This window comes from Erithacus rubecula, assembly GCF_903797595.1.
Source record: "Erithacus rubecula genome assembly, chromosome: 8".
Classification (NCBI taxonomy): domain Eukaryota; kingdom Metazoa; phylum Chordata; class Aves; order Passeriformes; family Muscicapidae; genus Erithacus; species Erithacus rubecula.
Genome location: NC_136659.1, coordinates 1,236,769 through 1,295,739, shown reverse-complemented (window position 1 = coordinate 1,295,739; position 58,971 = coordinate 1,236,769). Strand labels below are relative to the sequence as shown.

Sequence of the window (58,971 nt, the reverse complement as noted above, 5' to 3'; positions counted from 1 at the left end):
CCAGGAAAACAGCCCGCCCTGCGCCGGCCCCATGGAATACGCGCTCGCGGGGTCGGACAAAGACCTCGGTAAGTGTCTGGCAGGGCGCACTGCGGAGCCACCTCGCGTAACCGCGGGGGGGGGCAAAAAAAGACTCCAAAACCATGCCCTCTCTGAGGCTCGAACTCAGGACCTTCAGATTATGAGACTGACGCGCTGCCTACTGCGCTAAGAGGGCGCTAAGGTGAATGCTTCGCGTCGGGCCTCCAGTGGCCGAGCAAGCGACGGGCCCGAGACCGAGACCAGGACGGGCTCTGGGGCGGGGTGGGAAGGGACTGCGGCAGTCGCATCAGGCCGGCAGGGGGCGGAAATGCGTAATGGTGGGACGAGGTGGCCGAGTGGTTAAGGCGATGGACTGCTAATCCATTGTGCTCTGCACGCGTGGGTTCGAATCCCACCTTCGTCGACTTTTTGCTGCTGCCACGCAGGGGGTGACTGGGGACCCTCGGGGTGGAGTCGGATTCTTGCGGCACACGGGGACGCGACGGGGGCGGTAGGGGAAATGGTACCCCGGAGTGCCTGCTCTACCCTGACATCTGCATCCTCCCCAGGAGCAAAAATTACCCGTGCCCTGGAGATTTTGGGAAGGGGATAGCAGGAGAAATTGACGTAGCGTTTTAAAGTGCCAGCCACGGTCTTTATGTAGAAGGGCCCCCACTAGCACCACAATGCTAGGTGTGGCTCTGGGTGACCTGCAGAGGGATCTAAACAGTTCCCTTCTCCCCATAGGGAGATTCTCCAGCGGGGCTTAGCCCTCTCCTGTGGCTCATTTTGGCCATTGGACAGGTCTGGGCACCCTAAGAAGGTACAGAGATTCTGCCAGGTCCCTCCTGCCAGCCCTGCCAGGTGTAGGAGCATGGAGGGTGGGCTGTGGGCTGGGCAGCCAAGCCGAAGGAACAGATCCTGCTGCTGCTTGTGGATCTTGCAGGAATCCACGAGACAGGGACAGGAGCAGGTCCTGGGTGGCAGGGATGCCTTGGTCATTACTTTGTCCAGCGGGGGACCCTGGGGACCCTGAACTAAGCTTTCAGTAAAAGTGTGCACCCAAACTGCTATGAGTCAGAGTCATTTTAAGGAGCAAATCGGGGCAGTGGGGAAGGTCCAGCAGTGCCCCCAGCTTAGGCCAGGGAGGAAAAGCAGCCTCCCAGGCAGCACCATTGGAAGACGAATCCAGGATTCCTGTTTACTAGATAGGTGCTTTGACCAGCTGAACCAGGGGTGACCCATGGCCAGAAACACAGCCCTTCCCAGCCCATCCTCATCTCGCTGCCAACTCAAAATATGGTCACGCTGCAGGACCAATGTCTTGGGACCCCAGAGGCAAGGCACAGCCCCGTGTGACGCTCTGTGTGCCACGCTAAACTCAAAGCCCCGGCACTGCGGGTGTCCCTGAGAGGTAAAAGCCGATGGCCGGGTCCCGTCGGGCTCTGCGCCAGCCAGGCGGCAGCAGGGTGAGTAATGCTCAGCTCAAAAGAAGGGCTCGCCCGGGACTTGAACCCGGAATCTCTCATCCTAGGCGGGAATCATAACCCTAGATCAAAGAGCCAGGGCATCCAGCTTGTCCCCCGCCTTGCCCTCCGCCGCCCCCCCAAAACACAGCGCGGACGCCGCTGCTCGGGACCACGGCCCGGGACCGCTCCCTGCGCACGGTCTGCTCCCGCAGCCCCGCCGGGACACTGTGGCATCAGCGTACATGCCACCCCCGGACATCCCGGAAATCCGCACCCCGCAGTCCCGCACACTGCTCCGCACCCCGCTGCCCGCACCGCGGGGCTCGAGGCTGTGATAGCCGAGATGTGAAGGCTTTGGGCTCCAATAGGGCTTACTTGCGCAGGTTCGAATCTTGCTCACAACGGTCGGTTTTACCGAACGCGATAGATGGGAGATTACCCCCATGATGTTTATTCACGGCATTTGCCATTCCTGTACTGCTATCAGGGAATAATAGGGCATCGTAGGGCAGGGAGCTATGGACAGTGGTCTGGGGCCTGGGGAAATCTTCCCTTTTTAGAAGGCCTGGAGCACCAGGAGAGGATGGGGACACCCCTGGGTCTTGGAGTTGGGGTTATCTCCTTTTACCCATGGGCCAGCTGGAACAAATGCAAGCCCAGGGTAGTGGGGCCAAGGTGCCCAACAGTTCAGGTTTGGGGTGTGTTTCCATCTTCAGATATGAGGAAACATGGGTCTCACTCACAGAGGAATCATTCCTTTGGTCAGAGCCTGTCTTGTTTTTCTCTGTAGGTACAGAGCTCTCTGGGGCCTTCCCTTTGTTCCCTTCCAGTCATTGCAGCTTGGGGCTGGGCAAGATGAGTGGGGCAACTCAGTGGGCTGGCATAGGATGTGGGCACCCACTGTGCACAACTGCTGTCCATCCATCCATCCGTCATCCATTGTCCGTCCATCCCCCCACCACCCCGGGGCTGCCATGTCCTCAGGCAGCACCAGCACTTTTGGGGGGGATCTGGGGGACCCCTCCAACAGGGAGGGGTCTGGAGAGGCAAGTTGGTCCCAAGGCCTCTTGCATGCAAAGCAAGCGCTCTCCACTGAACTACATCCATGTGCAAGGTCAGGATTGTGCCCAAGAGTCCTTGCTGTCTTCATAATTCACGTGCCACTGTGGTCACTGGGTCTAGGGAATTTATGCACCATGGACACCTACAAATGTCGGCCCCAACTCCTGGGCACCATGAGATGGATTTCCTTGTTCCTGACTCTGCCAAGGGGAAAAAGGCTGCATCAGCCACTCTCCTCAGTTCTCAAAATTTTGGGGCACAGATCTAGGGCATGACTCTCAAGGTGTGAGAGGTCCTGGATTCAGCTCCTGGATCAGCCCACCTTTTGGGCATTTACCTTCTTTGGCTAGTACATGGGACTGTGGCATAACCAGGGCCCTGGCACAAAAGGCTGGGTGCCCCTTTCTGGCTGGGTGGACAGGATGGACTCCCGAGGCTGGCAGTGTGTGCCCCAGGGATGAGGGGACTCAGCCTTGCTCCCTGCCTTGCACAAAGGGATGTAGCTCAGTGGGATAGTATTTGTTTTCCATGCAAGAGGCCGTGGGATCCACGCTCAGCATCTCCGTGTCTTTTTCCCTAGGAGAGCTGCTATATCCCTGTGCATCCTTGAAGGATGCTTCCCCGTGCTGCCTGCCTCATGGCCACGGCACCTGATTTTTTTCCAGACATCAGTAAATATCCCAGCATGTTCCCTTTTCCCAACCCTCCAGGTGTGGGTACTGAGGCTGAGCAGAACACCACACCAGACTGGGGGATGGCACAACCTGAAGCAAAGCAGGGTGTCCCAGACTGTCTTCACATCGGTAGGAAGCGCTAGTGGCTGTGATGGCCGAGGGGTGAAGGCGTTGGACTTGAAATCCAATAGGGATTCCCTGCGCAGGTTCGAATCCTGCTCACAGCGAGAAGTTTTACCCACAACCATAAGGGGGGGGGGGGAGGGGAGGCGGTGTCAGGGGTGTAACCCCTTCCCTCCAGATTTTGATCCCTGAAGAAGCAGTAGACAGGGAGAGTGCAGTGTGCAGTGCTCTTGCACTGAGGAGTGGTGGACTTGTGGACTTTAGGCTCAGCTCCTGGATGACTCCTTTTGATCATCTGTGGCATGGCCTCTGTAGTGTCGGGGCAAGGATGGTGAGGCACTGCCTGGCACAGAGGGCACAGACAGCCTCTCTACCTGTGCAGCCCCTGGGCTGGGATGGTCCTATCATTGCCAGGAGCACGGTGTTGCCAGTTGCCTGTGGGCACAGGTACAGCTCAGCCATGGCAGGTCCACTCTTGGGTTGGGAAGGAGCTGCCAGGGCAGTGGGGGACGGCTGAGTGGAGGCCATGCTGCCACTGCAGTCTCAGAGGGAAGCTCTGCCATGGTGCGTCCTCCACCTTTGGGAAGCCCTTCCAGAGGCAGATGTCAGTTTATCATCACTGGCCCGTGGAGGACGTGGGTTTGAAAAGAGAAAAAAATCTGGAGATGCTGGGGATTGAACATAGGGCCTCTTACATGCGAAGCAAGTGCTCTCCCACTGAGCTACATCCCCTATCTAGGCCGTCCCACCTAGGGGTTCTCCTGACCCGCTGCTGCTCCTCGTGGCCCTATTTTAAAACCAGGAAGGTGCAGCCCATATCCATGCTGTGCTGGGCGGAGTGGAAGCTTCAGACGAAGTCAAGAAACTTTCACTGAATCATGACGTGCAGAGAGGAAGCCCTGGCTTTCTAAACTTTTCCCAGAGGAGCCTGGGTGTGGCTGGATCCAGCCGTAGCCACAGACTTTGTCAGTGGTTCTCTCTAAAATATTGTATAGGTGTAATAGAAGCTTTATACAGCTTTATCCTGCAGAATTAAAAATAAAGCAGATATACAAATATGTATGATTAGTTATGATGATTAGATAAAAAAGGTCTTAATCAGAATTATTTGCTACACAATATAGGCACTATAACAGCTGATACAATATAGTGTATTGTGAAAGAATATTGAAGTAATTATATAAAAGAAAGTACATTGAAGTTACCAAAACCAATTATTAAGTACAGGTTGATGTTTCTAACCCAGAACAATGACTAGGAGCAAATTTGTTCAGCTCAGCCTTAAGGAGTGACCTTGAGGAGTGTCCTCACTCCACGGAGGAATATCCACACATACACTTCAAGAAAGGATCTGTCAGAAAACCCTGCCAATTCAAATTCGGGACTTTTATACTTTTATAGTATAAAACAATGGACTGTGAGCCAGATATGTCCAGGCCAGCTGTGACTACTCAACAGCTTTAGTAAAGTTATCAGCAATATGTTTATTCCTTTATCAAGGTATTTTACCAGTTCTACTGTATCTTCATCTCACTATCAGGATGTTTAAATTTGGGATTGATCAGCCAGGCTGGTTTCAGCTTAATTCATTACCAAAAACAACATGAACCCTTTTTCTTAATTTAAAACTGATAGTTTGGGAAATAGAGCATTGTTTGAGTTGTTTCCTCCATTCCAGGCAGAGCAACGTGCTAAATATGCCCAGGTGACACCCCCACAGCCAGGCAAGGACAAGGGTGATCTCTAAACAGTGTCCATCCATCAGAGACAACAAAAAAATCCAATCTCACCTCAGGCAGTTCTGTGAGTACTCGAAGTGAAAAAAGGCTTTTCTGCCATAGAGCAGTATGTGGCTCGTTGGTCTAGGGGTATGATTCTCGCTTCGGGTGCGAGAGGTCCCGGGTTCAACTCCCGGACGAGCCCTTATTTTTGGGCACCCACGTGTGGCAGGGCCAGGATGGGGGTGGAGGGCAGGAAACAGTGCTGTCGTAGAGCAGGGATAGGCAAAGTGTTTTGAGCAACCAGTTCCCCAAACCAGTATGAACGCCTTGGAAACAGCAGTGGAGAGGGTGGAGTGTAGCCTGTGACAATCAGGTTTGGAGCCGTGGGGGCAGACTGGAATGAGAGGCTTGGCCAACTCCCTTTGCTGTTGCACAAGGGGGATGTAGCTCAGCAGGAGAGCACTTGCTTTGCATGCAAGAGGCCCTGGGGTCGACCCCCAGCATCTCCATCTCCTTTTGCCTCTCCTCCACACTCCTCCCTAATGGATGCACGGCAGCCACACACCCCCACATCCCCCCACAAAAAGATCCCTGGGCCTCCTCTGGGCACGGCTGGCTGACCTGGGGTTACCTCCTGGTACCCCAAAGGTGGGCAGTAAGGAAATTCCCATGGTGGAGATTTCCCTCCCTACCTCGGTGCTATGGAGTGTGCAGACACCCAGTGTTCTCTTCTCCACGGGGCTGGCTCACAGTGTCTCTTGTGGTCACCACCGGTGCTGGGGGACCAGATGCATGGCAGAGGGGTGGCTGGGTGCCCAAAAGAGGGCTCGTCCGGGATTTGAACCCGGGACCTCTCGCACCCTAAGCGAGAATCATACCCCTAGACCAACGAGCCAACACGCACACCTTACCCCACACCTTCCCTCTGGCCTGGGACATCCCGGACACTTCCCCACTTCTTGGCAAAGTGCCACACTGCACACACGCTGACACACGGGGCCCTGCCTGCACAGAGACACAACGCACATGTACCCGTACAACCCTTTCCAACCTTTCCATACCTCCCACACGCCACCAACTCACGCTTCCCACACTGCTCACTGCACTCCCCCCTTACCCCTATCCCCCCCAGCATCGCAGGACCCCATGCACGAACAGCAAGGGGTGCCCCATAAACGGACAGCAAAGGCACCCCAGGCATGGACAGCTCCTGGCACACAGACACAGCCGTTTGCTCCTACTGAGGACAAACACCGCTCACAGGGGATCATCTCTGCAAGATGCTCCATGGGGAAAGGTGGCAGAAAAAACCACCGCCCATTCCAACTGCTGCAAGTCACCGGCAAGGGGCTCTGGGGGAGAAAACAGGCACTGGGGGTGGGAGGTGCTGCACCTGGCATCTCATGGCCACAGCAACAGGTACCTCCCTGCTCCCAGAGTATGAGAGGCCACGTAGACCCCTGGCTGCTCCCAAGCCCCCAAAAGGCTCCGGGCAATACAGACTCAGGAACAGAGGGACTGCACCTTGGCTCGTTGTTCTAGGGGTATGATTCTTGCTATGGGTGCAAGATGTCCTGGGTTCAAGTTTTAGACAAGCCCTTTCTTTTGGCCACCAGGAAAGGCCTGTCACTGTGTCCTGGCATCCCAAGGCTGTGTAAAAATATCGTAGCTCTTTTCCTACCTTGCCTGGAGGCTCCAGGACACAGGAAGACTTTTTTTTAACTTCCCGAATGGGTTCAGGGTGTCTCTTGGGGTGAACATTGATGCTGGGGGGAGCAGCTCAGAAGGAGTAGGGTAGTGGGTGCCAATTAGGCAGATTCATCCAAGAGTTGAATCCAGGATCGTTTGCACTCCAAAACAAGAATCACACACCCAGACTCATGGCCATAGCAAGAGGCACCTTCGTGCTCCCAGTGATGCATTGGGTTTTAGCTTTTATATTTTTCAGATTCTCTGATGCTTAATTTGTAACTCTGAACCGTCATATTAGGTGTTGTAAAGTTCTCTTCACAGGCTGTGTGAGGTTCTCCCACAAGTTCTCTCACTAGGGTGTTAGAGGCTGCACAGAACCCCAACTGCCTCATTGGGCAGATCCAGGTGATCCAAGGGCTCCACATGGCTCCTTGCACACTCTAATCCCATCCAATCACCCCATGGTTTCCTCACTGGCTTAGTCACAGGTTTCCCCTGGCAAAGTCTCTGACATCTGAACCCTTAAGGCAATTTAATCACAGGGAACACAGGAGCAACTCCAGATGGAGAGTTGGGGAAGGGATCCTAAACCATGGTATCCTCATCCCAGCCCAGGCATCCCAGGGCTACCTTCCTGCCCTTGCACAGGGCATGTAGCTCCAAGGAAGAGTGCTTGCTTTGCATGCAAGAGGCCCTGGAATCTACCCCCAGCATCTCCATGTCCTTTTGTCTCCCTGGACCCCTCTCTGCTGCATGCAGGGCTGTCAGAGCTCCCTAGCAAAGGCCTGGTGCTGCCTCCGGGCATCTCAACGCTGTGTAGAAATATCCAAGGCTCTTTTCCTCCCCTGCCCGGAGGCTGCAGGGCACTGGAGTACTTTGTTTCCTTCCCCACGAGTCTCGGGGCGCCTCTAGGGGTGAACATCGGTGCTGGGAGGAGCAGCTGGGAAGCACAAAACCTGGTGGTACACAAAACCTCTTCTAGGAGCTGGACCAACAAGGTGGGGTGCACTGCTCTCCCAAGGATGTGGGACAGGGTGATTTGTGGGCATCCACTCAGTAAAACAGGAAACTGTTTCATCTCCCCAAGCCACTCAGTATCTCACCTTTCCCGGGAAGCACAAAACCTGGTGGTACACAAAACCTCTTCTAGGAGCTGGACCAACAAGGTGGGGTGCACTGCTCTCCCAAGGATGTGGGACAGGGTGATTTGTGGGCATCCACTCAGTAAAACAGGAAACTGTTTCATCTCCCCAAGCCACTCAGTATCTCACCTTTCCCGGGTCTGTAAAACTGGGAGAATCCTGGGTGTGCCACAGCCCTGGGGGCATCACAGTCCCTGCCTGGGGCACTGAGCAGCTACCGAGGGAGGAGCGGGACTGCCCTGGCTGCCAATAACCTTCTCATATCAGCTTGTCCAGGGAACCCCAGGAGGCCACCCTAACACTCCCAGCGTCGGTGTCTGGGCAATGGGTAAAATCCATGGCTGAGACCAGGATTCGAACCTGCGCAAGTAACCCCTGTTACATTTCGAGTCAAACGCCTTCACCTCTCGGCCATCACAGCCCCCGATCCCGAGGCGCGCGGGGCACCCAGGCCCCGGGTGGGACCGTGCCGCGTTTTGCTGAGAAGCGAGGAAGTGTCCGGGATGTCCCGGGTCGGGGCGGGGGGGGGGATGTGCGGGATACTTTTGTATACTTCGGCTCGTTGGTCTAGGGGTATGATTCTCGCTTAGGGTGCGAGAGGTCCCGGGTTCAAATCCCGGACGAGCCCTTCATTTTGGGCCCCCATCGCTGGATTCTGGGTACCCGTGGGGCGATGCTGCGTTGCACAGACGACGCGGGTGGCCCGCCGTAGTCCGCACTGGTCCCCTCCGAAGTGGAGAAGGGGCTGTCGGGTAAGTGGAGAAAAGCTGGGCATGGGGTTTGTGCTGCCATTTCGGCCGTGGGTGGGCAGCACAGCCACGGTGCAGGGAATATCCTCTGGGAAAGCTTCGTATAAAAGGAATTTATCATCGCCACCTCATGGAGGAAGTGGGGGGGAAAAAAAATCAGAAAACTACTGGAGATGCTGGGGATTGAACCCAGGACCTCTTACATGCGAAGCAAGCGCTCTCCCACTGAGCTACATCCCCCTGCAGTAATATACTGGGAGGGGATTCTCATACCAATGCAGGGGTCGTATTTTTGTGTCAAAAGTGATATTAGCCGAATGAGAAATGCTGCAGCCACCTCATGGAATATTATTTGCAGGGAGCTAGGGGATGCAAAGGCTGATCATCCTGCACCTGGTCAGCAGAGAGCAGCAGGGGTACAATCCCCACAGAAGTTATCCTAACAAAGAGTCGTCTCCATAGCTGGGGCTTTATCCAAAGGAAGGGTTGCCCTCAAAAAAGAGGGGTTGTATCCAAAGGAGGGTTTATCTAGTAGCTGAACTCGGGATCTCTTGCACCCAAAAGTGCAAGACACCTATCCCTATACCAACAATCTGGAGTGTTGCACCCCTTTTGCCTCCCCAGCCCTACAGTTTGGATTTTGGAGTATAGCAGAGACTGTGCTTTTCCCCAGTACACCTCCCCGAGGAGAAATTTCCAGGCCAGCCATGCCAGAAGGCAACCCCAGGGCCTTTTGTACTTCAGCAACCCTGCATCCAGCAGAGAGGGATCCAGAGAGGCAAAAGGACATGGAGATGCTGGGGGTTGATCCCAGGGCCTCTTACATGCAAAGCAAGCGCTCTTCCGCTGAGCTACATCCCCTGCTATGCTCTTCTGCTGAGCTACAGTCCCCTGCTCCAGCAGCAGTTTTCTGACCCTTGAGCCTCCATACTACTTCCAGGAATTTGCCAAACCAGGATGTGGGACCAGCCCTGTTCCAAATCATGTCACAGTCCCACATATCCTGGTGTGGCTTTGGGACAAGGGACAGGAGCTGTGAGTGCTGGGTGGCCAGCAAATTCCCCCATCTGCTCTTTTTTCCCAGCTCCCATGGGGGTCAGCAGGGTGCTGGTGCTCCTATGTGTGCCATGGGGGCAAAGCTCCAGGGCAGGACATGGGGAATTTTTCAGGACACAGTTCCTGAGGGTTGGGCTGCCTGTAGCTGTGCTGGGGTGGGAAGATGAGCCCCAGCTGCTGGGGACCTCCCTTCACACAAGCAGAGCAGTGCAAAGAGATGATTAGCAGACAGTAGCAAGTCTCCAATGCAGATTGTAACAGAATGGCTATGTCAGAGCAGAGATTCCCCCCATGCAAGCCCCCTGAGCTGACGGAGGGGAACTGGGAGGATGGTTCAGCCACTGCCTTTCATATCATAAAGAGGTGGAGGGGAGAAGGCAAGGGAAACACTGCATCCCCATGATTGCCAGGTCTCATAACCCCCAACAGACACCCAGCTCCTTCAACCCCATGTAACCAGTGCTTACAGGAGCTACCCCTCACAGCAATAACTACATCACCTTTCTCCTCTTTGGGAGGTATGCAGACACTGCTCAGCAAACGTGAATTAACAGCCCTGGAATGTTTAATCAAACAATTATTGAGTGCAAAACTTAGATTCCTTCACAGGACCCTACAAACCATTTGGATCTGGGTTCCGCTTTTATTGAGCTCATCCCAGTCTCTCCCTGAGGGCTGCCCTCCACAGCAAGAGGAGAGCAGAGGAGGATGTAGGACAGCCAGGAGCAATGTCTGCTGGTGATGTGGGCTCAGGGTGACACAGGGCTGGTGGAGCCAATAGGGATGTGGGATGAAGTCTTGTGAGCCCGATTCCCACAGGGAGCACCAGGAGGGCCAGACCAGCATGCCAGTGCCTTTTAATTTGCCTGCTTCTTTCCCTGTGACTCACACATGTGGGCAGCCTGTTATTTTCCTGTTTCATGGGATCTCCAGCCCCGGGAAAGAAGCGGAGCCCTTGGCAGAGCCACTGCCTATCTGGCTCCCCAGGTGTGGTAAGGAAGGCAACCTGAGCCCCCACCCTGTGCTTGATCCATGGGTGTCTGGGGTGGGATATCCTCAGTGGTGCCCTCTCCTCCCTCTTATCCTGGCCATGCAGTGACTTTCTCCCCTGTTTCTCAATCTGGAAAGTTGTTCCAAGTGTAGTAATAGTGAACAAGTTTGGGCCACAGTGACATGACTGAAGAAGTCCAAGCTGCGCTTTGTATCATATGCACCAGCCAAACTATATTTAGCTGCTTTTATCCATATTTTGCTGCCTAGTGGTTTTTCTGCATATTTTGCTGTTTCTTCACACACTTAACTGTTTTTCTGTATATTTCTTAGTTTAGACCAATGTCTATAACAGGTGCATGAAATAAGCCATTTTTAAGTGTTTTTCTACAACTTATTAAGACTCTTCAAGGCCACTGAAACCCAAATCGGGAGAGAAGGAGCTAAAAACAAAAATATCGAATTAGCAGACCCAAGATAAAAGTAAGCAGTAAAGTTCTAGACAACCACTAATCATTGTGCCTAAAAATCTCGTGCAAAGCACATAAACAACATAAAAACATCAATCAAAAAATGTGCAATCGCGTAGACAGTAATCTTAAAATGTATAATTAAAACTAAAAAGCAAACAATAAATCAGCTTCTGCATAACCATATTAATTTACTATCCAAAAGTCCCACATCCAAACTCCATTCAGCTTGGCCTTGGACACATCCAGGGACTGGCCACACAAGGCCCATCTCTATGCCTGCAGGCTCCCAGCTCCAGGGGCTCTGTCTCTCACCTGGCTGTCTCCAGGTGTGTCCCAAAGTGCTCTGGTCAGCAGTCCTTGCCCCAGTGAGGAGGGTGAGGGATGCTGCCTATTGATGCAGTTTACTCTCCTAGTGTTGTCCTCAATCAAGTGCCCCAGTGCCACTCTGGGATACACCTTTTGCAACACAGTAAAGGGACTAGTGGACCTGTCTCTTCATCCTCTCCCACTGCTGTGACACACCACAATTTTTGTCTTCTCACCTGGATGTGCAGAGAAGCTGCAGATTGATGTGCTGTGCTAACCCACCAATGATCCAGCCACCATCATCCTTCCAGCCCTATCACCAGCACCATGCTGCCTGGGGCTTCCAGAGTATCACAGAATATCCTGAATTGGAAGGCATCCATAAGGGTAATCAAAGTCCAACTCCTCGCTCTGAACAAGACACCCCAACAATCCCACCCTGTGCCTGAGAATGTTGTTCAAGTGCTCCTGGAGCTCTGGCAGCTTTGGGGCTGTGACCATTCCCTGGGGAGCCTGGTCAGTGCCCCTGCACCCTGTGGGTGAAGAACCTTTTCCTAATCCAGCCTAACTCTCCCCAGACAAAGTCTCCATTATGAATGGTCCCACTCACTTACTGTTCACAGCAATCTCCCCTTTTCCACCACAGCTCTCTTGTGCTTGTATTTCCTCAAATCATTACTTCCCCTCTCCTTCTCACCTCATCCACCCCTATAGTGGGAAGGCACCCATCTTTCAGGAGCCTGAGGTTATTGAATGACCACAGGGAGAAGGTTTCCTCCAAGGTCATAAAGCAGCTGAGGGAAGACAGAAGTGGGCAGGAGACATGAACCTCAACAGGCACAGGCCAGAGGGTGGCACCTGGGCCATACTCTGAGCTCTTATCAAAAATGTTTCTGCTACTTTTGAATGCTATAGGTAGGTAATGCTGGGACCAAATCCCAGGAACCAACTATTTCCCTCCATGTGCTTCCAGCTGCTGAGCATTATTTTTCATCCCCGTCTTGTTATGTAGTTTCTCACCAGAGCCTTTAGCTGCATTGCCTCTACAGAAACCTATATTTAAGGCCTGATCAGCAGGTCTGGAGGGTCCTGCCTGGGGGAAGGGCTGGCTTGGGAGGGAAATGTGGTGAATTCAGGACTGCTCTTGAGCTGGGAGCCGAAGAGGCACAGTTCCTAGCAGTAGTCAGGGCTCTCATGGGAGAGAGAGTCCCCAGACCTGCAGGATAGGGAAGGTGCCAAGGTCCTTAATTTCTCCAACTGTCTGCACTAAGACACCACAATTTTCAAGTCAAATCAAGGACCTGTGTGGATTTTTGAAGACATTGGATTTTCAGAAAAAACAAAATCTGTATAACCTCACCAGTGGTGTTATTCAGGGCAAAGCTACATAGAAAATGTCATTATTCTGTCCACGTGCCTCTTGGAATGTTCTGTGGAGCAGGCTTGAGGAGGGCAGCTGCACAAGGCCCAGAGACCTAGAGCTTCCCAACAAAACTTTTGCTGGAATTTCAAAGCTTTCTGTAATTTTTTATTCAAAATTTTGCATCCTATCTCTACGGACAATTTCTAGAGCTGGGATAAAAATATCTGAGCACTCCTTGGAGAAAGGACACCTCCCTTCTCCTGGTGTCCTGGCTACTCAGTAATTGCCATGTAAATTTTCTCAAAATTAGGAGCACCTCTGCAAAGGTCTCTGGGCAATAAAACCACCTGAGTTTGGTCAAAGGCTTTTGATGACCAATAGGCTTTCAAGCTCAGCATAATCCCTCATTATAAATACTCACAAGCTTTACGCAAATACTCCTATTCCTCTTTCCATCAATTGAAAATGTTCTGCCTGATGATCCACAGTATTTAAAAAGAGGCATTACTCAATTCATTACATTATCAGAGCCTCCAGTGTCCCCTATCCACAAAGCAACTACTGTCTCTTCTTTTTCACTCTTTGCTGTCACCCATTAAACACTGGGAGAGTTTCACATAGGAAGCCCATCCAAAGGAGCCAAGAATCCCACTTCTACCTTTTTTTCCTGACTCCATGTCCACCCTCCTTAGCTCAGCCCCCCCCACCCCCCCCCCACCCCCCCAAATCTCTGTAAAATGTAGGGGAAATGCCATTTTGAAATGTCAACCTTTTACATTCCCAGCTCCCTGAGGGAACAGGCAATAAAGTCTGCTCCTGCGGGAATTCCTCCCTAAGTAGGTGCTTGCTGCGGGGCAGGAGGAGAGGGTTCCAGGATGAGAAAGTTGCCCTGAGACTGGTCCGGCAAACCACTCACTTCTGTCAGCACAGGGAACATCTGGGCAGGAGAAACCCCCATTTCATGCAAAAAGCAAATCTTCCCAGCGGCAGCAAGCTGCTCTAGGGGAGGTCACCCCTCCAGGCTCCAGAACAAGGAAATACAGAAGACTCAGGCTACGATGTAGCAAGTCTTTAATGAGAACAGAGTGAACCAGTTCAGAATACAAGGGCGTTTCCAGCGCTCAATAAAGAAATGGACAAACCCCATTTTGGGAAAAGCTGATCCCTACAAGGTGTCCCCTTGCCCCCCACCCCATGACTATCATCTGCCATCTACAGTCTGCTAGAAGCATTTATTTCCCAGCCAGCAGCAAATGCCGTGTAGAGCATGGAAATACAAAGACTTAGTGAGATAAAGGTATACAGAGGCATGGTCTAGAATGACAAGCTCGCACAGCTCCCATCCTCCTGGGGCAACTGCTGGGAAACTTAGGGGCATCTCCTTAGTCCTTTCCCCCAATCTTGGTGGAGTACTTCGCTTGCCCTTCGTGACCGCACCGCTGGCACGGGCAGGAGGAGCCGGCCGGGAACACCCTAGAGGCCGGTGCCCAGGCACAGCAGCCCCACCTTGCCCAGCCCCCGGGAGCCCAAGGGGATGCCGCAGCAGCGCAGGTAGCTCCCGACCGCCGCCGACGCCGTGGAGCCCACTGTGGTGTTCTGCGGGAAGGAGCTGAGGATGGGCCCGGGCAGGGTGACCACGACCGTGGGCGGCTGGATGAAGGCAGTGGAGTCCCCGCAGCGGCGGAAGCAGGGCTGGTTGCAGCTGGTGGCCAGAGGCCGGGGACCGCAGGAGGCGGGCAGGCACAGGTCGTAGCAGGACATTGTTCGACAAGGACGCGCACCTGAAAGCCAGAGCCGGGGTGTAAAGGCAAGGTAGAGGACGGTATGACCCTGCTGAGCCCTCATGCAATACCTCCCATAATAAGAGGCATGGGAGAGCGAGCTAGAGGGCGAGTTTGGATGATTTAGAAACACCAAAAGAAGGCTTTACCCTGCCTCACCCATAAACTGCTCAGGAGAATAAGGGGAGTTTAGTTTGAGATTCAGGTTGGTCTGGGAAAGTTGGAGGCACCCGGTGCTGGGACCAGAGAACAGACTCAATCCTGCTCTGAGCTGATGGGGAGCTTTTTTTTGAGCAAGGTGGTCACAAGATGCATGTGGTTGAAGCAAAGCTCACTTCAATCAACACAACATAAGCTGAACAATCCCATCCTAAAATATATAGGACCTTTGATGCCCATCCATAAACAGGGACACATCAATCCCTGCAACCCAGGCATGTCCTGTTCTAATTTATTTTTCTCCTTCAGCAAGGAAAACAATGCAGGATGCAACTGATTATGTGGTTGCAGATCCTGTAAGCCCTGCATCCTGCAACCCCTTGAGTATACTCTTCATTTTAGGGCAGAAATAGACCCTTCCCCAATGTCCTGTGGAGCTGGAATGGAGGAGGGAGGGGTGGGGATGGAGCCCATTTCGACTTACCCAGATGGAGGTGCCAGTGGTGGCAGCTGGAGCAGGTGGTGGGGCTGAGCACTGTCCCCACAGTTTTATAGGGTGGCCCAGCCCCCCCAGGGGAGTGGGTGCGTGCCTTCCGCCTGAAAGTCCCCAACAACCAGCAGTTTTCTTCTGGAAAGCTCACCCAACTGATTAAACAGTTCCCTCTTTCATCTCTCATGTTTTGCTTCCATGTAATACTGAGTAAGATTGAAATGATTTGGACTACAGGCATTAATTACTTTCCCTCCTAATGCCAAGGGACATTTTAGGTCTTTGTGCCACCAGGCAGGATAGTGTTTCAGCAGAATTTAGGGCAGACATATCCCCACCTTCCTCTCAGCACAACTAATTCAGCTGCCTGGTGCACCTGAGGTGCGACCAGGGATGTAAACTGAATGTAAGGAACATCCATTTGGACTGAAATCCTGTGTCAGGAGTCTCATGGATGGCAGGGAAGCTGAGGGGCTGTAGATGTTATGATATGAGCAATGTGGACACAGGGACCTGATCTAGCCCAGCATGAGCCATTTATTATGGGTTTGGATGCACTTAGAGGATTTTCCTTTTCTTTTCTTTTCTTGTTATTATTCCTCAAACCTGGGGTATGAGTCCTGCTTGGAAAGCACATCAGATTTTAAAAGCATAGTGATCATGGGCCCTGAAGTCCACCCCCACAGGTGACACACTGGCTACACTGGTTGATTTTGTGCAGTGAGTTGACTTTGAATAGCCCTTCCATCCTGCTCTTCAGATAGGGTAGTAGCAGTGAGCCAGAAGGTCACAAGTGTCCTCCTTGTGATGGAGTGACATCATCAAGACAGGGTTAATTACAGTAATTACAGGCTGTGGTGTGACACCAGATTGCTCTGCAGGAAGCCTGTTAGCTACCAAACATCCAGACATCCCAAGCTGCACTTAAACGTGAATCACCCTCACAGTAGGGAGAGGGAGTTGCTGATGTGGTCCCAAGCAGGACCATGATGAGCCATCACGAGCTCTAGGGACAAGGAAAGTTTAAAAAAGGCTTTTCATTTCACACCAGCAGAGCCAGTTGATGGCACAAACACCTCCTGCCCTGGAATAAACCCTGACAGTATCGGGACACATGTACTATGTGTATGCGGGGCTGTCAGCATCATGTTAAAGAAGTGCCTTGTGGGGCTTGAGGGATCATTTGAGTTCTTGAGATGACTTGGCTACAATGGATTGCACAGAATGATCCCTAGTGACTCCTCTCTTCCCTGCCTGTCAGGACAACAAAGCCTTCCCAAGGTTCTGGAGTCAAACTCAACTATTTTTTTAACATCATTCTGGAAGTGAAAAAAGGAAACCAGGGAAACCAGGTTTTCCAAGGTTCAGAAGAGGACACGGGCTTCAGGGAGATCCAACCTGACAGCTCCTGGAGTAAGTCAGGACATTGTGGGTTCATCATTTATAATCTCCTAAATGATGACTTGGCAAGCAGGAAAAAATGAGGTTTTAGTTTAAGCTTTACTGTGCTGCTTTTTGTACCACTCTTGAATAATAAATTGATATCACAAGTGAACCTTGGACCCACAGCCTGAGAATTAAACCCTTCTTCTACCAGTCTGGTTTTCTTTCCCTTCATTAATCAATTCCCTCTTCCTTTTCCTTTTTTTTTTTTTTTTTTTTTCTCTTTCTTTCTTTCTTTCTTTTTTCTTTTGGTGCCTCTGTGGCCCTTCCTGGGTGACATCCTTCCAGGCTTACAGCCACAGGGTGGGAAACTTCACTGTATGTTTCAGTTTTGAAATCCAGTTTAACCACTTGAGGTTCTGCTCCCATTGGACCACCATGTCCCAGAATAATATCTGTGGAGATAGTGATGCTTGGGATAAATGCAATGGGGCACTAGGAGGGGGAATGCTGTCAAATATGAGATCTGTGGACTGAAGTAAGTCCTTTTCCAAGACAAGACAGCAGGGGATACAAAAGGCACATGTTAGGAAGTTAAAATAATCAGATTTGTATCATGATTGAATTTTTAAAAAGGAAAACAATAGGGGAAAGGGCAGATATTTGGGAGATTAAAAAAGATTGAATTTTCCTGTCCGTATTCATTTCAGAAATGAGCACTTTTTGCTTGAGATGTGACTTTCTCTGGAGGAACCTCAAACCTGAGAAAATTTCACCAAACCAAAACATGTCAGATCCATTTTCTTAACTTCTGCATGGATCCAGGATGTGTGGCTATCCCTCTTCCTGCAGGTAAGGAATGAAAAACATGGCCCAGGATCAATAATCCATGTGTTTCCCTTTCCATCACCAGCCCAAGCAGCACTTTGAAACCCCAGTTTCCCCACTTTGCATTTTGATTTCCAACAACCCAAGGGCTGGATGTGTCTGAGACTGTCTGGAGGGTGGAAGCTTCCACCTCTCCTAAAAATTCTCCTGAAAGCCAAAGGCAAGGGCGCATCTTGGAGCAGCAACAGACCTAGAGCATCCCATCACCAAGGAATGTCTGCATGCAGGGTGCTCACCCAGGGCTTGCCTCCCAGCAGCAGGACAGTCAGGGACCACTCCCAGATGGTTGATGGATGAGTGGGGCACCCCAGTGCCAGAAGGCAGAATCCTGATGCAGGTAGATCCAGGCACGGAGCATCCTGGCTGCTTGTGTCCTTGCCAGGGCAGACTCAGGATGCTCCAGGGCCGCCGTGTGCAGCCCAGGGAGCAGAGCCCAGCTGGTGCCACTGGAGAGAGCCTGGCTCCAGCTGCCAGGCGCTGTCCTGGGGCTGCAGATGATCCAGTTCCATGCTTCCATAGGATTCCTGTAATTGCCAGATCCCTTGGTAAGCTGATGCCCCACACCACAGAGGCACATTCCTTTCAGGAGGACTCATCACCACTCACCAGGACAGGGATGTGTGTGCTAGAGCAGGATTGAAGGGTGTCCCAAGGGAACCAGTGGGGATCCTCTCCTGGCTGCCTGTGCCCTGCAAGTCCCAGGTCCCATGTTGTGACAGCAATCCGCCTTGCCATGCACCGCCATATCCCTGCATCCACCACCCCAACCCATTTCACCATCTCCAGCTTCAAGCTGGTTTCTCTCCAGGGCTGGACCCAAACACATGCATTTTTCCCAGGCAATCTCTCTCAGATCCCTTGCAGGGCACCTGGCTGTCCAGGCAGGGACATCCCCCTTTCCTGGGGTAGCAGAACTGGCCAAGCACCACAGAATCTCATGGCAGTGGAATGGGATGGTACTGGTATTTCCCTGCAGCCTGGGTTTCTGGGTCACGAGACACTGATGGAGGGAAGCAGCTCTTCAGTGGTCCCCAGGGACGTCTCCCCAAGGCATGGGAAGGAAATGTAGACACAGGGAAGGTGAAAAAGGTGTGAGCAGCTAAGCCAGAGCATCTTTACTCCTTGCCTTGATGCCATGGCATTTTTTGGGCACATCCTCATCAGTGGTGAGGAGTAGAGGGGAGAAGGGAAGGCACTGGCAAGACTGGCATGATGATGCCTTTCCTCAGGTGCCTCGAAGCACAGACACTGCCAAATGCAGAACTTTCCTCTGCAAGACCACTTAGATTCCAGACGTAGTTTTACCTCTTTGTTCTTCATCTTGCCACCTGCTATCTCCACTGTGAGCACTGCTCCAGGCACAGGAGGAAGCTGCCAGTCCACAGCAGCTCTGCCATCCCCAGAACAAGCTCCTCTGGGACTTGCCAGAGATGTCCAGCGAGGCTTTTGGCTCCCATCGGCATCTCTGGGAATGCCCAGTGCTGACCTTCCCTGCCTACAGTTCAGTGCCCCTGGAGTAGAGGTGATGGGATAGCAGGAAAGAGGCTGGCAGGTGGGGTCAGCCACCCTGCTCCCATTGGCCATTGCACAGAAGGGCCACATCAGTCCCTGAGCCACCAGGAACACGTTCGGCTCTTCGGCTCGTGGGAGTAGCAGTCCAGGGGCAAATGAGATGCGTGTTTGACACAGCAGAACAAAACACGGAGGGCGAGATACTGGGCAGGCTGCACCAAAAGCTGTATATCATGAGAGGGGTACCAGAGAACCCGACGAGGGTGGGATTCGAACCCACGCGTGCAGAGCACAATGGATTAGCAGTCCATCACCTTAACCACTCGGCCACCTCGTCCCCACTGGGGAACTGTTATTTTAGCAGAATTATTTTAGCAGATTTTTTTGCTTTTGCCCACAAACAGTGATACTGGAGCTGGTTCTACAGGGTGTCCTTTGGTGAACAAGGCTGGGCAGGCAAAGACCTGCAGTCCCTGTCACAACAGGGCAGGGAGACAAGCAGGCATTTATGATTTATTTGCCCTTCTCCCTGTTCCCTTCTGTGTTCATAGGATCACAAAGGCTAATGTGACATTTACTGTTGCCATGAAAACTTGAACACCAGACATGTCCACTACTTACCCACACCCAACCTGTGTCCAGAGGGTTTTCCTACATGACTGAGCACCAATTGTGCAAAGTAATTGGGAAGATGGTGGAGGTCCAGACAGTATCTAAAGTATCTCTTATTTCCCAAATTCCCTGGTTTCTGGAAAGTTTAGGCCATCTCTCCAATGTGAGGAGAAAAGGGAGAGGGAGCAGAAAAATATATTTTACCTCCAGAGTATAGTCGTGGGCCACAGAGCACTGGGGACTGACAATGGTCAGAGCAGGACAAAGACCCCCAGCAGTGCCCCCAGTTTGGGTAAGGGAGGAAAAATAGCCCATCAGGCTGAGGCACCACTGGGAGTCGAACCCAGGATCTCCTGTTTACTAGACAGGCGCTTTGACCAGCTGAGCCATGGCACCCACTGATGATTTAATAGTGGGTGCTTTTTAAAACAACTGACCCTCTCCCCACCTCTCTGCCCATGTGTCTCACCCTGTTGCCCCAGGTTTGGGGGTTCCCAGCTGCCAAACCTTATCTCTTTTTGCTGCTGGGAACAGTCCTGGTGCTGACCCAAAGCCCTGGCACAGGGAACTCAAAACATCCTGGGTTTGGGGGTCCCCAGGTCATACAGGGACATACTGCCCCCTCTCTTTGCCCTGGCAGAGCTGTGCCAGCTGCCACCCTACACTGCCCTGTTGTGACAACCTCAGTCTCATCCCCCTCTCTGGCTGCTTCCCCCCAGCAACAATGGTCACCCAAAGACAATTGTCACTACAGGAGACACTGTGAGCCCCGTGGGGAAGGGACACTTGGTGGCTCCACACTCCATAGCACCATGAGCATTTCCTTACTGCCCACCTTGGGATACCAGGAGGTAACCCCAGGTCAGCCAGCCGTGCCCAGAGGAGCCCCAGGGATCTTTTTGTGGGGGGATGTGGGGGTGTGTGGCTGCCGTGTATCCATTAGGGAGGAGTGTGGAGGAGAGGCAAAAGGAGATGGAGATGCTGGGGGTCGATCCCAGGGCCTCTTGCATGCAAAGCAAGCGCTCTCCCGCTGAGCTACATCCCCCTGACTCAGCTTGGGCCCTGGTGTTCTCCTTTCTCCGGGAACATCACTGTCTGCTGCCTTCCCCTGCTGCTCAAGCTGGGGGAAGGGTGTTCAGGGCTTTAGACGCACTGGGGGTCCCTGAGGTGTGAGTGGGCCGGATGAGGGGGTTGGAACAGGGGGAATAAGTGTGGGGCAGAGGAGGGAGGTGATTTTGCAGAGGCAGAGGTCATGTAAGGGCCGAGTGTAGGTGTGCCAGATGTGTGTGGGCCGGCTGCCGGAGTGGCCGGGGCGGAGGTTGCCAGCAGGAATGTTAGGGCATGTTTGCAGTGTGCCGAGCTGTGGGTGTGGCAAAAAGAGGGCTCGTCCGGGATTTGAACCCGGGACCTCTCGCACCCTAAGCGAGAATCATACCCCTAGACCAACGAGCCACGGCAGGCAGTTTCTCCCTTGCCTTGCCCTCCGCCGCCCCCCCAAAACACAGCGCGGACGCCGCTGCCCCGGACCACGGCCCAGGACCGCTCCCTGCGCACGGTCCGCGCCCGCAGCCCCGCCGGGACACTGTGGCATCAGCGTACATGCCATCCCCGGACATCCCGGAAATCCGCACCCCGCAGTCCCGCACACTGCTCCGCACCCCGCCCCGCTGCCCGCACCGCCGGCACGGCCATTCCCTCGCTAAAGGGTCCGGGGCTGTGATGGCCGAGAGGTGAAGGCGTTGGACTCGAAATCCAATAGGGGTTGTTCCCTGCGCAGGTTCGAATCCTGCTCACAGCGACAGGTTTTACCGAACGCCCTGATATACCCGTGGGCCTCCCGGGAGGAGCCAATGCGGGAGTGTCATGAATCGCCAGACCACCGCCAATCTTACCCTATCTTCTCCCTCAGGAGCACTTCAATGCCCCAGGCAGGAACTTTGGTCCCAGGATTCCCCAGGTTTTGCAGACCAGAGGTGGAACACGTCCCCAAATGCTGAGTGGATTGCCCCTCATAGCTCTATCCCAGAGCCCCCCGGGAGCAGTGTAACCTGCCTCATCAGACCGGGTGTGTGATTCTTGTTTTGGAGTGCAAACGGTCCTGGATTCAACTCTTGGATGAATCTGCTTAATTGGCACCCACTAACCTACTCCTTCCGAGCTGCTCCCCCCAGCATCGATGTTCACCCCAAGAGACACCCTGAACCCATTCGAGAAGTTAAAAAAAAGTCTTTTTATGTCCTGGAGCCTTCAGGCAAGGTAGGAAAAGAGCTATGAGATTTTTACACAGCCTTGGGATGCCAGGACACAGTGACAGGGAGCTCTGTCAGTCCCGCAACCAGCAGGGAGCGGTTACAGAAGGCAAAAGGACATGGAGGTGCTGGGGGTTGATCTCTCTCCTCCAGCAGCATCTTGCTGCTAGTCTTTTGTAGTCCATCTTTTCCACAGGAATGTATGCAGCCAGCAAAGGTCACCCTCAGCACTGGACATGGTGGGTGGCCAAAAGAAAAGGCTTGTCTAAAACTTGAACCCAGGACATCTTGCACCCATAGCAAGAATCATACCCCTAGAACAACGAGCCAAGGTGCAGTCCCTCTGTTCCTGAGTCTGTATTGCCCGGAGCCTTTTGGGGGCTTGGGAGCAGCCAGGGGTCTATGTGGCCTCTCATACTCTGGGAGCAGGGAGGTACCTGTTGCTGTGGCCATGAGATGCCAGGTGCAGCACCTCCCACCCCCAGTGCCTGTTTTCTCCCCCAGAGCCCCTTGCCGGTGACTTGCAGCAGTTGGAATGGGCGGTGGTTTTTCTGCCACCTTTCCCCATGGAGCATCTTGCAGAGATGATCCCCTGTGAGCGGTGTTTGTCCTCAGTAGGAGCAAACGGCTGTGTCTGTGTGCCAGGAGCTGTCCATGCCTGGGGTGCCTTTGCTGTCCGTTTATGGGGCACCCCTTGCTGTTCGTGCATGGGGTCCTGCGATGCTGGGGGGGATAGGGGTAAGGGGGGAGTGCAGTGAGCAGTGTGGGAAGCGTGAGTTGGTGGCGTGTGGGAGGTATGGAAAGGTTGGAAAGGGTTGTACGGGTACATGTGCGTTGTGTCTCTGTGCAGGCAGGGCCCCGTGTGTCAGCGTGTGTGCAGTGTGGCACTTTGCCAAGAAGTGGGGAAGTGTCCGGGATGTCCCAGGCCAGAGGGAAGGTGTGGGGTAAGGTGTGCGTGTTGGCTCGTTGGTCTAGGGGTATGATTCTCGCTTAGGGTGCGAGAGGTCCCGGGTTCAAATCCCGGACGAGCCCTCTTTTGGGCACCCAGCCACCCCTCTGCCATGCATCTGGTCCCCCAGCACCGGTGGTGACCACAAGAGACACTGTGAGCCAGCCCCGTGGAGAAGAGAACACTGGGTGTCTGCACACTCCATAGCACCGAGGTAGGGAGGGAAATCTCCACCATGGGCATTTCCTTACTGCCCGCCTTTGGGGTACCAGGAGGTAACCCCAGGTCAGCCAGCCGTGCCCAGAGGAGGCCCAGGGATCTTTTTGTGGGGGGATGTGGGGGTGTGTGGCTGCCGTGCATCCATTAGGGAGGAGTGTGGAGGAGAGGCAAAAGGAGATGGAGATGCTGGGGGTCGATCCCAGGGCCTCTTGCATGCAAAGCAAGCGCTCTCCCGCTGAGCTACATCCCCCTGACTCAGCTTGGGCCCTGGTGTTCTCCTTTCTCCGGGAACATCACTGTCTGCTGCCTTCCCCTGCTGCTCAAGCTGGGGGAAGGGTGTTCAGGGCTTTAGACGCACTGGAGGTCCCTGAGGTGTGAGTGGGCCGGATGAGGGGGTTGGAACAGGGGGAATAAGTGTGGGGCAGAGGAGGGAGGTGATTTTGCAGAGGCAGAGGTCATGTAAGGGCCGAGTGTAGGTGTGCCAGATGTGTGTGGGCCGGCTGCCGGAGTGGCCGGGGCGGAGGTTGCCAGCAGGAATGTTAGGGCATGTTTGCAGTGTGCCGAGCTGTGGGTGTGGCAAAAAGAGGGCTCGTCCGGGATTTGAACCCGGGACCTCTCGCACCCTAAGCGAGAATCATACCCCTAGACCAACGAGCCGAAGTTCAAATACAGTCTGTGCCCCCCGCCCCTCCCCCCCCCTCCCCCCCCTCTATCCGGGACATCCCGGGCACTTCCCCGCTTCTTGGCAAAACGCGGCACGGTCCCACCCGGGGTCTGGGTGCCTCCCGCGCCGCACGACCGGACGCTGTGATGGCCGAGAGGTGAAGGCGTTTGACTCGAAATGTAACAGGGGTTCCTTGCGCAGGTTCGAATCCTGCTCTCAGCCATGAATTTTACCCAGTATGCATGGTGAGGGTTCTGCAAGGAGCTGTCCTCACCCACTAGCTATAGTGTTCATGTTGGATTGACTTGGCTGTTCAGTGTAGTAACATCTTGCTGATTGCAGCAGATTTTTTTCTTCATCCATTAATTGGTGCTGGTGAGTACTGCCATCTGTCCCCACAGAGCCCTTGTGCCCAGAGCTGTTCCAAGCACAGCAGGGCCAATACCATGGTGTTTATCCAAGCCCCTTTCTGTCCATTGGCCACAGATCGATTCAGTTAATGAGAAACTCTGGCTTGGGAAAGAGACAACAGGTCAGCTGCTGAGAGACTTCTGCTCTGCAGTGGGACGGGAAAGGTCAGGAAACCCAAAGGTTGTGAAGAGCTGAGCCGGGGGCTGAGGGGTGCAGCAGACCGTGGGACCATGGCCAAGCTGGTGGAATGTGTCCCCAACTTCTCAGAGGGGAATAACAAAGAGGTGAGGGAATACATGGAAGGGCTGAGGGAGGGGTGGGTGACACTCGAGTGCTGACAGCCTGGTTTCCCCTTGCAGGGTGGTACCTACTGCTAGACTGTGCCATGCCTGCTTTGCAGTACTGTGCATCTTTCATTACCTGGCTAGTACCAAAAATGCCTGAAGGTAGTCTTGGCTCCCTTATGGCACCTCGATGAGTAACGGAGGCTCAGACCTCCTCCACCCTTGCCTGCAGGTTGCTGTAGCACCAGGTCTGGGGTTGGTCTGGGATACCTCTGCAAAGAAATACTGCTGCAGTTGCTGTGCCAAAAGATGCTGTCCAGGTTAATGGAATCTGTCCTGAGCAACAGTGTTCAACTGAGCTTTGGCTCTGCCAGTGGCAAGAGAGTTTAGCAAACCCAGCATGGCTGTAAAAACACTGCCTCCTCCAGGGAAGAGGCTTGGCGGAACCACATGTGTTGGGAAGTTGGCAGGTAGATGTATCCTCAGGAACATCAATTTGTGGTGGCACTCTGTGACATTCAGCAGCAGCAGGGTGTGTGTCCCTCACCATGGCCAGGGGTACCCCAAACCCCCAGGGTGGGAGTGGGATGCTTGTGCAGGGCTGCATCCCCAATGGGGTCATCCTCAACCTCAACACCAGTGGGAAGGGGGAGAGCTGAGATGTCCCCTCTCTTGAAAAGTCATGGCTGTTATGCAGTCCCAGCCATCTCAGCCCCCTTGCCCATCCACTGTCTGGCAGGTGATTGATGCAGTGGCACAGGCCATCTCCCGGACACCAGGATGTGTGCTGCTGGATGTGGATGCTGGCGCCTCCACCAACCGCACTGTCTACACCTTTGTGGGGTCCCCTGAGGCTGTGGTGGAAGGGGCACTGAGTGCGGCCCGTGTGGCTGGGCAGCTCATTGACATGAGCCAACACTCAGGTGAGCTTGAGAGAGACTCAGGGACTGGGTTACCACAAAGCGGGCTGCCATGCTGCTGGGATAAATCATGGCACTGGAACAGGGACTGTGGTCACAGCCCCAGGCCTGACAGAGTTTAAGAATTGTTTGCAATGTTCTCAGGCATAAGGTGGGATTGTTGGGGCTGCCCAGTGCAGGGCCAGGTGTTAGAATCCATCATCCTGGTGGATCCCTTTCAACTTGGGTTATTCTGTGATTCTATAATTTTCTCACAGCAACGTGTCCAGTCTGTGAAAGTGTGGGAAAGGGTTGTTCTCCCTTCTTGTCTGCTTGTTCCTCCCACCTCCCATATATATCTGCCCCACCACCAGGTGAGCACCCTCGTATGGGGGCCTTGGATGTCTGCCCCTTTGTTCCAGTGAGGAATGTCAGCATGGAGGACTGTGTCACCTGTGCCCACATCTTTGGGCAGCGCTTGGCAGCAGAGCTGGGTGTGCCTGGTGAGTGCTGTCAGGAACCTCTCCACATTCCATCCCACCCTGTATGATTCCAACTGCTGGAGAAAGTGCCAGCCCTGCCTGGCGGTGCTCACACCTGGCTGTGTCTTGCAGTTTACCTGTATGGAGCGGCAGCACGGGACGAAAGCAGGAAAGCCCTGCCCTCCATCCGTGCTGGGGAGTACGAGGCGCTCCCTGAGAAGGTGAGCCTGGTGGTGGCACAGGCTGGCCAGACCTGACCTGTACTTCCTTGGCTTCAGGGAGCATGTTGGGGGCTGGTGTAGTCCCTTTGCACTAAGAGGAGTTGGTGACACAGATGGTCATGGCAGATTCCAGCTGGGAGGGAGATGCCCTCTTTGGGAGGGTGGCATGTGCTCCTGGGCACTGCCAGCCCACATACTCTCCTCCTTCCTCCCCAGCTTGCAAAATCAGAGTGGGCTCCTGATTTTGGGCCCCCAACTTTTGTCCCCCGGTGGGGGGCTACAGTGACGGGTGCTCGGACCTTCCTTATTGCGTACAACATCAACCTGCTGTGCACCAAGGAGCTGGCTCACCGCATCGCCCTCAACATTCGCGAGCAGGGCCGTGGCCCCGATCAGGTACCCCTGGAGCATGGGCATGCCAAGAGCATGCCTGCCTGTCCCCACACCTTCTGGGTTGTGCCCTGAATGTGGCAGTTGTTGGCAGCCCGGGCGCTTGAAGAAGGTGCAGGGCATTGGCTGGTATTTGGAGGAGGAGAACATGGCCCAGGTTTCGACGAATCTGCTGGACTTTGAGACCACACCGCTCCACACTGTCTATGAGGAGATCTGCCAAGATGCACAGGTACGTGGTCTGGGGTGCTTGTTCCCAAGGGGGCTTCCCAGAGGATGTCTCCCACCAAGTTTTCTTCCTCACACTCAGGTCAGGCTCTGGTTTCTTTCATGCTTAGCTCAGCCAAAGTGCTGAATGGCACAAAGCCTGCAGAAACACAGCAACTTGCTGCAAGCCCCAACTCCTTTGTTGAAAGCTTTTCTGTGAGCTTCCCATGTCCTGGGAAGGGATGAGGACCACCAGGCTGGAGTAGTAGTGGCAGCAGGGCTCTGAGGAAAATCAAATTTCTGATGTCATTTGCAGAAATTGAATCTCCCTGTGGTGGGGTCTCAGCTGGTGGGGCTTGTTCCCAAGAAGGCTATGCTGGATGCAGCTGAATTTTACATCAAGAAGGAAAAACTCTTCATCCTGGAGGAGGAACAGAAGATCAGGCTGGTAATATGTTTTTTCCTGCTTCCTACCCTGCTAAGGGTGGGATCATGAGAGACATATCCCACTCCCACCAGTCTTCCAAAGTGGCACTGAGCAGAGATTTGAGATTCCTCATGCCCCAGGCAAGACACTTGTCTCCGGGGTGGATTCTGGGGGGGGGGGGGGCAGCAAGTGAAACAAGTTGCTTTATTGTGCTGAGGATGCCAAGATGCATGGGAGCAGGAACCACAACCCATGAAGCCTGAATGTGGGTAGCAGCTGTTTGTCTTGCCTGCATGGAGGCCAAGAGGGGAAAGAGGTGTCCCCAGAGCTCAAGGACAATGTGTAGCATTATGGGAGGCTGTCCTAGAGAGTAAGCTGCAAAGGAGGAGAGAGGCTCTGCTGTTCCACTGCAGGAGGGAGGGACTTTTCCAGCCTGTGGGGAACGTGCTAGATAAGAGCAAGCTAATGATTTATCAGTACATTCCCAGTCATTTGTACATGACTGCACACCGCCCTCGAGTCTAGGATGGGATGGGCTGGTGGTGCCAGCTGTCCTCTCCCTGGGTGGTGACCTAGTCCCAGAGCTGACTCACCCATGGTTAATTAGCAGTGGGGAATGCGGATGCAGCAGTACTTAGGGGACAGGGCTGACACAGAGGTGCTGTTCCTTGCAGGTGGTCAATCGACTGGGCCTAGACTCTCTGTCTCCATTTCACCCCAAGGAACGGATCATCGAGTAGGGATCCACATCCTACTTCTTGTACTGGTGCCCATTCCTGCCTGGATGGGGGGTATCCTGCTGCCTGCATCCTGAGCTCAGCTTGTCTTGGGAGTAGTGGCTGGTCCCAGCTCATCTCCACAGCCTGGGCTATCTCTGCTGGGTGTTGTGCAGGAGCAGAGTGGTCCCTGCTCCCACATGCTGATGGTTGTGAACGTGGAGTGGGGGAACTCCAGGTTGCTTTAACAGGCAGTGGGAGCAGGTCTCATGGCCAGATTTGAATTTTAAATTCCTAACCCTATACCCATGCAAAATTTCACTGCCTCTGGTTCACATGCTACAGCACCTGGTGTGAAACATGACTTGTGGGTAAAGGAAAGGGAAATCTGAGGTGAAAGGGAAATGAGGTGAAGTTCTTGTCACCCCTCCTGGGCCATGGCTGCAGGGAAGGATGCTTCTCCCCCACCAAATGCTGTTTACAATGTCAGCCAAACCTGCCTAATGCAGAGCAATCCCCACACCATCTGTGTTCCCCAGCTGTCCCCATGGGGCTCCCAGTCTGTACCCTGACCCTTAGGCTGGGTATTTTGGGGTTAGCTCCCTACCCATTCACAGGGTCGATGCTGGAGAGAGCAGTGCTGGGTGAGAAGGGTCTGGCTGGTGGTGCTGTCCCTGTACCTGGAGGGCTCTAAATCACCTGTGCTGCAGGTATTTGGTGGAGGCAGGAGAGGTGGACGGAGGGCTGGTGGCCAAGCCACTGGGAGCCTTTGTGCGAGCAGTTGGAGCGAGGTCAGCAGCGCCTGGAGGAGGCTCTGTGTCTGCAGCTGCGGGAGCCCTGGTACGTGCCCCACAGAGACGGAGGCCTGGGAGTCATGGATGTGCCAAGTGGAACTGACGTGGTGGCAGCAGTGGGCACTGTGTCCTACTGGAGGATTTCCTCTGGCAGGGAGCAGCGCTGGGCAGCATGGTGGGGCTGATGAGCTACGGGAAGCGGCAGTTTGAGGACCTGGACCCCATCATGAGGAAGCTGATCCCCCCTTTTCACCAGGCCATGGAGGAGCTGGTGGCAATGGTAGATGCTGACTCCTGTGCCTTCAGCAGCTACATGGTGAGTTCCCACCAGAGGCATCCTGGAGGGAAACAGGGGGCTTTCCAGCTGGGAGGAAGACTCGGATTGCTGTGTTCTGGTTTCCTTAGGAGCAGGGCTCTGACCTTAGAATCATAGAATCATTAAGGATGGCAAAGACTCCCAAGATTATCAAGTCAAACCTTCTACTGAAGACACCCCTGCCCACTAAACCATATGGCAAAGTGCCATGTGTGCTTGCTTTTTGAACACTTCCAGGGATGCTAAACCCAGTGCCAGGGGAAGGAACATCCTCACATAAGGGAGTTTTGTAAGAGTGTGGGAACTATGGAGTCTGCCCTGACTCCCAGTGCAAGGCATGGTCTGGGCGACGGTAGCAAACCTGCTTTTCTTTGCCTGCAGGAAGCCATGAAGCTGCCCAAGAACAGCCCTGAGGAGCGGGAGAGGTGAGCTGGGCTGGTGGGCACTGGCTCACTGTGGTGGCACAGCCACCCAGCACTCAGGGCTGTCTCCCCTCCCAGGCGCAGGGCTGCCATGCAGCAGGGGCTGAAGATGGCCGTGGGAGTACCCTGTGGCCTGGCAGAGAAGGTGAGCAGGCTCTGGCCTGCTCTGAAGGAGCTGGCACGACACTGCAACCTGGCCTGCAAATCTGATATCCAGGTATGGCCCCTGCAAGGTGTTCCTTCATGCCCTGACCTCCAGGATGCATCGGTCCAGCTGTGCTTCCCAAAATGGCCAGGAGTTTCCACCCAGTAATTCTTTGTCAGCCACTTCCTGAGAATGCAAACAGATTGGAAAGCACTGCGTGCTGCTGGGTGGTACAGGGTGGGAGTCCTGCAGCATAAGGGTCTGACCTGCTTCAGCTCCGTACAGCGGAGCTGGTTCACCAGGAGAGCCTCTCGAAAGCCCGACTTTTCCCAGGTGGCAGCCAAAATGCTGGAAGCGGCGGTGTTCGGAGCCTACTTTAATGTCACGATCAACCTCAGGGACATCGCGGACGACGAGTTCAAGCGTGTGGTGAGCCGGGTCGCGCGGGCGCCCCCTGGCGGCGCGACTGAGGGGGCGGAGATGGCGGCGGCGCCCCGGGACCCCTCGTGTCCCTTTGAAGCCGGCGAGACGCGTGGGGTGCATGGTGAATGGCTCTTCTGGCCTGCCGAGTGGCAAGTGACGCGTCTTGTCCCCACACAGATGTCACAGAAGGTCTCCGGGCTGCTGGAAGAGGCGAAGCAAGGCTCGGCGGTTGTGCTGGCACTGCTGGACAAGCGGATGGCCTGAGAAGGGCTCGGGAGTGCTCGGGGGGTTCTGCAGTGGCAAATACAGCTGGGAAATACTCTTGTCCCTGCGTAGGCTCTGTTGGTATCCGCCTCTGGAGAGCTGCTCTGCTTAGGCACATCCAGCATCCTATCCCCTGGCATTTACCTGGACAAAGGGGATTTTTGCTACTTGGGGCTTGGACCCCAGGCTCCATCTTCCCATCCCTAGGGCAGAAGTAGATGTCTGGATTGGTGGTGCCTGGGACCACAATGATCCCAGAAGAAGGGATGGCAGGATCCCTGTGGCACTAGGCCTGCAAGGAGATCCCTGTGATAAGCACCTCCTGACCCTGTACAGTCCCTGCGCTCAGAAGCTCCCATGAAACACCCTCCTACCCGAGATCCGGGGCAAGACCTGGCACAGTTCCTTTCTGCCAGGTGTCTTTCAGGCTGTGTGTGACAATTCCGGCCTGTTGAATTGCCTAGGAAGGGAGCACTGCCAAACATGAGGCACCATCGGGGGGATGGGGTGGGTTAAGATGGGAAAAACCCTGCACCCTCCTCATGGATCCTCCAAGAGGAAAACCTGAAAATCAGGGCGTCCAGCCCTGCCTCCTGTCCCTATGGACCGGGTGTGACATCAGGTCCTGTGTCCTCCACCCGCATACCGCGGCAGAACCCTGAACAGTGTCTCGCCCGCGCACCCGCTGTCCCACAGCCCCATCTGTGGCAAGGTCAGCGCCTTGTTCCTGGGCACTGTGCCTGAGCGAGGAGCACCGAGCCGGGGTTCATGCCGGGGACGGTTGACTCACCTCATCCATCCCTTGGCGCCGGGAGCTGGAGTCGCCGCCCTCCATCGGCTGTGTTTATTATCCCTGTGGGACCTTTGTGCCGTCTGGGAGCGGCGTGTTTGCGTTTTTCGCGTGTCCGTGGTGACGGCGCGGTGACAGCGCTCCGGTGTCGCCCCTGCCCGCCGCACCCCTGCTCACCGGGGCGGGGCCCCGCTATTTAACGGGCGCCCGTCAGCCAGGAGAGCCGTGCCGAGCACGGAGATCCCCAGTGCTTCCGGCATTGCTTCTTCTGGGAACTTTTCCGCAGGTTTGGTGAGTGCGGGGCAGCGGGAGAGCACAGAGACAGCGGCAGCATAAACACCCGTGGGTCAGGGTGCACTGTCCCCATGGCTGGCACAGCACCCAGTCCCTTGTGGCCTACGAAGACCTGAGGTCAGCACCAGGCTGGGCCAGTGTGGGTTTATTTCTATTAACAATGGAAACCACATGCCTGGGCTTTGGGGGTGCGTGGAGGGGGAACAGTCGCTGTGGGGGTCGACACTGTCACCAAAAGGACAGGATGGCAGTCGAGGTCTGTGGGGGATGGCAGTCTTGGGGAAGCAAGCAAATCCTGTGCTGGGAGCAGACGTGGGAGAGAGGAGACAGGTTCCAGCTGCTGGCAGGAGGTGACTGATAGTGTCCTTCCCTTTCAGCTTGGAGACCACTGAGGATGTGTGATCCCAACCAAGGTGAGGGACCGTGGGGCCAGGTAGGGCTGTGGGTGCCACACAGCCATCAGAGCTTAGAGGGGAGCTCTGTGCCATGGCTACAGACACCTAGGAGTTTACCTCCACCCAAAGGGTTGTGCAGTGTCCTTTGGGAGAAAGAGGTAGACCGGGGTGGGCCGTTTGGGTGGAAGGGTACACCAGCTCCCTGCACTGTCAGTCTGGGGAGAGCCTGTCTCTGCCCACTAACAGTTCCCTCTTCTTCCAAGGCCCACTGCGACCACACCTTGCTGTGTGCCCTCCCGCCCCTCCGGGATATGCTGGTCCTGGCACAGGTCCCTACCCTGGTGGCATTGCAGTTTGCCCTGCTGCCCCTCCGGGACACCCCGGTCCTGGCACAGGTCCTTACCCTGGCGGCGTGGCAATCTGCCCCCCACGCCCTGCTCCACCTGGCCAGCACCCCCATGGGCAGCCCCCGTCAGGGCATCATCCCCATGGGCACCAGGAGCACCATAAGAAGCACCATAAGAAGAAGCACTGCAAGCACCATGAGGGCAAGGTAAGAGTGGGAGAGCAGTGAGCCCTTCCCTAATTCTGCTGTGGTCTTTTGGACCCCCTCCCCATACCACATCCAGCCTGAGCAGCTGGGACTCTTCTCTCCTACTCCGTAGTAGCTGGAAGATACTGCCCAAACTTCAGGACTTTTTTTTAAATGTGGAATTCCATTAGATTAATAAATAGGCAAGAATGAGTCATATTAAGTGAGTAATATGAAATTCCTTGAAGCAATTTAAAGTGGTGACGTGCACAGGGTGCATTAAATCGCAGGACTTTGTCCTATTCACCTGACTGCAAGTTGTGCTTCCATAATGGACATTCAGTTTCTTGCAGCAAAGGAGCTATTTGGTTCCCCTTTAAAAACAAAAAATACTCACAAAAAACAAAAAATGGGAAGCAATTTCCTGTGCTTGGAGTAGATTCTGCAGAAAATACCATTCCAGGGGTGGGCACCAACCTCAGCAGATCTAAATGAGGAACTGCTACACAAGCCCCATTTCCAACACTGGAGGTGGGAGCATTTCCCAAACAAATCATACCAGCAGGTCCTCGCACTGGGAAACAGCTCTGGAAGTGGTCTGCTGTGACATTGGTCCTTGCCAGCAGAGAGCGAAGATTTATTTTCTGGAATTTCCTTTATTAATCTTAAGGACCTTGTAAAAAAATCATAAAAAGCCTCCAGCCCTCCCACAATATGGAGCCGCCACCACAGGGTCACTAACTCCTCTCAGGAATGCTGTGTCAGAGGCTCATTTCACTGCTGTCCTAAAGTTGTTTTCTCTTCCTCAGCCCTCTGGTGGCTCGTGCAGCTCAAGCAGCAGCTCTGACTCTGACTGAACATCTGGCATGTCCTGCCTGCTCTGCGGTGATCAGCAAAACATGAAGCTTCTTGTGGCAACCCTCTGCATGTCGCTCCCCTCTCTACCCTTTTCCCTTGGAGCAGTGTTTTGCCTGCTGAGTGATTTTTCTTGTGTGTAGCTTGTAAATTCTTTTACCTGGAATCTCCAAATCAATGGACAACATTTCCACCCTCTATCTTTTGGGAGAGCCTGCTGAAAGTCATCACATGCTGTTTTCCAATCTGCTGTTGTCTGTGTGGTTTTTACTGGGCAATGATGCTGGCTACTAACATGGATCCCATCAAACCCCTTACATGTTGTGTGAGCTTTCCCAGGTGTAGCAGAGGGAGTGGCTGGGGGATGCTGTAATCATGTGGGCTGCCATCCTCCTTGCCAGGGTAATAATTTATAGGAAAGAGCCTACCATGGCAGAGGGATTCTCTCGAAGAGATGAGAAGCATGAACAGCTGGAGGTGTTCAAGAGCAGTGCTTGGAGCAATCTGCGTCCCTTCCCATGGCAGGAGAAGTGGAATGAGATGATCTTTCAGTTTCCTTCCAAACTAAACCATTGTGTGATTCCATGATTATCTGGATTTACCAGTTTGAAACCCAGAGAATCAACTGCTCACTGAAAATAATTTTTAAAATACCCACAACTACAGAAAAAAGGCTTTTTCAGGATAGGGTGTAAAAGATTTATTTATTTTTGCAGACAGCACAATTCAAGTTCAAATCTTGGCATTGCTCAGCATACACCAGTGGGAGGGAAGTACCAGCGATGCTTTGAGCACACTGGGATGACTGGGAGGCAGTGCTGGTGGTTGTTTAGTATTTTGTTGATGCTGGGAGTCACGCTACCCCTCTCAGCAGAAATGTTGAATCGAGTAACAGATGAGCAGGTTCTGATGAAGAGCAGAATGGCAGAAGGAATCAAGGCAAGTATGGCCCACAGGAAAATAAAGATCTTAGAGGTGATTTGCAAAATTTAAAATAGATAAACCCTCCAAAGGAGCATCTGTGGAAGGCAGAAAAACCTCTCACACCATCCTGCTGTTCCCAGAAAGGAGGAGCAAGATGCACTAAGAGATATTGAGGGTTTTTGAAAACTAGAGTTATTCATTGGTCCTGCTACACTGGAAAGGTTCCTTTGCATCTCTGATAAGCCCTCCTAGGATTACAGTTCCTACATAAGTCATGAGTTGCTATGTTCAGAGCTTTACATTAGTACTTCATATGGCTCTGTATCCTGCTTTGATCTGGGTTTTAATTAGCACCATAAATGTAAGATATGTGACTTTTTATCATGAAAATCAATAAAGAGCTCTGGATTTTGGTTAGAAAGGAGGACCCAGAGGGCAGCTCTTCTGGGCTAGCAACCATAGAGGGGGAAGAAAATACAATAGGTAATATCAGGGGTGTGTATATCAGTGACAGGATTGTGTGGCCACCTTTTAACAAATCCATCGAATGAACCTGTCAAAGAAGGTGGGCTGGGAGAGGCTGTCATAGTCCTTCTCCCGGAAGATGGCTGCCCGGTCCCCCAGGCCAAGCTTCAGCAGGACATCCATGTCCACATCACTCCCTATAGCCACCACCGTGGGCATGACATCTTGCTTCTTCATGGAGTTGATGGCCTCCTCCAGGTTCTTGCTTCCCGTGATACCGTCGGTGATGAAGATGAAGGAGAGCTCGGCATTGCGCCGGGCAAGCCGCTGCCCGTTGCCTGGGCTGAGCACGATGTTGTTGATGGCATGGATGATGGCTGACCCGATGTTGGAGGACGAGTCCAGGTACTTGATCTGTGCCAGGGCATCAGAGATCTCAGTCAGGTTGTGGGTCAGCGGGAAGACCACGTTCTGGTCCTGCTCGCTGCCATATTGCAGCAGCGCAACCCGGGCGTTCATGTGGTCACTGTTGCTCCGGGCCAGCGTCAGCTGCCGGGCCACATCCTCCACAAAGCGGTGGGCACTCTGGAAGTTCTGCTCCCCAATCCTTTCTGAGCCGTCCAGCAAGAAGACAACATCAACGGGGCGCTGGGTGCACTGAGCTACGGCAAGCTCTGCAGAGGGAAGAAGACAGGAGCTGGGAGGATGAGAAGACTATGGGATAATTTGGGTTGGAGTTGCCTCTGAGCATCCTTATACAAAGAAGGACCAGCTCAAGGCCGCTGCCAAAGCATGTCTACAGCTCAAAATGTAGCATCTTTGTTTTGATGCCCTCAGCTACTGGGCATTTAATGGATGTTAATTCTGGAACTGATGGCAGACCCTTGTGAAATTAGGTCTGTGCATTTCAGTCCCACAATTACACCCACTGCCCTACATAAATTTCCAGCTCTTATTTATGAGAGGAATGTCAAGAGATTAATGGCAAGCAGCACCTCCAAAACTCTCAGTTACTTCGGGAGAGTGGTTTACTGTCAGAGTTACTCTTGTCATAAAATCAGAGAATCAGAGAATCTCAGAAGGGTTTGGGTTGGAGGGAACCTTGACACTCATCTTGTTCCAATCTCCTGCCATGGGCATAGACACCTTCCACTAGACCAGATTGCTCCAAGCCCAGTCCAACCATACAGTATATTTGAATATATGTTGTGAATACACTCAGGAAAAAACAAAAAGGAGAAGAAAATAGCTATCTTTGGAGTCAGCTGATAGTCAGGGACCATTTTTTGCTTCCTTTTCTGTAGTTATGTGCACTGCAGTCAGTGTTCCTCTGAGCTGCCCCTGAGCTAGCAGCAGGGCAATGCCCATAGAAATTTCTAGCAGTTCTGTGGTTCTGAAACTGAATCTCAAAAGGGTGAAATCTCAAAGTTGCTGCCACATTGTGTTGCATGACTGGCTAGAAACAGGAGCTTCTGGAACAGCCCCGCCTTGAGCATCCATTTCTGGCAACAGGGGTAACTTTGGGGGTAGGAGTGTAACGTTAGATTTAATTTCCACACTATGAGTGAATCCAGCCTGACAAAGACTTCCCTGGTGCTGAACAGTGCTATGCCTGGGATCAGCACAGAATCAAGGAATCACAGATTCTGTGTGGTTAGAAAAGCCCTCTGAGATCCTCAAGTCCCACCATTAACTCATCACTATCGTGTTAACCTCTAAACCTTATCCGTAAGCACCACATCACATTTTTTGAACCCTTTCATGGATGATAACTCCACTGTTTCCCTGGGCATACTGTTTCACTGCCTGACTGCCTTTTCAGTAAAGACATTTCCCCTAATAACCAATCTAAACCTCCCCTGGTGCAACCTTAGGCCATTTCCTTTTGTCCTCTCACTTGTTACATCTTTTAATGCAATAAATGCACATACTCACCTCTGCCCAATCTGGAGTGAGAAACATTGTGTAAAGGCATGTTGATGCTGCAGTTCCTGGTATGCACGCATTGCTGCCGCAAGGATACCTTGCCTTGGCAGCACCTGCACTCCTGGTCCTCACCTGCTCTGAGCAACCATGGAGGGGGGAAAGCAGGAAGGAATCCCCCTTGCAATCACACAGTGCAAGAGCTACGTGAAGGTCTGTGAAAGCATCTGGGAACAGGGGCTGCCATCGTGTTGGGGCAGTGTTAACAGCCTCCCCCAAGGCCTGCCCACTGTTTTTTGAGATGACAAGCAAGCCTGAAGAGCTCCTAGCTAAGCAAAGGGCAGCATCACTCCATGGAGCTTCAGTGAGAGCATAGTGCACATCTGGTAGGAGCACTCCGCAGAGACACATTTCGCTTGCTGCTCAGCCCTCACAGCTGGAGAAGGCTGCCTTCCAGCTGTTTGGTAAGGTGTCTTCACATATGAGTTATCCCCTGGGAATGTGAGGCAGCAAAGCCTTGGCTTTGTCCTGTTCACTCTACAGTGTTCTGGCTGTAGCCTGTTCCTACTTCTGAGAGGCTGAGAACCCGAGCACCCTTTCTTGCAGCAAGATTCTCATCCTAACTGGGAGAGAAGCTCTCACAGGCACCACCATGAATTAGGCCAACTAAAATCTTCCAGTCATGCTTTTCACTGGTGCATTGGTCCTTTTCATGTGGATCATGAATGGCTGTGGCTCACAGCTGAGCATGTCTAATGAAGGCAGCACAAATAACATAAATATCACTGATTTTTCTGCCATTAGCTGTGTGCAGAGTAACCCCACCCATTCTCATCACCTTCCCGCATCTTCTAAAACCTGAGGAACTGCTATTTCCTCTAACCTTTCACACTGTTGACAGTGGAGATGAAAGTAGGGTGGGGACTGACCTCCCAGACCTTTTTGGGGTTTCCCCTTTCCCAGCCTCCCCTGTGTCTTTTGAACTGTCCTTTACACAGCTCCTTAACTGTCCTTCCTCTGCCCAAGAGCTTCACTGAAGGAACTGCTACTATGATGAACCATCCGGTTTTATCAGAGGGATTAACTGGGATTATGCTAAAAAAACACTGCTTCACCTATTTGCCTCTAAGAGGGACAATCACAAATACTTTTCATGCAAAAAGACATTTTGTCCCTGTCCCCATCTCTAAAAAGCTGTAGGTTTTGAGAGGCAAAAAATTTTGTTTCCAATGTTTTGCTAGGAATAAATGGGCACAGTGTAATGAAATTAAATAAAATCAACACCCCCTTTGCTGAAATCTTCCTGTCTTTGTTAAGCAAAATATCCCATCCCTGAGATCTTTTCAAATCAGTCGGGTTTGGCAGCTTTTCCTTCAGCATCATGGCTGGAGCAGCTTAACTACTTAGACTTCAGTCCTGCATCCTAGCAGGCTAAGTCATACTAATTTTGTGGTAAAAAAATGGAAACAGAATAGGGAGTTTGGCTTTGGACAGACTATTTGGAATATGAGAATTATGACCAGACTCAGGCATAGGCTGATCTTTTTGCCTTTGCTTAAAATGCAGAGCACCTCATGGAAAACCCTCAGAACTCTTTTCCTTCTCTCTATTCTATTCTGACAGCAGCAGAGTTCTCTGAGCAATTTGTCTCTGGGAGGGAAAAGTGCTGGAAGTTCAAAGTGGGCAAATTCTATGGCTGACCTTGGCAGCTGGCTCCACTTTTTACATCTGGAAATATTACAGCCACATTCCTAAAGATGGCACATCTCCCTTCTTCCCATTAAATATGACATTTGCTCAGTATCCTTTATTGCAATAATACCATGTCAGTCAGAGTAAGTGCTTCTTCTCCTGTGTCTGCATATGAGATCCCACTACCTCTCAGCAGAGCTTGAGAGCAGTTAAACTGGAGGTAGGAATGGCACTTGCCTGCCTGACTTTGTGCAACCAGAGGCAGCTGAGTGGATGGAGATACTAGGCCTTGTCTAAACACACAGACCTGCAATACAGGTCTGCAGTGCAGGTGGTGGCTCTGTGATCTCTGAGCCAAAGCAGCACTGTGAGTGGAATGAGTAGGCTCTACTACATCAAGCTTGCTTTTAAACAACTCACAGCAGTCAAGGAGTTTTGCTTTGGACCACCTGGCCTTATATAACAGAATATCTGCCTTTTGTATATGGAAAGATACATGTTATGGACTATGACCGAGGAAACACAAATGCACAAGCAGAGAAAAAGGCTAGGGGAGCCCACACAACTTCTGGTTGTCAGCGCCCAGGTGTCAGTGCTCCCAATGGAGAGAAAGAGTTGCTCCCTCTCCCATCCTGCTTTCTCCTTCCCTCCACAACCCCAGCTGCTCATGAGGAGTTCCACAGAGACACTGTAGTAAGCAGGGATGCACCTTGTTTAGTCAGCCTTGCAGGACCCAGAGAGAGCCTGTGGTAACCGAGAGACAGGATGCAGAAGATGCTTTGGAGGGGGTCAGCAAGGGCATATGCAAGAAGGCGTGGGGAAAATGCATCAATAGGCTCTTGGCAAAAAGCAGCAGACAGAGCAAGAGCATTCCTTGGCATTGCTGGGGAAAGCCGCCATGCTGGCCAAGCTGGAGGGGACTGCTCCTTGTGTCCTGTCCCCAGCTGAGCATAACCAAACCATTCCACTGCCTCTGTCTCTCCTGAACTAAAAGTATCTTCCATTGTGCTGTCCCCTCTGCCACACAGGAGTGATAAGTTCCACCTCCACTCAGCCTCTGCCTCAACATGACCTTCAAGAGAGGTCTCAGCACAGCCCTAGCACGGTCTCTGGGTCCCCCACAATCTCACTGTGCACCATTTTGAAGGTGTCAATGAACAAGTCCATCCACTCTTGCCGCTCATTTCCAGTGGTAAACTTGGCTTTTTCGGCAGTAAAGGCCAAAGTGGCCACCAGCTGGGTGTACATGCTGGGGTCCTGGGATTCCCGCGTGGAGTTTAGGAACTGGGCGATCGAATGTATGGTGCTGGGGAAATCTATGTTGACTCCCTCTTCCATGGGGCGGAAAATAACTGGGTTTACGCTCCCAGGGTTCCTGTCATCTGCAAGTGAGCGTCAAAAGAATATTTTCAGGGCTTGCTAGCAACGGCTGCATCTCTGAAAGCTACCTGGCTTTCCTACCTGCACTACACCAGAGAAGAACAGAGCTAATGAGGACAGAGAAGTAAAGACCAAAGACAGATTTTAAATCTTTCTGCCGTTTGTGTCTGAGGAACCATGAGATTCGCCCTGAAATCTTTCACACATCAACTGAGCAACTCCAGAAAATTACACAGAACCTGAACTCCCCAGTTCCTGCTTATCTGTCACAGGCATGATGGAGAAGGAGCAGTGCTCAGGAAAAAGTCCACTTCCTTCTGCAGATGGGATTCACCCATCATGTAGCTTAGGACTGTGCTATGTGCAAGCCGTACACATGGTGCCGTAAGGCAGAAAGATGTCTAAGGGACAGCATTGTGTGACCTCCTTGCCTGGCACTCATCCTCAGGGCAGTGACTCTAGTCAAAGCCGTGTGGTATCTGGGCTTGTTGGGACCCTGAGAGCCTCCATCTGCATCTGGCTATGCTGAATTTAATTTTGAATAAAATCCCAAAGCTCAAAGCTAAGCCTTTTGCATTGGTTAGCAAGAGCCTTTCAGGATGTCATGCGATTTCTACAAAGCAAGTGGTTAGTTCAGATTTGCTCAATGTTCAACCCTCCTGCATCCTATTAGCACAGCAGTGCTAATTAACTGATGAGAGACTAGGGGCTGGTTCTGAAAATGGGAAAATCTCAGGTAAAGGCGTGAGGCAGCATGGGGGGAAGACAAGGTTTGTGTGGTACCTGTCCCTGCCTGTGCTCTGCTGGCAATACCCAGGCTGAAGCTGGGCAAGTTGGTTTGCCCCTCCAAGTGCCAGAACCACTACGCTGAGCCATAGGGCCAAGAACAGGGCTGATTTAGCTGCCTCCCTGATCTGTCTCTCTGGCCAGTCCATGACACATGCATTGGATGTGCACTGGCTAACTCACATTCTCTCTGAAGGGCACCACCTCCACCCAAAGGATCTGCATGGGAACTGGCACAACCTCATGGGATGTTCTGTGAGAACCAGAGAAGCCCCAGGTTCAGTCATATGCCTTATGTACCATCCCAGCCAACGTATTGCCTTGCCACTCGGGAAGTGTGACCACTGCAGATCCTTCGAAAAGATGACAGCAGTGCGATGGGTGAGAGGTTCCTTGCCCAAAGACACCTGAATCTATTACTTGAAATTTCATCTACCAGACCTAGAACAACTTTTGCCCATGTTGAAAGGGCACTTTGACAGGAGGCCAACCTTACCCAGCCATGTCACTCTACCTCCCAAGTTCTCTGGGGCACATATCTTGCCCACACTTAGTCTGGTTTGTGTATGACATAGCTTAAGGGATTCACCAAAGAGGGAACCTCCTTCAGATGCCTCCTCAAGCCATTCCTATTCTGGTCCCCAGGTCATCAGCACCAGTGAACTGTTCTCAGCTTGGATCAGGAACAGGAACACCCAACTGCACTACATGGAAAGGACTGACAACTTCTCCTTGTTTTGGAGGGCTTTGATGGCCCAAGCCCAGGAGAAACAAGTGTGCCACTGCTCATGTTCCTTGGAAATAGGAAAGCTGCAAAGATCAAAACCTTTGAGAATACCTGAGCAATCACCAGTGTGGCCTGGGGATGTCACCTCTTTGTGTACAGATTTTCAGGCAAAGCTTCTTGACAGAGGAGCTCAGCATCACGGTTGGACACTGTGTGCCTGGCATGGTCACATGCAAATACTAAAAAAATATATTTTGAAAAATACCAGCAAGAGATTTTAGACAGGAGTAATTATAGATTTTATCTGGATTTCTGTATATGCTAGGACCAATTTTCCTTTCCTTTGCATGGAAACAAAGGGACTTATTTAAAAATGAAATTTGATATTCTCTGTAATGCTCAGTTTAAGATGGGGACTGCCACAAAAACATTTATGGCAAGAGAACAGATAAAAATTCCAGAATGGGCAAAACTGTGGTCCTCTATAAACTTTGTGTATCAGCACAGAGTGCATCTATAGTATTTAAACAGACACAGTGACTCAGACAGATAGGATCTCTAGGAATTCGGGATGCACATCTGCCCCTTAATAAGCAAAATGTGAGCCAGTAGAGCTACCTTCAGCACACAGAGCACCAGAGGATCCTTACAGCCTTTTCCTTTAACTGAGTTAATTGTTAATTAAATACAGCCAGCGTTAGAGCAGCCAAAGCTTTGGGTCCACTACATTGCCATTTTCCAACTGATCCCTAATATCTGCTCTGCTCATCACTCCCAAGGAACATCCTGCTACAAAGGTCATGTGAGTGGGTGTTTAGGAAGGGTATTTTGACTTGAGTTTAGAGGTCAAAACCTGGTGGCTCCCAGGAATTTGGGTGAGGAGAAGTATCAGGGATAAGCCATGCTAGTGCACTCACACAGTGCACTCATAGCTACCTGCGCAGAGAACTCAGAGAGAAAGGAAAAGAGCAGGAGATGAAACCCTGGAGCCTCTCCTCATGTAAAATAACAATATTTCCCAAACTCCTGCCTTCCAAAAGGATTGAACACGGTTGCAACCCCCCTCTCCTACTCCTGAGCTTCGTGCAGTTCCGCCCCAGAGCCTGTGCAGATGTCATGAAGCTACTTGTAACGTTTACCTGTCTGGCAGGGCAGCTCAGGGCAGACAACCTGTGGATCTGGAAGGAAAAGAAACAAGGAAAACTGAGCCATGTGTTGCCATTCCCCTTTACAGCTTCCACAGTCACAGAGGCAGGACACAGTCTCTTACAAGGAACACGAAAGGACTGCCCCAAAAGGTTGGTTTGTATCTAAGGAAGGACTCTTAGCCCAGGGCCAAAGTCAGACCCCACCATGGATGACCCAGCTACTAGCCAACCTGCTGGGACACATCTCTGCCCACTACTCCAAACCCTGGGGCTCAAAACTCCAGCTCCATACAAGGACAGGGACAAACCTGGGCACAGCACATCCTCCATTTTGTCAATGAACTCCTCTGCCACCAGGTCTGAGAAAAGCCTCATCTTCTGGACTCTCTGGGGTTCGTTGCAGGCGATGGAGACCAGGGTCTCGCTCTGCTCTGGCTGGTCGAACATGTCTCCTATGCCGATGGTGTTGACCACCACATCTCTACCACAAAGAGCCCCGAGGTTCTTGTCATCATCCCGGGGGTCATAGCGCCCATCTGTGATCACCACAGCGAACACTTGGGCTTTCTCTCTCTTGCTTTCCTTGATGAGTTTGTTATAGGCAAATTGAAGGGCAGATGGTGTCCAGGTGCCTCCAGCTATCCACTCCAGGCGCTTCACCGCTTCCTTGAAACTTGACAGGGAATCAATGCGCTCATCATCAAGCTTGATGGCTTCAAAAGTCCCCTCGTGACTGTACTGCACCACCCCAACACGGGCACCTGTCAAGAAAGTGTCACATTACTTGGAGTTTTCTTTGGGGAAAAGTGCAGAAAGTCAGAGCTGCCCAATTGGTCTGAAAAGCCATGGAAAACAACCACTGAGGGTGAAAGGATCCAAGACCTTTTCTTTTTCCATGCCCCACTGTGTCCCCAGAGAGTCCAGACCTGTCTGTGATTTTGGGTCCTTGGCAATAGAGCCCAGCCTGCTGACCACATTGACGACAAAATTCTTCTCCAGGGTAAAGTTGGTGTAGCCAATACTCTCGGAGCTGTCTATGACAAACATGATGTCCAGGGCACCACAGCGCTTCTCACAGTCTGGGGAGAGGGGCAGGGGGAGGGAAACACAGGGGTCAGTGTTGCTGGGAACTTTCTGGGAACCCCTGTCCTAATCCCTCAAGTGGTTGTTCCCCTTTCCAGGGAAGAGGTGATGTCAGCTCACCACAGCATCCACATGTCTCTCGCACGTAGGTCATCACATCGCAGTCCTGCCAGGAAAGGGGTGCAGGGTGAATGTTTCTAAGGCTTCCTCTCCCTTTCCACCCAGTCAGCCCTCTCCCCTCTTTCTCTGGATCCCATGGGATAGCCATAGGCCACCTCTACCAGGCAGCATCAGGACCTGATGTCCTGTTTCGTTCTTGGGCTGTGCACAGAAAAACCATGATTGCCCCAGGAGGAAGAGTAGCAGGGGTTACTTACAGTCAGACCAGGATCTCCTGGTGGGCCAGGGGTCCCCTGTAAGAAAAGCACGGGGATTTCAGGTACAGTTTTCCCAAGGGTTCTTTTTCTGGGAACTAGATGCAAAAATGTGGCTTTTTGCAGAAGGGGAAGGCCCACAGTGAGCTAGTGGACACATCTGGCAGCTGTGTCCTCTCCAACAGCATCTACTCAGACAGAATGCCATGGGACTGTACCTCAGGGCCTGCTTCACCAGGTGGACCACGTTGTCCAGGCTCTCCTCCTGGGCCAGGATCGCCCTGGGGAAGAAGTAAAGAAGAGTCAAATATTTCCTGGGCAATGTTGGTAATGCAGCCCCTGGTGTTCCTGAACCTCTTGGTCAGCCCCAGCCCTGCTCAGCACAGTCACCAGCCTGCCACAGCTGAGCTTGGGGACAGGGACCAGGCAGAGAGTGGCAGTGTCATCCCCAGCACACGTGGCAGGGGTGTGGGAGGGGACACTGACCCTGGGGCAGTACATGAAGTCTGCTTACCGGCTCCCCCTTCTCTCCTTTGGTCCCTTGTACTCCTTTTGGTCCAAGCTCACCTCGTCCTCCCTGCTCGATGGAAGGAGAAACAGATCCGGCATGGAACACATCTGGATGTGCTCAGGCAGAGGCTCTGCTGCATCACAAACACATGCCTGCCTGGCTTGGGAGAGCATCCTCTAAACCAGCAGCTCAGAGCACAGCAAACAGTGTTTATACAGGCATTAACAAAAGAACCAAAAAACCCAAAAAAACACAGCAACAAAAAAAAACCCCAAAACAAACAAAAAGAAAAAAAAACAAACAAAAAAACCCCAACAAAAAAGTTCTGCAACGTATTTTTCATATGATTTCAAAACGGATGGGCTTGGGAGATATAATCAGGCTCCAGCCGCAGGGAACATCCTGCTAGCAGAATGCAGCTGCTGGCAGGGCTGGCTTCTCAGCCATTAACCCAGAGGGTTGGGAGAAAACTCCTTGGCATTCCAGTCAGTACAAAAAAACAGGTGATGGAGACAAGCACACTCACCTTGGGTCCTGGCTGCCCTTTCTCACCCTTGTCACCCTGCAAAAGGAGAGAAGGGAGAGGTCAGCAGCTATCCAGGACTGGCCCCACACTGTGCACCCATACACCCAAAGATTGCAGTGAGAGGAATAAAGCTGAAGAGTAGCTGTAGTTTCAGGCAGATGCTTGAGGGACTATCACCATGACTGGAGCTTGGGTCCCCAGCACCTGATGGACTGTGGCCAGGTTCAGTCCTGGGGTGTGTTCAGTCCCCTTTTTCTTTCACAGGCTCCACACATCTGTGACCCTGAGCATTTTTCTTCCTTCTTCCCTGTTTTCTCAGTCTGCTCAGATCCAATAGCAAACATTCACTCAAATACCTCAAGTGCAGGATGGGGAATACGTACCTGAGGTCCTCTGGGTCCAGGGTAGCTAAAGCCAGGCCTGCCTCTGTCACCCTTTGGTAGAAGAAAAAAACCCATGAGATACCAAACCTGACCCTTCTGACCTTCTCATCTGTGAAAGTTACAGCGATTTGCATCTTCTCTGGGGGTGAGATACCACCAGAAGCCAAGGCTTCTGCAGCTGGCCCTGGGATAAGCTTTGCAGAGCAAGAATTTGCAGGGTCTTGGGAATGTCATGTGCCAGGGATGCCCCTGAGTTTTGCCTCAGGGTGAGGAGTGTAATCAGAGCTGCCTTGGCCAGAACAAGACCTAAATTTCTGCCCCATAGAGAGGCTCAGGTCTGATTCTGCTTCTGAGGCACACAGTTTTCTGCTGTGAAAACCACATAATTTTTTATTTTTTAAATAAATAAATAAGTAAATAGGAACACAAACTTCCCTTTTCAAATGTAGAGGCTTATTCATAAACTTTACCTTTGGTCCTGGTGGTCCAGCATCACCTCTTGGACCCAAGTCACCAGGGTCCCCACGTGATCCCTACAGGACAGATTTGGGGAGAAGGCAGAGAGTGAGTAAGGATGTTCCCTGCTGTCCACTGGCACACAGGGGGCCGTGCTGGAAACCAGCTCTCGAGACAGTGCTGCAGGACCATCTCCCTTCCTGATGGGTTTACTGTGGCAGTGACTGTTTCAGTAGTCACATGTCCATAGAGCCACCTGGATGTCACAGCACTACTGCAACAGTTGTGTGATAGACTAAGTACAAACCCAGCATAAATATGCTTGTGGAGTCTCATCTTCCCTCTCCCCAGGGACCCCCCACTCCAGAGATCCTTTCCACGTTGTCATGGGAAGACCCAATTTTCAGTCTCCCTGAGAGAAGGTCATGCATGTTCTCCTTGGGAGGGACAGTGCAGGCAGCTTGTGTCAGCAGGGCAAGCTCTCACCACAGAAGGAGGGCATGGTCATACACATGCCCCAGTGTGACTTACTATCCTGCCTGGCTCTCCCACAGCACCTGAAGGGCCTCGGGGTCCTGGCAGTCCTTGTTCGCCCTGCACAGCAAAGAAAGACACAGTGCATGAGGAGGAAATCCAGGCAAGCTGCCCTGGATGGGGCGAGTGCTCCCCCTTCCTCTTGGCTGTCACCAAGCCTTGCTCCATGCTTACCCTGGCTCCTTTGTTTCCAACCTCACCAGGCAGACCACGAGTACCCTCTGGACCAGGATCTCCCTGTGAGAAGGGAAAGATATTCCTGGTCAGCATGCCTCCAATGCTGTCTGTGTGCATGGCAGTGCTCCATGACAACCTTCTCAAACCTGATGATTCTTGGTTTGAAACAGTGTCAGAGTAGCGTGCCCTCTGAATGTGTCTTTCAAACTCAAGATTTGCTGCCCTTTGCCCCCTCTCTGGACCAAACTCTGGAGGAGGAGGAGGCTGTACCTAGTGCCAGCGGCACAGTGGGAACAGAGCACAGTGGGATCTGCATTCCCAGCTCTGGTGCTGTATGGACACTGCATGGACAATGCATGGCTGGGCCGTAGCACATTACACACCACCCAGTCCTGTCTATTTGGGCCTCAGATTATTTGCAATAATCTGGGCAGTTGCTTTACTCACCCTTTCTCCCAGGCCTCCAGGAGTGCCTTTGCTGCCTTTCGTCCCTGGATCTCCACGTCGCCCCTTGGCAGACACAAAAGTCACATGAAAGGGGTGAGAGGATGGATGTCACCCAGGCAGTGACCCCTGGCTGCCATGCTTCCTCCCTCTGAGCCAAGAGTTATACACCTACCCACTAAGCAAGTGTGTTCCCAGCAGCAGAGGAGCCGGGATGCCCATGCTTCCTTTTGGGAAGACACAGCCTGACTGTTTTTTCACCAGTGGCCACAAACACACCTGGTTCATTCCCTCAGGGTTACAGGCTATGATTTTCTTCCAGCTCATCCAGTGTTGCTTTCCCCACTAGATCTTGCACAAGGATACAAGGTGGTTGAGTTCTGGCCATTTGGTGCTGGTGGAGCTGTGCCAGGGACCATCATCTCCAACTCACTCTCCCAAAATTTGAGGTGTATGGCACCACAGATATGTGACACTGCCCTTTTCACAGAGCTCTGCCACAATGGCTGCCAGATCCTGACTCTTTGCCAGCTCCTGCAAGGAGCCAGAGGTTTGGGGAAGTTGTCAGAGTACACCAAAGTGTACCTGGGCATCCACAGAGGCCAGGCCTCTGTGGTCGGTTATATGGGAACACAGGATGCTTCTCTAAGGTGAACAGTTAACGTCAGGTTTAGGATTTTGGAAGACATCAGCATCTGCACATCTTTTGGGATGCACAAAGCAGAACAGGAGAGTTTCTCAGCACTCATCGATAAAACTGCCTCAGGTTACTGTGGTGTGCCCAATGTCGAAGGATCTGTTCCACCACTTACAGCCTCTCCTTTGGGTCCAGGAGGTCCCACTTCACCTTTCCTTCCCTTGGTTCCATCAGGTCCTTGAGCTCCAGGGTTGCCTGGAAGTCCCTTGGATAAGAAATACAGTTTGTTGGAAGAGAGGTCAAGGTGTGCACACCTCCTCCCCTCCTCAAAATTTTATCCTGTGTTGAGTGGTCCCCCTCAAGCAGAAGTGTGTATGAGCACCCAGGTTCTGCTTCCACACACTCGACATGCCCACATGGCACTCCCATGAGCAGGGGCTCCCATGTCATCTTTCCTCCATCACCTGACAAAAGGTTTGTCAATTGTTGCTTACAGCATCTGTCCAATCCAGCCCAGTGCCAGAGAAGCTGTGGCTGACCCATCCCTGGAAGTGTTCCAGGCCAGGCTGCACAGGGCTTGGAGCAACTGGGATAGTGGAAGGTATCCTTGTCCATGCCAGCTGTATGAGTTTTAAGGTCCCTTGCAGCCCAAACTATTCTGCAATTTTATTGGTAGGCCACAGTAAAACACTAGAGACTTTTGAACAACTTGAACACTGCATGAACCTACCGGACTTCCTTTTTCTCCTGGGGGCCCCAGGGGTCCACTGCGACCAGGATGGCCAGGATCCCCCTGAAACAGCCAGAGAGCCCATGGTCATTGCCTGACTCACCAGCACATTGCACTACAAGTACCAAAGGAGCAAGGAAGGCCCTTCCCTCAGGTCCTGTGCCTTTGGGATCCAGACCCCAAAGCCTATGGGCTCCATAAGCAGCGAAGTATTAAGATACATACATATATATATATATATATATATATATATATATTTAGATATATATATATATTTAGATATTTATATTTAGGTATTTTTATATATATATAAATATGGCTGCCTCTGCCCACACCCTGCTGTCTGACTAGAGCACTAGTACCTTTATGCCTGCATCTCCTCTTTCTCCTTGGTCTCCTGCATCTCCTGGGTAACCATCAGGGCCCTGGGGAGGGAAATGACAAGGAACCACACACTTCACAATGGGAATACCTTCCATGCAGAATAAATAATATAAAACTTTCTAATCAAATAATATTTCTAATCCAGTGCTTATGAAGTTGCTCTAGAGGCTAAAGTATTTTTCACTTCTTGCTAATGTTGATGAAAGGGGCAATTCCTCCTCTCTGTGTGGAGGGGAGGGACACTAAGGGCTACCAGCTTGCTTGTCCATGGAAAGGAGGCACAGAAAAATCAAACTGTGCTCCCCATTCCAGGGATCCCAGGTCTGGGATCGGATTATACACCTAGTAGGAAAATGCGCCAGTAGCCTCTCCTTGGCCATCTTTCTACATACCTCACTCAGAAGTTACACAGCTAATGTGATGATGAAAGAGAGAAGTGTTCCTACCTTGTCACCAGGGTCACCCTTGCATCCTGGTGGTCCAATTCTTCCCAGCCTGCCCTGGAGAGATTACATTCAAAAGGAAAGGACTGAGAAGTTTTGGTGGCTGATGGGAAAACACTGCTTTTCTTGCTGACAGTTAATACTGTTAACATCATCTGCTGACTTTATCTGTCACCAGCTAGAGAATAAATAGCAAGTGTATTTCTTAAACAGGGAGAAAAGTGGAGAAGAAGAAAGCAAACTGAAGGAAATCAGACAGGCTCATCCATGAGTGTACCCTGAGATATGGTGTGTTGGGTTGATGTGGCCAGGAATGTGTATTCTATCACCATTTGTTGCAGCTGGGTGGAGTAGTGATTTCCTTATCCCTGTGGCTAATGGGCCATCTTTAAGATAAGGTAAGGCAATCATCTTTATCTTTTCTACAACCCATCCTCCCTCCAGGAAGATATCATCTGCTGCTGGCCCATTCAGTGCCACTGTATGACTGATAAAATTACATCATCCCACTGGGAGATGCTCCAGTCAGGGGGAGCAGCCAGGCCTTTCCTACTAGATAAAAACTGAGATTTTGAACAGCAAGATTATCCATCTTTCCACTGGATTCCAGAGGAATACTGGACCTTTCCACATCATCTCTGGACCTTCAGAGGAAAACTACACCTTCTACAGGAGCACTGCTCCAACTGAACCATATCTGCCAATGCAGGAGGACTGTAGCCACCATTTAATGGGACAGCTACCAACACCCAGACTGAAAAGGTATCAGGTTGCATTCTGACTCTGTCAGTGTTTTTGGGATTGTTCTTTGTAATAATGTATTTCTTTTTTTAATTTTTTAAATTTTTCTAGTAAAGAACTGTTATTCCTAATTCCCATATCTTTGCCTGAGAGCCCCTTAATTTCAAAATTATAATATGGAGGGAAGGTGTTTACATTCTCCATTTCAAAGAGAAGCTTCTGCCTTTATTGGCACATACTTGTCCTTCAAGTATGACATGGGAATGTCATTGAGGCTGGATTTGGTGGTCACTCATGTCCAGGGTTGTCTTCTCTCATGTCTCTCCTGTCAGAGGAGCTCAGACATGCAGCAACCGCTCTGCCTGACAGACACCATGAGAGAAGGGACTGCCTTGCTCTGTGTCTCAAAACAACTCTGTCACCAGTGCTGAGCCAGCTCTGTGATGGAGGCTGGGGGGAACTGAAGGGCTTTAGTGTTTTAGAGAGTGGGAGGGACTGAAGGTTGTTTTAGACCTCCAGCAGCACTTCAGGAGTGGGAAGAACTGTTATTACCTACAGATACACTAGATTGGCTATAGGAAACTCTGCAAAGCCAGGGTGTGCTGGCCAGTGGACAAAGCCAGGGACTTTGTTGTGAGGCTTTTGAACTTGGCTTTAGGGCTTTAATACTAAGTACAAGCTGTGGTTTAGAGATGAAGTGAACAACTGCCCTGAAACCCAAATTTCTGTGAAGCTTTCTGTGTCCATGTGTAGGGCTCACTTACACTCAGGGTAAGATATTTACATCCAGATTATCTGGCCTTATCACCTTCCCAGCAGGAGCACAGACCAAGTCACACATCCAGGTCCTGCAGAGAGCTTGCCGACAGAGGGATGGTACTTAATCACATGGAGTTGTGTGGGAAATTTAGACTGGATATTAGGAAAACTTTTATCCCCCAGGGGCTGTGGACAGGCTCCCCCAGGAAGTGATCACAGGCCCAGTCCTGCCACAGCTCAAGGAGAGTTTGGACAATGCTGTAAGGCACAGGGTGGATTGTTGGGACATCTTGTGTGAGTTGGACTTGATCTTTGTAGGTCCCTTCCAACTCAGCATATTCTGATATTCACTTCTGCGACCTGAATTATTTCACACATTTCTACAGAACATACAGAATAATGTAGCAATAAGTTCACAGGAACCTCAGCTGGAACAGAAAGCCAGCATGTGGGATAGTAGAAACTAAACAGCCTGTGGGCTTGAGAGAGAGTAAAGAAACGGAAGAGCAGCAATGGCATCGCAGCATGCTCCTGGTGCTCCCAGTTACCTTCTGTCCATCTGTGCCGTTCCTTCCTGCCAAGCCAGGGGCACCCTTGGATCAATGCAGGAAAAAAAAAACCAATTAACACACAGTCCAAGGGTTTGGGAGCTGTACCAACGTGCAAGTTAGAAAACATTCTTTCTTACCCTCCGTCCGTCAGATCCTATTTCTCCCTGGGAGAAGAAGAGGACAGGAAGTCAAACACTGTCTGCATCCTCCCCTACCACTACCTCCCTCTCGCCTTCCGTTTACATCCTAAACCCATTCCAGCTTCACTAGACCATGATCAAAGCCTGAAGGAGGAGACACGCCCTGCAGTCCTCTTGGAAATGCCTCCTAAGGGCTACAATTGCATGTTAATAGGGCTGTACTCCTTTCCCAGCACGACTAATCCTCTATGCATCAGAATCCTCTATGCATCAGAAAGGTGGGTGGCCCTGATAAGTGCCCAGACAGCCTTCTTCTTTCTCACCTTCTCTCCTTTCAGCCCTGGGACGCCCTGGACAAAGGGGGAAAAAAAAAAAAAAAAATCAGGAAAATCGCTGTGTTAGTGCCTGGGCAATCAGCAGGAGATGAGCGCAGGGTCTGAGGTGGGAAATGGGCAGGTGAAAGGGAGAAGCAAAACTCCCCTTGCTTTACCAAAAATCAGGGAATGCAAGGATCTCAGCCATCGGCTGTGAGAGTCTCACCTTGGGACCAGGGTATCCGATTGGACCTTCAATACCTGGGTCGCCCTTCAGGGAGGAAGGAGCAGAGAATTAGCTTGAGGACATCAGAAATGTAGCAAACTGAAAGGAGGATTTTCCACAACTTACCTGTCGTCCCTTCAGCCCAGGCGAACCTGGCTCACCCATGTTCCCCTTTGCACCCTAAGGAAAGGAAAAACCCAACATAAGTCCAGGCTTCGTGCTGACTGAGAAAATGGCAGTTTCTGGGAGATCAGAGCACACTGAGCTGGAGTGGGAGAGTCAGACACCCCCTGCGTGTAGGAGCTCTGTTCTGAGAGTGGGAAACTCAGCGACAATTGCTGCCTGAGTCCTAGTGTCCTCAGGAGCTCGGGTGTCCCTTTGCACTGCTGGCAGTGCATCAGCCTTGGCACAGACATGGGCATACCAGTGCTGGCTGTGTCTCTCAGGGCCAAGACAGATGCTGGGGGTTATTTCCAACCTGAGTGCTACCTGAGAAGGCAGCTGAGGTGAGGTGAGGGTGAGGTCTAGGGCATCCTGCAGTGGTTGTGGCGGGCAGGGGCATTATTACCTTTCTCACAGCTTTGAGCAACTTACCTTCTGCCCTCGGTATCCCTTGGGACCAGGTGGACCTGCAATCTCCAAACAGCTCATCTTGTAGCACTGAAATACAGGAAATTAAACAGAGGTACTGACAGTTTTCATCCCAAACTCAGCTCAGCTCTGCACCCATGGCTCTCCACACACCTCATCCCCATCCACTCAATTAAGAGTGGAAAGTTGCCATGAGCATGTTCATTATAGCTTGACTCTGGGCCCAGACTGAAAGAACAAGACTGCCAAGTGTCAGAGGTGGTGAGGGCTTGCTCATCTGGGGTCATCATGGGACTGGCATGTTCTTTGGAGCACTCCCATCTGTTTACCAAACTCTGCCCCTGTGGTACCAGCAGGGCAGGAGCTTCAGCAGGGGCAGCACTTAATGGAATGTGCCTCCGAAGTAATGAAATGAGTCTGTTCCATAGGCCAGTACCCCCAATGCAAGTGAGGAAGAGGCAGGGAGAGAGTCCAGTGTGCCATTCCTGGGTAAGGCAATGCAGCCCCTGATCCACAGGTGGGCAGAGACCCATCCCACACAGGTCCATGCTGTTCTGGGGTGTGAGCTGGTCAGCTCTAACTGGGGCAACTTAAACCCCTGTCATGTGACAAAGGCATAAAGATGCTGCTTACTCACCTCGCCATAGGCTTCGTGTTTCTGCAAAGGAGACAACAAGAAGAAGAAGATCAGTTAAGACACTCAGTCCCACAGGGGAGACAGCAGCTCACCCTTGGAGGGGTGTGTGGAGGGGTGGAAAGGCAGAGGAGGTGGTAAAGGGGCCCTGGCTATAAAGATGCCCTCTGGTGACCCCTTGATTAACAGCATCTCACAGCTAGGGTCTCAAAGACCACACTTATGGTGAGCATGTCTCAGTGTGGCACATGCTTCCACACATCCCTGGATGGGAACCAGACTGGGGTATGGCCTGGTCTTCAGCAAGAGCCAGTATTAGGGCAGCAGCCTACCCAGACATGCTGGGAAATGGAGGCCCAAACCAAGGGGTCCTGGCCAAGTACCAGAAAAAGGTTCCACTTTCCCTACTAGAGGTTATTTCCAAGACCCAATAGAAGAGAAAGCATCCCCTTTCCATGAGCTGCTCCTCTTGTGCTCCCTGTTCCCGTCCCTGCACCTACCATGGCCTGGATGATCCTGTCGATGGTGTTAATGTCGATCTCCAGGGTGTCCCTCTGGGTGATGGCATAGTTGTTGCGGTACAGCTCGTGCGGCAGGTTGGCGATCTCCCGCAGGCCCTGCTCATACACCTTCTCACTGGGGGCCACTGCAAACAGCTTGATGCCCATGTCTCGCGCCCTCTCAGCCTGCATCTTCATCCCCCCGCAGGGGCTGCCTGTCACGTGGCCGTCGGTGATGACCACTGCGAAGTTCACGCCATTGGCCATCTGAGTCTGGATCTGCTGGGTCATGTTGGAGATTGCACAGTCCGTGAAGGTGCCCCGGCCCAGGTATTTGATGGCAGACAGCCTGGGCAGGTAAATGTCTTTGCTGCTTGTCAAAGGGCTGTAAATTTCTATCACATCTGAGTAATGGAGCCCACCAAACTGCCAGGTGATGTAGACTTGGTTCTGGTAAAGCTCACTCTCCAGTTTATCGATGAACATGGGGATGAAGCGCTTTATTTGGTCCACGAGGCTCTGGATGGGCACAGTCTGCAGAGCCACACTCTCCGAGGTGTCAATGATGAAGTAGACATTGATGGGGCAGTTCCTCTTTTCTGCATGGGGACATTTATTCAGACCATCTCAGAGCATTTCATGTGCCCCCTTTCTGGTCCCCCAGGTACCCAGACCAGGAACGATGCCGGGAAAAGCACAAGTCCCACCTAGCTCTAGAAGTGACTCTTATGTTTAGGTCAGGTGTTTCCCCAGTGACCAGGACTTCTAATTCCTAAGATCTACTATAGAGTCACAGAATAATTAAGGTTGGAAAACACCTCTAAGATCATTGAGTCCAACCATTAATCCAGCACTGCTCAGTACTAAATCAGTCTTGAAAATCTTTCTCGTTTTGGTAAGAGTCAGCCTGGACCCTTAAATCACCTCTGCATTGTAACTGAAAAGTGAGGAAATAACCAGATTTAAAGTGAACAATTTTCTGGCACCCAATAGAGAACTGAGTGCTGGAGACTGACTGCTGTTTGTTACTGCACATGCTGGAGAGACCATCACTGGCAGACCCCAGCTCTTCCATCTCTACTCTCTGCACACCAAAGCAAACCTGGAAAGGTGGGTTCGGGTGGACAATGTGTTCCCACAGATGGGTTATTACTGCCGGAGTGCAAAGGGCTAGGGGAGGTGAAATGTCCCACTGTGTTCCTGGCAAGCAGTTCCTACAACTGAGCATTGTTTTTGCTAAAATTGCTGCCCACAAAGGTGACCCTAATTATTTGGTTAATACCTGCACATGAGGTAGGACTGACATCTCCAACATCAACATCAAGCTGAGCAGCATGGAGAGGAACTAGAGCCACACAAAGGAGAGTGGGAAACAAGGCTTGTGGGAACATCTCAGTGGTCCCTCAGGATATTCAGACGCCTGTGGGAAAACACAAGTCACACCTTAAACATGTTACACAATCTCCTCACTCTGCTGGCATGACACAAAGCCAGCCAATGCTCCTCTCAAACCTACGGAGTGAAAGGACAAATAAAAACCTCTAAAAGAAACGCACATCTTCAGTGCTCAACCCATCACCAGGCCTCCAAGGCCCAGCTGCATGATGGAGTTTATTTCATGTAGGCTTATGACAACTTAAAGCAGCAGAAAACTTAGAGATCTAGTCAGAAAAGTTCTTAGGAATGTATGGAAGTGTTCAAAGGAACATGGGATTTGAAAGGATATTCTCAGGCAACATTTAAGTGACTTTTGTCGACAGCACAGAATACGGAGGAAGGGAAGATATTCACATTTGTGTCTAGAGGACCCCAGAAAAAACCAACATGGCCCTGTGGTGGCCCTGAGATACTTGTCTGCATAGTGGCCATCTCAACAGTAACCAAAAAGGCGCATGTGGAATGTCTGTTATGAAAAAAAAGACCTGATTCCAGTCCAAATAGAGAGCTTCCTTCTTGATTTTTTTTTTAAATAACTTTTGGAAGAGTCCGAGGCTTGAAGTGACCTTGAGCATGCATTTGGTGGCACTGGCAGTGCAGGGGAAGGGCAGGTGAGCAATGCAGCTGAATTGCTGCTGCATCTGCCTGAGGAACAGCACTACTGAACAATACAGGCAACTCAGCCATGCCTGGCATCCCTTGAGACCTCTCTCATGTGGTGCCCCAGCTATTGCCTGGTGGGATGTTCCCTGTTCCAGTTTCCTGTGCCAGCTGCAATGCACCACAGGCTTCTGCAAGCTGGTTTATGCTGGAAAGGTTGGTGTTAGTGCTGTTGAGACCCTACAACAGTGACAGCCTTTCTCCTCACTAGGGCTTGTGCTTATGAAAGAATTGGGATTGTTCAGTCTAGGAAAGAAAAGGCTCTGGGATGATTTTGCAGCACCTGCTGGTACCAAAAGGGGCAATGAGAGAGCTGGAGATGGACTTCTGACCAGGGTCTGGATGACAGGACAAGGGAGAATGGCTTCCCATTGCCAGAGGGCAGGATTATGTGGTATATTGGGAAGAAATTGTTCCCTGTGAGGGTGGGAAGGCCCTGGCACAGGGTGCCCAGAGAAGCTGTGGCTGCCCCTGGATGCCTTAAAGTGTCCAAGACCAGGCTGGATCGGGCTTGGGGAAACTGGTCTAGTGGAAGGTGGCCCTGCCCATGGCAGGGAGTTGAATGGGATGGTCTTTCAGGTCCCTTCCAACCCAAACCATTCCATGATTCTATGAAGTCCCTGCACAAGTCAGTGTGGCTCAACTTCCATTGTGCAGAAAATAAAATTGGTATTGTAAGGATAAAATACTTCCAGGCTAAAGAGCTGTATTAGTTAAGATCAAGATTTCACCCCTCTAAGCCTATTGCAGTCTTTGTTTTGTTTGCCCTTTATAAAATAGGGCTGTAGGAGATCCTGATCTTTTGTAGGACACAACAGCTTTGAGCCTTCAGACAGCACCATTTTAGACCCAGCCTTTAGCTGAGGATGACGGAGACATTAACTTTTGGAGAGGTTGGGAGGGCTTTGGCCAAGTGTCTGACTCATCATTGCATTCTGAGTTTAACCACCTCCCCCTCTCCCTCCTTCTTTTCCTCTGTATATGTGGGTGGGAAGACACTGTAGAGCCGAGCAGGTCTTGGGGCCTTGGACTGGGTGAGTGAAGCACAACATCCTTGGGCTCGCCATGGGCAGAATGACGAGGCAGGAAAGCGACTCCGGAAAAAACAAGACACAACTCACTTCCCTGGGGTCCTCTTGCACCATCTCCTCTATCTCGCTCTGCACCCTGAGCTATGCTAGTCTCCTGCTCTCCCAGCATCCCACCTGGTATTAACCCCCCTGGATACACGGTGGGGGGCTGCTGGGAGCTCCAGTCTCCACCTCAGGGGCCTCCAAGGCTGGGGTGGGTGATGCTGCCCATTTTGTCATCCTCAGAGCACCACCAGCTGTTTTGATGCTGTTGCAAACCCCTTAACATTTAAAATTTGACTTAAAGTCCCACCTGCTTCCGCAAGATGCCAAGACGGAGACCTCAGATTTCACCAGTATTTCAGAATAACTGTTCTCTGCATGTTGAAGGCAATTTTTGAACACAAAGAGTCCAAAAAATGAACTCAAAGAGCAAAATGAGAACTGAGTCATAATGCCTGAACACTTGGGTCTGCCCATGCTGTTCTTCCTTGTCTTTTCTCTCTCTGCCAGAGTAGGACCTTTGTTCCTATGAGGTTTTCTCTCACTATTTGCATTTTTGAGTGCATCACCTCTTTCCCCATGAGATGCACACAAGGGAAAAACAATAGGGAATCTCAAGCAGTGGGTTCTCTGAGCATTTTTTGAGGGCACTATTTTGCACCATTCTCCCTGAATGAGGGTCTATGCTCTTACCCCAGGTGCAGAAAAACGCATGGTCTTTACTACTCCCACATGGAGATCTCAGGTAACTGGCTGTTACATACATAACTGAAAAATATATGTATTTATCTAGATAGAGCCTTGCAAAAAGGGCAGCCTTGCAGGAAGACCCAAGTTGTCTGCTTGCTTCTCTTCCCAGCATGAGCAACTGAACCAGAAGTGATATTATGCCAAACAAATTACTTGCAGTGGGTCAAATGCGCAAATTATATCTGGTTATTTGCACTCTTGCATCTGATTATCCCTTAGAGCAGATCCCAATGCAGCAGAAATGTCACCTCATGGACCTGGCCAGGCAGAGCCATGGTCTGCCTTATCCCACACATTGATATTCCTGAAGTTCCCATGGTGCACTGTGCATGTCTCCTCCAACACCAGAATACCCATTGTAACGGAGCAAACTGTCCCCAAATTCACAAAAATCAAGATGCTCTGCTCTCTAAGCTAACACTGCCTTCAAGGAACATATCGAAAGCCACATAAATTTAAAGCCACATAAATTGCATTACTCTCAAGAAAGGAAAGTTATGCTGACTGTGCTAAAATACAGGATAAAGTTTGAAGCTCCTCTGCTGCTCAGTCCCAGCATTTTCCATGGCCATGCCCAGCAGGCAGTGTCTGTGGTAACACTCGCTTGTGCATGCAGCATTTTCTCCACTCAAATGTTTGATAAATTAAACTAGAAAGAAAAATATGTCCCATTTGGAACAAAACTCTTATAAATGCACCTTCTCTTCCTTCCCCTTTGTGAACCTGTGGTTTGCACTCTGCATGAGGAGGGAATTTTGGTGCTGGGTGCAGCTACTACCCAAACATGCCTTGTAATTTTAATCCCTGGGAAGAGCACCCAAGGGAGAGGTTTTGCTACAGGGACTCCAGATCTTCTCCAGGTCTCCCAGTGTAATTATCCTGGGATTTCAGCCAGGGAAAGCCTGGGCTGCAGGAAGGCTGAGGGGAGCAAACCCCTGACACCAAGTGCAATGAATTCACAGACATTCCTAAATGTGCTGCCACCTCCCAAAATAGAGGAGCATGTGTCGATGTAATTCAGCATAAGCAGGAGACAAGAGCCACAGGTGAGTCTAAATTGTATCTTCTGAAATCCCAAAAATCAAGGGGGTATCACTTCACTGTACCTGCTGAATTCAGCTCAGTTACCCCACAGGGAAGAAGACTTTGGTTCAACAAATCCAACCCCTTCACTGAGGGATTTGCTAGATTTGTGGCCCTGGCAGTTTGTGGCTCACGCTACTTACACCTGGAAAAAAACTCAAAACCTTGGAAAAATGCGCAAACTAGCCAAGAGCTGACAGTAAAGGAAAAAAAAATTATATTTTCTTTTGGCAGGTACTGTCTAAACTTGAAATAGACATCTTGCTGGAAAGCCGCTAAGCAACAGCTGAAATTTCAGAGGGATTTCTGTTATTCTGTCTGTAAATAACCACAGAACCCCTGTACCCGGAGTGAAAAAGTCTGCCTACCTGGAAAATGAGGTCATCAAAACTTCTCCCTCAAATTCCTCTGCAGCGTAAGGAAAAATGACCCGGTGGAGCGGCCAGTGTCAGAAAGGCTCCCGCATCCCCGGCTGGAGGGTCGCTCCGGGCTTCGGGTGCTGGATGTGGGGGATGAGGGAGCGGGAGGAGCAGCGGAGGCGTCTCCAGCCCAGTCCCGCTATTCCCCGGCCGTCTGGGACTGCCCTCTGAGTTCCTCCTCCTCCAAAATCGGGCAGAGTCTTTTTGCAGTAGCTCTGGACATCCACGCAGAGTCACTGTGGGTCTACCGAGACCTGGCAGGATCCCTTCCCCTGCACTCTCACGCGCTCGGGCTGGACTGGGGCGAGGTTGTCCCCTCCGGAGCTGAACACTTCTTTGTTTGACGGGAACT

At 51.8% G+C, this 58,971-nt stretch overlaps 3 protein-coding genes and 1 long non-coding RNA gene across 5 annotated transcripts; 2 read left to right on the top strand and 2 right to left on the bottom strand.

The window, feature by feature from the left end:
• Positions 1–14,056: 14,056 nt before the first annotated feature.
• LOC306804161 (uncharacterized protein) lies at positions 14,057–16,901 on the bottom strand. Its single transcript, XM_079310423.1, has 2 exons — positions 15,266–16,901; positions 14,057–14,622 (listed from the first exon to the last, which is right to left on the bottom strand). Exons 1-2 carry the CDS (start codon positions 15,510–15,512, stop codon positions 14,315–14,317), a joined length of 555 nt encoding a protein of 184 aa, XP_079166549.1. The 5' UTR covers positions 15,513–16,901; the 3' UTR covers positions 14,057–14,314.
• Positions 16,902–24,253: 7,352 nt separating this feature from the next.
• FTCD (formimidoyltransferase cyclodeaminase) lies at positions 24,254–30,209 on the top strand. The gene is made up of 14 exons (XM_079310697.1): positions 24,254–24,442; positions 25,182–25,365; positions 25,716–25,844; positions 25,956–26,044; positions 26,261–26,440; positions 26,529–26,666; positions 26,958–27,089; positions 27,743–27,804; positions 28,495–28,624; positions 28,733–28,894; positions 29,276–29,319; positions 29,395–29,533; positions 29,795–29,890; positions 30,062–30,209. The coding sequence occupies exons 1-14, from the start codon at positions 24,389–24,391 to the stop codon at positions 30,146–30,148; spliced, it is 1,626 nt and encodes a 541-aa protein (XP_079166823.1). The 5' UTR covers positions 24,254–24,388; the 3' UTR covers positions 30,149–30,209.
• A 548-nt stretch (positions 30,210–30,757) lies between these two features.
• LOC306804309 lies at positions 30,758–34,418 on the top strand. The gene is made up of 4 exons (XR_013774843.1): positions 30,758–31,229; positions 31,610–31,645; positions 31,891–32,180; positions 32,969–34,418. It is a non-coding gene; the product is annotated as an uncharacterized lncRNA (long non-coding RNA).
• On the bottom strand, positions 33,700–58,771 carry COL6A2 (collagen type VI alpha 2 chain). Of its 2 annotated transcripts, none has more exons than XM_079310691.1 (28): positions 58,569–58,770; positions 54,480–54,617; positions 53,198–53,796; positions 52,701–52,721; positions 52,067–52,132; positions 51,599–51,652; positions 51,473–51,517; positions 51,256–51,282; positions 50,930–50,956; positions 50,790–50,834; positions 48,745–48,798; positions 48,277–48,339; positions 47,915–47,977; positions 47,360–47,449; positions 46,551–46,613; positions 46,101–46,163; positions 45,924–45,986; positions 45,407–45,469; positions 44,937–44,987; positions 44,554–44,589; positions 44,031–44,093; positions 43,735–43,797; positions 43,520–43,555; positions 43,263–43,308; positions 42,986–43,138; positions 42,368–42,820; positions 42,051–42,089; positions 33,700–35,077 (listed from the first exon to the last, which is right to left on the bottom strand). In XM_079310691.1, the coding sequence occupies exons 2-28, from the start codon at positions 54,586–54,588 to the stop codon at positions 34,470–34,472; spliced, it is 3,063 nt and encodes a 1,020-aa protein (XP_079166817.1). In that variant the 5' UTR covers positions 54,589–54,617; positions 58,569–58,770; the 3' UTR covers positions 33,700–34,469. The 2 variants fall into 2 exon arrangements, with proteins under 2 accessions (XP_079166817.1, XP_079166818.1); XM_079310692.1 differs by having other exon boundaries at positions 35,018–39,400; positions 58,569–58,771.
• Positions 58,772–58,971: the final 200 nt, after the last annotated feature.

Bases quoted from the DNA above. Each gene is read 5' to 3' on its own strand.
- COL6A2 (XM_079310691.1), bottom strand. From the start codon at position 54,588: ATGTTCCCACAAGCCTTGTTTCCCACTCTCCTTTGTGTGGCTCTAGTT. The intron at 46,614-47,359 runs GTAAGTGGTGGA...GTGTCTGCCAAG, and splicing joins CTGGACCCAAAGGAGAGGCT to GGGCGACGTGGAGATCCAGG. The intron at 43,309-43,519 runs GTAAGTAACCCC...CTTTCCTGGCAG, and splicing joins CAGGAGATCCTGGTCTGACT to GACTGCGATGTGATGACCTA.
- LOC306804161 (XM_079310423.1), bottom strand. From the start codon at position 15,512: ATGCCTGTAGTCCAAATCATTTCAATCTTACTCAGTATTACATGGAAG. The intron at 14,623-15,265 runs GTAAGTCGAAAT...TCTGGCTTTCAG, and splicing joins CCACTGGCACCTCCATCTGG to GTGCGCGTCCTTGTCGAACA.
- FTCD (XM_079310697.1), top strand. From the start codon at position 24,389: ATGGCCAAGCTGGTGGAATGTGTCCCCAACTTCTCAGAGGGGAATAAC. The intron at 26,667-26,957 runs GTACGTGGTCTG...TGTCATTTGCAG, and splicing joins AGATCTGCCAAGATGCACAG to AAATTGAATCTCCCTGTGGT. The intron at 29,534-29,794 runs GTATGGCCCCTG...GACTTTTCCCAG, and splicing joins CCTGCAAATCTGATATCCAG to GTGGCAGCCAAAATGCTGGA.